Below are 68026 nucleotides of genomic sequence, written 5' to 3'. Positions count from 1 at the left end.
ACACATTCATTTCTTGGTCAGATGAATGTGTATTCCAGATGCCCATCATACTGGGGACATCTTAACTCCATGTGATTTAGTACTAAGTATTTTCTTTATATCATGACTCTTATTCAAGTCAGTTCCTTCATCTCAGCTACAGGCATGATCATTTCTTCCAGCACCGGAAGGGACTGTTAGACATGAAGAAAGACCAGGACTCTGGTGTCATCAGTGCAAGGCTTCAATGGGGTTTTAGAGCAGTTGTGATGTGTGCAAATGTTGATATTTTAAGTACATGTGGCTTGGAAACATTGAGTGGTTATCACAAGATAATCGGACTCTGCATTGCAGTAGTTTCTAAATTGGTCATTTTATTAAATGGCTGTTCTTGATTAAGCATTGTGACCCCTATATTCCAGCACAGTGGTGGTCAGGCTGTAATAAGTCCCATCCAAGACACACAGAAATAAAGCTGTGTATTCAAAATGGATTTCTTTGGACTTGCTGCTGACCTAATTTACATACCATACATAAACAAAGACCAAATTGATCAATATATAGAACAGGTTCCAGAAGAATCACGACCCTAAAGTAGGAAAAAAGGACAAAGACTGGGACTCTCAAACCAACCTTGTATGCCATTTTTCATAACATCTATTACTCACCTCTGAAAGCCCTCAGACCTGACTGGAGTCTACTTAGAAAAACTTTGTTATTTTCTGTAGAGAAAAAAGGAGAAAGTTACAGTTCAGGACTGAGAATGTCCCAGTGAACGTAGGGTTAGACTTTTCCTTCTGTGACAGATCTTAGGAAGTGGATCCTCTCCTACCTTCAAGTCATGATGAGGTGGAGGAATGAACATCATGAGGGACAGAGTGAGTGTCTGGTGTACAGCTGAGAGCTCAAGTTTAAATGCTTGGGCTTTGCTCCTCATTGGCTTTGTGGCCTTAAGCAGATCAATGTCTCTGTTTCCTCCACTGTAACACTGGGATAAGGTGTCATCACTGTGTGTGGTGACGATGGCCCCTGAACACCATAAGGACTAAACAAACACTATGTGTTATTAACTGATCTATTAATACATCCACCTCCAAGACAAATGAGAGCTGAAACCCCCACACTCAGTGTTCTTATCTGCTTTCCTTTCCATCTTTAAATGTTATTTTTAAAAAAGATTTATTTAATTTTACCTTTACTATATACAAGTGTTGGCCTGCATGTGTGTCTGTATACATGCTTGCTGGTATACCTGGGGTCAGAAAAGGGCATTGGATTCCCTGCAGTTAGAGTGACAGGTGGGTGCTGAGAGTCTGCCAGAGCAGCCAGTGTTCTTAACCACCAAGTCTTTTCTCCAGCTCCTTAAATTAGTTTTTAAATATTTTAATATCTTCTTTGAAAATGTAATATATGTCTATATTGCGTTTCAATCATATTCATCTCCTTGGTCTCCCCAATGCTTTCTACCCAACTTCATGTCCTCTTAAAAATATTTATTTTAATTTTTGTGTGTGCACCAATGCATGTACACTCACGTGCACATACACATGCTTTGTGGCTGTCCCTGAAGAAGATGGGGTAGGATCCTTTGGACCTGCAGTTACAGGAGCTGTGGGCTGTCTGATGTGGGTGCTGGGAACCAAATTCAAGTCTTCTGAAAGAACAGTGATTAGTCTTAACTACAGAGACATTTCCCAATCCCACCCCCCTTAAAAGTTGTCCACTGAATCCAATTAGTGCTGTCCATGTATGAACTGATAGGGTCCCCCTCTGGAGCAACCTACCAGGGATCACATTCCTAAAGAAAGCCATCAAGTGTCTATAGCTTCTCAGCCAGGTGTGGGGGCTGTTGTGTCCCTTCCTCATTCATGTTGGAGAATTGGCTTGCTCTCATGCAGGTAACCACAGCTGCTCTGGGCTCCTGAGTGTAATGGTCCTGGCATGTTCAGACATGTTTCACTTCACTCCTCTCCACTCTCTGGTTCATATGATCTCGCTATTCCTGCTTCCTTGATGTTCTCTTAGCCCCTTTTCCTTTTTTAGCTGGCGTCTTGATGTGTATCCCAGACTTTCGCCTCAAACTCTGGCTTCTCCTACTTCAGCCTCCCATGTGCTGGCATATTTCCCACTTTTGAAGTCTCCCATCTCTCTTTTCTATCACATATTCACATATTTGTTCTTTCGTTTTCACTTATTCCACTATTAAAGTGTGACATGTCTGCGACTTAAGAGGCAGCAGCAAGTATTTTTTTCTTAGTCCTTTATGGCAAGTCTCAAACTTGATGATTTTGGTAACTTCCAAAATGGTGTAAAAATATGGAAAAAAGTTAGTTTCTTAGTACCTGACACAAGAATTACTTACAGAAGTAGGTGTTTGTTGAGAAGGCACTTTGAAAAAATTTATTTTTAATTATATGTACATATATATATATATATGAGTATTTGTTTGCATATGCTATGTACCCAGTGTGTGCCTATGTGCCAAGTGTCTGTAGAGGGCAGAAGATGTCCCTGGATCCTCTGGAACTAGAGTTACAGATGGTTGTGAGCCACCATGTGGGTGCTGGGAATGGAACACAGGTCCTCTGCAAGAGCAGCCTGTGCTCCTAACCACTGAGCTACCTTTCCAGTCCAAGAAGAAGCTTAAATTTTTTTCCTTCTGTCCCACTCCTTTCTGACAGGGTTTTTTTTTCTATGCAGCCGAGACTGTCTTTAAATCCCTTCACCCACCCCTCACCTCTCCTCTCCCTTTGCCACCCTAGTATTGGAGTTACACACATGTGCTACTGTGTCTGGCTAAAAGTTCTAGTACTGGGATCACATACATATGTCCCATGTCTGCTAAAAAGGTGCTTTTTAAAGCTTACTTTGGGAGGCAGGTGGATTGCTGTGAGTTTGAGGCCAGCTTGGGCTACATATTGAGTTTCAGGTTAACCTTGGCTGGAGTGTGTGACTTACCTGATAAAACTAAACTAAAATAGGCTTACATTGGGAACACATGGAGCCTTTTTGTTTTAAGAAGCAGCAACATTGATGGAAAAGGGAGAGAAATTTGGCCTACTCCCAAATGCTGAGAACAAAAACAAGAACTTTGAGGGCTCAGTGTGGGGGAGGGGTGTGGGGGAGGGGTAAATGGTAAGGAAAAGGAGGACACAGAAAAGTGCCTCAGAGAGCTCAGGGTTTCTCAGGGGGGCCTCTGGCGGGTACCAGTGTCAAAGATGCACCCTCCCCTCCCTGCACTGGAAAATCATCAGGAATGGTTTTTTTCTTTCTTCTCAACAGTGATTTAGTGGATTTTTTTTGAGAATTGAGATCTACGCCTGCAGTATCACAGGAGTAGTAGGTAAGGAAGGCTGGAGGATGGGTACAGGGGACATTTCAACACACATCATTCAAAATACATACTTGAGAGGCTGTGGAGAGGGCTCAGTGGTTAAGTGCTCGCCTCATGCACTACGAATAGAAGTTAGGGTTCCCAGAACCCACGTATATGTCATTCTAGTCTAAGGAAGCAGAGATGGGGTCCCCCAGCAAGATGGCTATTGAGCCAGTTATGCCTGTGAGACCTGAATTTGGCTGAGAGACTCTGCCTCAATGTGTGAGACTGAGGATGACTCACAACACCAACCAGGGCCTCCACACACATGCCTACCCACACACTGTGCCTACACATACCGAGAACACTGCCCACCAGACACGCACACCACACACACATATGGAAGCGGAAAAAGAAGAAAATCTCTATATGTTTAGAAAAAACAACTAGACCTGGAAGACTGGTTTCTGGAGGTCACAGCAACATGCATGCAACTTACCATCAAATGGCAGGGTCTCCAGCAGGCCCACATATTCTCGGTCATTGAGCTCGACGCCTATCTCTCCAAGAGTGTTTTTCAGGCCACCTACAGCAATCTTTTCTCCTTTGAAAAGGCAGAATGTTTCCAGGTGAAAAAATTTTAAGAACTGGTAACTTATTTAAAAACATTTATTCCCCACCCCTTCTCTCTCTCTCTCTCTCTCTCTCTCTCTCTCTCTCTCTCTCTCTCTCTCTCTCTCTCTCTCTCTCTCTCTCTCTCTCTCTCTCTCTCTCTCTGTGATATGTGCATGAGAATACTCAGGCTATGGTATATGGAGGGCTGAGGACAGCTTTTGTATGTCAGTTCTTTCCTTCAACAGGAGGTCCCGGGGACTGAACTAAAGTCACCAGACTTGCTTGGCACATAGCTTTCTCCACTGGGCTGGCCTGATAATTTAATTTTAAAAAGGTATTTGTAAGAACATGTTATTAATCAATATGATCTATGATATATCTTTAAAAATAATAGTTACATTATTTGGAGTTAAGGAGAAAAGACAAAATGGGACAAGCAATACAAAGTGACCAAGTGTCAATAGAGGTCAAAACAAACCTATATTGGAACATTGACATAACAGATATGTTAGGGACTGGCATGCAGAATGGGATCTAGTATACAAATGGGATAATGAGTTGCCAGCAGAAATAATTCTGATAATAATTATACTGACTTATAAAACTGATCATACAGAAGTGCATCTTGAGCTTTCCAAAACTTTACCTATTAATTTGCTTACTTGATATTTATATATTTATATGTAGCAAAGAAAAATTTACAGTGAAAAAACTGTGTATCCCTAAGGAACACAGGACTTTTGCTCTGGCCTTGTGGCCTATGTCTTTACTCCCAGCATGCAGAAAGCAGAGACAGTAGGATCTCTGTAAGTTCCAGCCAGCCTGCTCCACACAGTGAATTCCAGGACAGCTAGGGCTACATAGAGAGACCCTTCCTCATAAAACCAACAAAACAAACAACAATAAAAAAGAAGTCTTGTGACATATTTTGAATTCATAAATTATTAAATAGATTTGATCTGACAAATAACTGAGTAAAATGGCTGTGTTGATATCAACAATATATTGGGGAAAACATTTAAGGTAATTATTTACAGCATTTGTATATCAGTATTAGAGAAACTCACCCTCAAAATCTTTCAATTTTGGTACAATGTTTTTCAGATCAACCTTCCCATTCTCTGTAAGAAAACCACAGAGCAACAGTTAGGATCTTTCCCCTTGTCCAAGCTACAATGCTAGCATCATCTAAAAGTTAGTTTTAGAGGCTTGCATTATATTTTTAGGTATTTAACACGAAGCAGAAGTAATACCTCCCACCTTTTATTCTATTTAGTTTAGTATATTATGGTGGTTTGAATGAGAATGGCTCATGTGTTTGAATACTTGGTGCCCAGTTGGTGGAACTGTTTGGGAAGGATTAGGATGTGTGGCTCTGTTGGAGAGGGTGTGTCACTGGAGGTAGGCCTTGGGGTTTCAAGAGACTGCTACCACTTCCAGTGCGTTTTCTGGATCCGTTTATTAAAATAATCTGGGCTGGCACTGGTGATACAACCCAGTGGTAAAGAAAACACAATCAGCATGTGCAAGGCCCTAGGTTCAATCTCTAGCACCACAAAGCAAGAAGACAAAGGAAAGAACTGTTTTCTCTTACTCTACCTTGTTGGAATAATGGTTAGTGGTAGAGAATTAACTATTTTTTTCAACTACCATTATCTAGCTATTTTTCACATCTTCAATTAATATTGGTAAATTATTTTCAATTGGGAAAAACTCTTATTCTTTATTGTATTTAAATCCAAAACTCATATTACACATTATATCTCATTATAGTGTTATAATTATTCTCATTATATATCCATAGTTGTATATCTTTAAAAATTCCTGTGTTTCTCTCTAGCCATTGCTTTTCTAACTCATGACAGGCAGGGCATTCATAGTAGACACAGTCATTACTCTTTTTTTTAACAAATGAAAAGCATGTTTTTTTCCCAGTCATAGCAAAATACATATATATGCATTTATAAAGAAGGCATAAGCTATTTCCAATATTACATGGTTCTGTTTGCTAAATGCCTTTAAATGAGATTCACCAGCCAAGAGAATAAAAAATCGGTTTCCCAAGAATAATGTTTCAAATAGAGTACATTTTATTTTTTATATTTTTGGTTGAAAGAGTCTTACTATGTAGCCTAGGCTGGGCTCAAACTTGGGAACTACAATCTTCCTGTCTCAGCTGCATGGCCCTTGGGTGTTCATTACCACACAAATGTATTTCTGGCAGTTTTTCAAGAGGTAACTGCTAGCTGACTAGAGGTATCTTAATACTCTTGGAACTAGTTGTCTTTGGGGTAAAGCGTGCTTAGGTTTGTAAGAACTTGGGCTGCACTCTGGCCACTTTCCGGAATTCTTTAGTTCGAGTCTTAGGGCACTGCATCTCACACCAGCTGACGGGAACCACCTGGACCCTGATTCACTGTGGGCCACCACTACCCCTAACTCATTTTCAGCAGTGGTCAGCAGATAATTGGACTGTGCAACACCCAGGGAGATAACTTTGGCCAAAACTGTGTAACCCAGGCAGAAACTCTTGTATATTCAACCACGTCTTTTTCAGTTGCTTGGATATCTTCCTTGTGGATAGTTCCTCGAAAAGCATTTTTCAGTGGTGTGGACCCCACATACAAGATGTGGACTTTGGCAAAACGTGAGTTGATGCTAGAGACCTTACAGGTGACAACAGCTCCTACATCTGGAAGTAACTAAGATTCTGTTTCTTTCATCACAGATACCACAGAAAGCGCGCCATTCTCACTGGTCTTCACCAGGCAGCCCGCCATTGATGAAAAGATGCAGCTGTGCAGGGTGTAGGTGCTGCTACCGTGGCTGCCTTCCTCCAAGTTACAGATGTTCACCGGGGATGCAGTATCTCACAGGTGATGCCATGCTTGCCCCTGTCCAAAACCTGGACCCATTACTCTGTTTTAAACATCCCTAGTAGTCAAGCTCCTTTGCAATCACCCAATATTCAGTGTGCCTACCAAATGTCTCTCATTTGATTTCCTTTCTTCTTCATTCTTGACCTGAGAATGGTCTTTTGGGACTCATCTAATTTTGTTATCCATGGTGGAGAACACTTGCAATATTTGAACTAATAAAGACAGCATGTATTTTAATCTGGATTCTGCTATAAACTTTTCAAAACACTATTTTGACATCAAGTTGATGCCATCTAGGGATTCTGTTAAACCTGAGGTGTCCCCAAAGGGACATGCTTTAGCCTAAGAGCTTACCATCAACTGGCAGGTTTTCTTCAAAGTCTTCAAATTCTTTCTGTGAGAGCTCGAGCTCCATGGTTTCCAGAAATTGGTTCAAGTTATTTGCATCAACTTTTCCTCCTTAGGAGAGGAAAAACATTGAAAAGATATCAAAATGTGGAAAACCCTTTATTAACTGAGGTGAGCTATGGCCATCATTATATGCATGAGGACCTAAGTCTCAGGAAACCCAGTCATAGGTGCAAGGAGAAACAACATTGAAACTAGCTGCAGTATCTCATTCTCTGATGGAGGCATCTTTTGTTCATATTGAATATTATGCAATTCTAAATGGGTCTAGGTAAGTTCCCAGGGAATTGTAGCATAATAACCCAACGTTATGTTGGGAAAGATAATCATCTAAAATATAATTATGAGAAAATACATTTATGATATTTCTGTTTAATAATGATGAATTTATGTACATGAACAGTATTGGAATCATGTGTATTTATCTGTTCTCATGATGCTTTTCACTCACCTTTAAGATGCTTTATACCATCCAATATCCTTTTCTTAAATACTTTTCCTGAAGCTGTAAGAAGAAAACACAGTCCAGGTCAGGAAATTTTAATAAGGAAGATTTGCTTAAGCAAACAAGCAATGAACTACAATTCCTAAAATCCCAGGATTTCACAAAGATCAGTTTACAATGGTTTCCTTCTAGATGTATTTGTATTCTCTTGTTGTAATAAGTTTGTTTAGAAACTTTAGTTTTTGTTTAATTTGGAACCCCCCTAAATTTTATGCATGTGGGTGTTTCAGGGGCACATATGTGCAGTATTTGTGTGCCTACGACTGGAGAGGCCAGAAGAGGGCATTGGATCTCCTGGGAGTTACAGGCAGTTGTGAGCTACCATGTAGATGTTGGGAAAGGAACTTGGGTCCTCTGCAAGAGAAGCAAGTTTTCTTAACCACTAAGCCATCTCTCCATGCCCTGGAGAAAGACTTTGATGAGACAAATCTATTCACTCATGCACAAAAACCAATGACCATTGGCTGTAAATTCCAAAACAAACTTCCCGCTTGATTTGTTTTTAGATTTCTGACTAAGTTCACTTATTTTTCCCCTTTTATATTTTTCTTTGTACTCTCTGGCATGATAATGCAAACAAGGCCAATACAGAGATCTTACTGGGAAGAATGAATGAAATGGCTTTTGTCTACTATATTGAGAAATAAATGATTCAGATATTTTTTGGGCAAAAATATTCTGGAAGTTCTAAGAAATGATTTTAAAGTTCTGGTCACATGAATTTGGGAGGGAAAAGTAGAGGGGTACTTAAGGGAGGGGTTGGAAAGAAGGGGATGGGGATGGAGTTGACAAAAACATTATGTGCATGTATGAATATAACAAAATATTAAGAAATAAAAAACCCTGATAACAATTTGCTACCATCTTAGAAAAGTCTCACAATCAAGTACTCAAAAACCTTTGAAGGATTTATATACATATCAGTCCTTAGCAAAACATATCAATATCAATACACTATATATATGCTTACCATCAAATGGAAGGTCTCTCATCAGATGCAAATAATCTTTGTCCGTCAACTCAACTTTCATGTCTTTCAGAGTATCTTCTAGGTCATTAACATCTATTGATTCTCCTAGAAAAGACACAGATGGTGACAAGAAAAGAATCTAAGAGCATAAAAGCAGTAATTCTTGACCCTGTAAAATTACAAAATTTGTGAACCTTAATTATCTATACAGATGAGCATAAAGCAAGAAATAATTGAGTGTTTTTTTCTGTATGAAGTAAAATTTAAATATTTACTTAAGGAGTTTGAAATGATTGTACTTGGAATTATAAATTATGATGCATACACATTGCATGTCGAAAGGCACATATATTACATGTATTATATTAATTACTTAATTATTAAGTAATAGAATGCACCAAAATGCATTTGGCAAATGCTTATATTCATGCACACCAGAAACAGGAATCTGATCCCACTACATTACAGGTGGTGTGAGCCACTATGCGGTTGCTGGGAATTGAACTCAGGACCTCTAGAGAAGCAATAAAGTGGTCTTAACCACTTAGTCACTTCTCCAGCTGGTAAATGCTTGTGAGAAAGTGTTTCAAAAATGGACTTGGGTTCTGTTATCTTAAGAGCAAAGCTAGAAAAACACAAGAAAGATAACTAAAAGCCACTACTTCTGACAAAGTCAGACACAAAGTTTAACAAACCAAATATTAACAAACCAAATTTAACGTGTCACCAGAATGATTTTTTTACCACAGTAAAGTGATAGTTCAACATGTGAAAATAATATATGTTATGTCATATCAGTAGAATGAAGGACAAAACCATATGATCATTGTAATAGGTACAGAATATTCATTCAGTTAAATGTATTTCCATTTTAAAACACATTAGTTATGCAAGCAATGTGCCTTACCAGGCCAGTAATGCTAATCCTACAGCTAACATATTATACCTCATAGTAAAAACTGGAAATTTTATAACAGGGGATTAAGAATGCCACTCCTGTCATTTCTATTAACATAGCAGTGGAAATCTTTAGCAAAAGGAATTGGGCAAGATAAAGGATGAAACAATGTATCTAGTGCAAGGAAGAAGTTAAGCTGTCTTACAAGTGACACAGTCTTACATAAATGTCACCCACCACAAACATGTTAAAATATTTAATAGACTCATTGAAGTTGTAAGATGCTAAACTAACATATGAAAATCAGTAGTGTTTTTGTGAAGTGCCAATGAACTATCAGGACAAGTAATGAAGAAAGAAATTGTATTTACAATAGCTGTCAAAAATACTTAGGAATAAGGGGCTGCAGAGATGGCCCAGAGGTTGAGTGCATAGTGCTCTTTCAGAAGACCTGAGTTCCATTCCCAGCAGCCATGTCAGGTGACTCACAACCACCAGTAACTCCAGCTCTAGAAGATTCATGCCTCTGGCCTCTTCATTCATGTATACGGACACACATCATTTAAAAATAATAATAAAATTTAAAAATATCTAGGAATAAATTGAACTAAGGAAATTTGCTGAAAAGAAAAACTGCCCTGAGTGAAATGACAAACTCTGGATATCACCTATGTGGAAGGAAGTAGAGATGGGGTGGGAGGCTGGGGGATATAGTGGGGGGGTGCAGGAGTGGGGGAGGGAGAGGGAGTTGGGATTGACATATGAAGCAAGCTATTTAAAATTAAAGTAATAAAAAAGGAAAACTGATGAAAGAAACAAGATAAGAATAATTAGAAGTCCTGCATTCATGGACTAGAAAAATTAATGTTATTGAAATGTGAACCAAACCAAGGTGGTCTGTAGACTCTTCAATACCTAACTGAATTCTTTTGTGTGTTTCATAGCTATTTGAATTCTGCTCTTGAGAGTCTTGAACTATTGTACACAGTCATTATACTACAAAACATACCCATCAGTTGATTTAAAGACACAACAGGATGAAATTATCCTGATTGACACCGAGGAATTAGCTCCTCTAGTGAGAATCGGCACTAGTGAAGGAGATATGAGCAGCCCTGATAGTGTCTTCTATGGCTTGAGTTGAAGAGGTACCAAAAGGTAGAATTAGGACTCAAGAATTCTCATCCTTGTAAGAAAAATGTGTTGTCATTGCTACAGAGCACCATCAAATGGATCTGAATTATGAAAAACAAAACATGTCCAGCATCTTTCATTGCTAGATAAACAATCACCATGTGAGGACACTTGGACTGTCATGCAGGATGAGCATCACCATGTGAGGACACTTGGACTGTCATGCAGGATAAGCATCAGGTTTAGAAACATAAAATGGTCTCTTCCTTTTAACAAAGTTTATGTCCTTATAGGGAATATACTTCAAATAACCCAAATGCTCATACATTTCCAAGAAAATTATGTTGCTGTTTATAACCCACTCAAATAATTACATCTGTAGATAACATCTTAGTCATTGTTCAACTTTTGAAATATCTGAGGTTTTGGCATGTGTTTGTTGCAAAAGCATAGGTGAGTCAAAGCAAGTAGAAGAAAATGTTTAATTAACAAAAGGTTAAAGTGGTAAAATTAACAAGAAGACGAAGACACAGTAGGAGATATTATGAAAGCAGTGTAAAATATAAGTAATTTCATACTCACCTAAAACAACATTCAGTTCTTCCATTAAGTCATTTAATTTCACCTTCCCATCAGCTATAAGACAGGAGAAATTCAGGATATTGATAAAACAAAACTCAGAAAAAGTCAAAACCATTAGTACTTAACTTATGAAGTACAGCGTTGATGGAGTTATTAACTAAATTGTCCCTTTATAATATATAATCTTGGGCTTCAATGGACAGTTCCATTAACAAAAAGAACTAAGATTGTTTGGACCATATTCTCTTGTACATAGGATCTCTCAAGTTTTTTGGATGTATCCTATTTCTAATTTTACATTTCTGTTGGAAATGTTGATCGTACATTCTGATACACACTGAAAAAAAACTGCTAGTCGCATTATGTCACTCTTTATAATTAGAGAGTGACAGTGAGTGAACTAGGAACTACCAAGTACACAGTGCATTATAAACTAAAGCATTCCAATCCAGCTTGAATGTAAACTGCTGCAGGAGGATCAGAAAGATGCGCCAAAGCAGATGATTGGGGCTTGCACGGTACTCTGCAATGGCTGGCACTTAGGACTCTTCATTGCTTGTGCCTGGGAACACAGCAACTGAAAAAAATCCTGAGTCCATGAAGTTGACATTAACATGTTTCCTTTGTGGCTTTACCACTACGACAGAAACTGGGATACATTACAAAGAACCTTGTGTCAATAAATATAAGCATTAATGGATAACATGAATAAATTAATTGAATAACTGATGAAAATATTCTGCACTGTCCTGAAATTTTGTTAAACTAAATGTCTATAAGCTATGGGGGGTATTTGAAAGTTTTAAGTTTTTAAATGGGCATATATTAACTTTACAAAACAACGGGATTCAATTTGACATTTTATATGTATATAATATACTTTGATCATATTCATTCCTCCATTACTCTCTTACTTAAAAGCGTCTTGATTTTTTAATTATGTGTATGTGTGTTTTGCCTACATGCATGCCTGTGCAGCACAATGTGTGACAGGAGCCTGCAAAGGCCAGAAGAGGGCACTGGGTTACCTAGAACTGGAGTTAGATAGTTGTCAATCAACATATTTATTCAGTTCTGTTAAGAATTGGTTTTTGGGAAGGAACAGCTGAGCCACAGGAAAGGCAGAAAGAGAAACAACTCTGGGAGTTCTCTCCCGAGAGTACAGAGTGGCAATAAAAGGAGGAAACATTAAGGGTTGCAGAGTTGCATGCTTTGGATTTGGCTATGGGAATACTGCAGTGCATGACGGAGGAACAGTAGCTTTCAGCAGAGCTGCAGGATGGGAACTGGACATGCTAGGAGAAGCAGACCATCCGAGAAACAGATGGGCTTGACGCTCCTCTTGCAAATCCTTCAGTCTGGTTTCTATGCCCTGATCATTCTCTGACTTAAAGTGCAGCACTTTGTATCCATAGGGGAAGAAACTGGATTTTAGATTACTGGCAATAAAGTTAAAGACTTTTTCTTCTGACCTTCAAATTCAGCATGTTTTCCTGAGCTTTTGAGAAATCTATGATGTTTTCAAAGTCTGGCTGGGGAAATTCTCATTTTCAAGATTAGAGAATGTGTACTCTCCCTTTCCCCCAAATGCCTACAGCACTCACCGGTTCCGGGCAGTCTTTTTGTTAGATCCATGAATTCTTTCTCTGTGATCTCAATCCCCATGTTTTCTAAAAACGTATCCAGGGTATTGATATCAACACTGCCTTCTAAGTAGGGAACAGGAAACAAATGCAATAAAACAGAACAATTTTAGCTGGACCGTGCAGCTGGGTATAATTTAAAAACCCCACTTGGTTCTTGGTATTATTGTTATGATTTCAAGATAAATACTAAACTTTCAGTGTTGCTCAATTAGCAGGAGAGAAAAATTGCCCTGATTTTTCTGCTGGGCACAAGTCTATGGAGCAAAATGTCTTAATCTATGGAAGTCAAAGGTAAAGTTGACCAGCATTTTTTAGAACAAGAACTATTTTTGTTGCATGAGCCTGCAAATGATTGGTCTCTACTTTTAACTTAAGTCTTTAGGTGAGAGGCCTCACCCTTCATTTCTGCTTGTTTTCTAGTTAAAACAACTCCCCCTTAGGGCCCGAAAATCCAATGAAGTCTAACAGTTTCAGCACGGGAAAGTACTTGGTAAGCAAGGACACAGTGGTAGAAGAATGGAGATACTTCTTCCCACAGTACAGGGAACAGCCTGAAAGGCCTTTTGATTTTGCTCCTTACCATTAAGAGACTTCATGCCCTTCGCCAACCTTTTCTGAAAAACTTTTCCATTATCTATAAAAAAGGGGGGGCATTTTGGAAATAAGAGTCAAAAGATAGTACACAACTCCTGTCTCAGAGAAAAGGCAAATGCTCTTTGCCTAAAGAGTATTTCAAATCTACACAGGTAATACATGAACCAAGCATTTCAAATCTACACAGATAATTTAGAAACCAAAATGTTCAGTGTCTCAGTGGTACACGAATAAAATTAAAACAATAATGAGATGTCTAAAATTCCCCCTTTCCTTGTATTAAAAATGTGAGGGGAATAATGACCTTAGCCATTGTTCATGGTGTTCAAATTATAAAAGCTTCTTTGAAAAGGAAATTTGATACATTAACAAATACCTTCCATTTCACAACAAAGTCTCAAGAGACCTAAGGCTGTTTGTGCAGATTTATCTGTAAGAGTATGAAGCTAAAAGAAGACATTTACAGACAGGGTGCTGGAGTACATGTATCACAATTTTGACAGCAGGCACAGTTTTAAGGAAGGACTAGATATAGTTTTACTTTTGCTTATTTATATCACCAAGGTTTTCTATGGTCAGCACACATATCAATGCCATGAAAAGTTATAAAAAGTTAATACAATACAAATAAAATAGTATGTGTATTTTAATCATTTCATGTCTTAAAAGCACCAAAGAGCAAATCCATGAAAATTCCGACAGTGGGTTTGTCTTTGAGTTACGGAATTGAATGCATTTTTTGTTTCCCTGACTTGTTTTTAGCTTTGTTTCATTTAATAATGAAGTGGAGAAATCCATCTTTTTTTGGTCTGGGGTGGGGTGGGTCAGTCAGTAATGTGCTGGCCTTGCAAACACTGGCATGAGTTGCATCTTCAGAATCTGTGTGATAGTGTGGCGAGCTTGTAATTCCATGTGGGGTGGAGATCAGGAGGAACAGCCCCACTAGGAATGCCAGTGAACCTCAGACCAGTGAGAGTCTGAGGATGAAGTCTGGGGGTGTCTTCTCTGTTTTCCACCTATACATGTACCCATATGTGTCTGACATACATGCACATATATAACTTTTAAAAATTCAGCCTTTTTCAATATATAAATATCACCTTTTTTGGTAAAGTATATATTGTACTCCTGAAAAACATGCAGCAAAATAATGCAGCTACGTCACTTAGCTGTTTTTGTCCCTCTGTTCTCATCCTTTCTAACCCACCTCTACTGTCTTGTCCTCCTTCCCTTCTTCCCTCCGTCCCTGCCCCCTCTCTCTAAAAACAAACCCAGTTAAGAACTTTGGTGGCAAACTTATTGCTAAGAGGTTTGATGATTTTTAAATTAAAATCTAAGTGATGAGATTTTATTTGCATCATCACTAGGTTTTAATAGTTTTCAAGCATTTTTAGTTTGTCTGGGAATTCCTTTACACAGAGACAAAACCCAACTACCCAACAAGCCCAGATAGTACCCATGCCACTTACCATTAACTGGCAACATATTCAGCAACCTTGAGTATTCATAAGGATTAAGTTCAATATCAAAGCGATCCAAAACATTTTGCCGTCTATTTGTATCAACTGTCTGGCCTTTGAAAGAAAAAGAAAAATTGTTGGTATATGATAATTTTTTTTTGGTTTTTACGAGTCAGAGTTTCTCTGTATTGTTTTGGAGGCTGTCGGTCCAGCCTGGCCTCGAACTCACAGAGATCCGCCTACCTCTGCCTCCTGAGTGCTAGTGTGCCACCACCACCCAGCTCTTCCCCTGATTTTAAAAACACCTTATAATTTTAATTGTCTAATTAACGAATAAGTTAGGAACTTAATTTTAAGTCTTGGAGATAAAGTCCAGGACCTCATGTACAGTGCTCTGCTAGGATGAGTCCCTGAACCATCTGAGAGGAACTGCCCAGCTCCTGTTCAGATCTGAAATATCGAAAATGCTGGCCCACACAATGTCTCCCTTACAATCACCTTCTTACACATTCCCTACCTAGAAAGGCAAACATATTCCTTGATTTTTGATAAAAAGGGAGTGTGGTCTTTTGACCATAAATCTAAAATGGGCCCCTGTGTCAGGCTTGCCTAGTCACCCCTAACGCTGCAAGATGTGATTATAACTAAAGCAGCTGGATTCACTTTAATTCTCTGATTTATTATTATTATTATTATTATTATTATTATTATTATTATTTTGGTATTTGCCTAGATTATAAACAAGAGTCAATCAACTTAAAAGCTCACAAAGCCTAAAAGGGTGGATGAAGCAATGAGTAGAGTTGGCTGTGAGGAGGTGGAGAGTACAAACTTTGTCAAAAGATGGTTAGGACAGGAGGGAAAAAGAATGGGTATGGATCTTCATGCTTGCAATTCCAGCATTGGGAGACTGAGGTACAAAGATCTCAAGCTCGAGATCACCCTACCACTATACAGTAACTTCAAGGTCATCCTGGGTTACATAGCAAGGTCCTGTCTCAAAACAACTAAAATGGAGAGAGGGAATGACCTTTCAACTCATGAGCAGCTGATCTGAGACACTCCCCATTATAACACTAGTGAAGATGAGCACCCTTTTGTCAGAAATCACCAAAAATGTAATTTATTTATTAAATAACACCATTCCTTGTATTGGTGAACTCTAATTCAAGGTCACAGGCAGAAGAAAAGTTGCATGTAAAAAGTGTCATTATAAATATTTAAAATATGAACATTAATAAACCTATGATGCTACATCGGGAAAATCCAAGCAAAACACAACAGCAACAACATTTTGGTAATGTCCTACCTGTAAAAGGTTTCGCTTCACTCATAACCCTTCTCAGTTCAGCTTTACCGTTTTCTGTCAGACACAAAACAAATTGGACAGAGCATGACAATGAGACTATGAAAGTGGTGTTGGAGCTAAGGAGTTGAATTTATTTGCTGAAGGAAGAAAACAAAGTCCAACTGGTGATAATGAGCCAACACTGAGATGAGACTGGCTTGTTGCATAGGAAATCTTAAGGCAGTTAAACAAGTTTAACCAGAAACCTTATTAAATAAGGGTTACACAGAGAATTTCGGACTTCAAATAAAGCTGTAACAATTACTGCTATTTACCAGTTAAATATACACACATATAAATGATCAAACCCTAAATGTAACCTGACGTAGTTTTCTGGTGTTTATGAATAGGACAGTTGAGAAAACCTCTTTATTTTTATTTACTTATTTTTAATAATTTTATCCTAATTCAATGGCTGCCATCAACACATGAGAGACGGAGCCTTCTGATGGTTCCAAAGCCAGCCTCAGATGTCACAGATCAGAAAGGAGCCAAACCCACCAAGTCACAGCTGAGTCCCACCTGTAGAATTTGTAATCACAAAATATGGCTTCTTTGTGCCACTAATTCTCGAGGTAATTATTGTGCAGTCGTAGAAGAAAGACAGACTTTATAAAGGAACACACACAGTGGTTTCACTACATAGCATCCTTTGTGGGCAGAACTAATTTGAGAAAAAACAGAGTATTGGTTGCTTTTGGGTTGGGATGGAGATGGTTTAAGATAGGGCATGAGGAAAGCTCATGGAGGAGTGGCAATGTTCTGTCTTGATAGGGGTTAGAAAGGTTACAGATGTGAGCACTCAGTCAAACTGTGCAACTGTGCTGGAGAGTTTGTATCAGTAATCATATTCAATGTAATAAAAGCTTCAGTAGAAAGGCAGAACCATCAGACTCATTAAAAAACATTCCAACTATATGCCATTCATAAAGTGTACCCTTTAAACATGTAGAAAAAGAAAGATAAAGATAGGCCGTGCAAGCGGGACAAAAGCACCTGGTAACGTAGGTAACACTGGACAAAGTAGTCTTTAAAGCAAAACATATTACTAGAAGTAAAAAAAACAACAACTTCATAATGACAAATGGATTGATGGAATGAAATGTGAAATTCTCAATTCACATGTATTAAAAGCTTTCACACACAGAATGGAAGCACACGCACAGTGTGAAGCTGGATGTCGCGGGTCTGAGATCCACTTAGGTTGAAAACGGGATGGACCGCACATACTGCAGCTTACCACATGGCACTTCAGGCAGCTTCCGCTGCTGCTGTGCGAGCACACAAGGTGCAGAGCGCCTCTGCGTGCTCACAACCAAGGCTGAATGAAGCTTCTCAACACACTGCGAATGAACACTATTACAATACCTCAGACTCATTATGGCTTGGATTGGGAACTGATTTTTGGCCACCTAGCTTTCAAAAACCTTTTTTTAGTTACCTTTTTTTTTCAACCCCTACACTCATTTACATCATTTCTAATAGGTCATGACCTACAGTTTAGGAAGCCGTAGTTCAAGACTTTTCTCCACCGGTCCCATGTAAAAGAGAGAGACAGGCAGATGGACACTGAGTTAGAAGGCTCCTGTGTGGAGTGGGCTCACTTTAGTTACACTAAAAGAACATAAAAATCAGTGTTTCTCCCTTTAAAAATAAATACTGAGGCCACCCACTCATGAAGATAGCCAAGGAGGTGGATTGAAATTTGAACAGCACCTATCATAATCTCTCTACGTGCTCTATATATGGAAAGATTGAAGATAGGTGTGCTGGCACACACCTTTAAATTCCAACACTGAGGAGGCAGAGACAGGTGGATCGCTGTGAGTTTGAGGCCAGCCTGATCTACAGAGTAAGACTCAGGCTCAAAAAAAAAAAAAAAAAAGGTAGCGTAGAAATGAGCCAGAATTGGGAGAAATGGCAGAGGGGGTGATGTTGCTTAAAATCTTTCTCTAAAATGCGCTTGAAGTTGGCCAGAGACAGGGTATGTTCTTCCTTTGGACCCAAGGTTTCAGGATGCTGTTTTGATGTCAAATAAGTGCTTACTAAAATAGTCTTTTATTAGACATACGGAGGAGAGCCTAGGCCCTGCTCCAAATGATATGACAGAGTTTGAAGATCCCCCATGGGAGGCCTCACCCTCCCTGGGGAACAGAAAGAGGATGGGATAAGGGGTCAGTGGGTGGCAGGGAAGGAGGGGAGGGAGAGGAAACTGGGATTGACATGTAAAACAAGTTTGTTTCTAATTTAAATAAAAAGGAAAGAATAGGCTTTTATGATTAATTTTTGTGAGAGCTCAATAATAGTCAAAATTCTTACCATCAATGTTCAGATTTTTTATTAGATCTTCAAGCTCGTTTTGAGAGAGAGTAATTCCCATATTTCCCAAAACCGTGTCCACTCTACTGGAATCAACCTTCCCTCCTATGGGTGGGGAGGGAGGAAGAGGGAGAGAGAGACAGACAGACAGACAGACAGACAGACAGACAGAGAGACAGAGACAGAGAGTCAGAGAGAGACAGAGAGAAAGACAGAGAGACACAGAGACAGAGAGACAAAGAGACAGAGAGACACAGAGAGACAAAAGTTAGTGTTCGTCAACTGTGGAGAAAACTTACAATTACTGAGGGTTATGTTTGCCATTTTCATTCAAAAGACCAGGGCCTAACGAGAGCTTTGCTCCTGGAAGAATCTAACATAGAACCAGTGCTTGCCATTGTAATCTTCAGAGAAAGATAGAGGTGACAAAGTGATACCTCACAAAGTTACAGCAAGGTGACAATATGCCCGATGTTTCTAATTAATTTTGTTTTGCTTTTGTTGTATTTATAATTAGCTTTTTAGTATATTAACGACTCAGTTTCAAGTCACTTAGGAAGCATTTTACTTAAAAGTAGGTCAACTCAAGTAAAACTGTTAGTGGCAGTTCAGATGGTGTGTGGCTCTGGTGGATATGCTTATGACCTGTGCTGGTAGGTCCCCTGCATAGCTTCCCAGCTGTCTCATTATCTATGTCCCCCAACTTTCACTGGGCTTCTATAATGTTTTCACTCTTGGCACAAATACCAGATTAAAAGTCTCTGCCACTGACTAAATTAACTCAAGATATGGTAATTCTCCCTATTTTTTAATCACTATGAAACCTGGGTTCTGATATTTTCTTCCTCCCATAGTCTGAAAAAACTGCATGAGGACACAGACTCTTTCCAAGTCACATTAAAGGAAACTTCTGGGTAAAATATGTGTGGATGTGTGAAACAGCCCAACTGTATCTGGTAATCTGAGTATCAGATGGCAGGATCCACACTTTAATCATAAGGAAATGACAAACACAGTAGTCTCAGATGCGCTCACTCAACTAAGTGTCCCTCTTACCTTTAAAAAACTGCATACTGTCCAGCATCCTTCTCAGATAGACTTTCCCATCTGTAAGAAAAAATAACTGTTTAGATCGCAGGGGAGCAATGTGGAGCTTCACAAACCAGTAATTTTAGAGAGCTTCCTTGTAAATTGTCGAGGGCTTTTCTGATTTACCACAGATACTGAGATTATACAGAATGTGTGGAATGCTCAAATTTACTAACATGTCACAACATATCCTTTCCCCTCTTTTGTGATATCTCCTTAGTTTCCTATTATATCACCTCTACCTTCTTCTTTCTCATGTACTCTTGGTTAAATGCTAGATGGTTCAATGGAATAAAATTAATAAAAGTACAACTGAATTTACATAATGATGATAAAATTATTGATTTTCAAACTAAGGATTAGAAGGCATTAGTACTCTTAAGACATATAGATTAGCATCCCTTATCCAACTGTTTAGGAGAAGTGCTTTGACCTTTTCTTGATTTGGGGTTGCTTGAATATACACAATAAGATGCCTTGAGGATGGGGTCCAAATTTAAAAATGAAATTCATGTTTCATAATTAGCTCATATGCCTAGGCTCCGAGTGGTTTTACATAACATTTCAGTTGTCTAGCGTTTGATCATGATCTATCATGTAAAGTCACAGTTTCATATATTGAGTGTTAGATATCTGAATGGGGCTGTGAGAGGATCATTTAAGATGATATAGCATAGGACACTTATTATTTGGCAAGCAAGCAGACAGAGACAGTTTAACAATAAGCCTCTCTTGGGGGTTATATTCTGATCAGAAGTGCTTACCGTCAACTGGAACGTTGTTCATTATTTTGGAGAGCTGGGCATCTGTAAGTTCTATTCCCATGTCTCCAAGAACTTTATCCACATCATGGACATCAACTTCCTTTCCTACAGATAAAAATGGCAACACATGCCATTTCACAGAACTGTTTAATTATTATAGATGATAATGACACCCTCCACTTGATACATAATAAAGTTAGGTAAGTCTTATCTGGGCATGTCTAGCTATGGCAGAAAATGGAAGTGTTAGCTTCAATTCTGCTACAACGACAAGAATAGCAAAGTATATTGTAACAGATCATCATAATTTCTGCTTCTGAGAGGTTGCTAGCAGGTCATATGACTTTATCTTTTTTATTATAGTAACAGGTATTCTTTACCTAATGACTTTGAATAATTTATAAAAACACCCCCACAAGATTATAACTTGCTATAAGCATAGAACTACATAGCATTGCCAAAATATTGGTAAACTAAGGTTAAGGTTTAGGAAATTGGGCCAAAGCTATGTAAGAACAGCATGATTTGAGTACACTTGGCACTCTCTTACAAATGAATGCACAGCATATCCAAATTTATGGGTTGCAACAAATGGAGTCCTGAGGGAAATTTGTAGCAACAAATGTCTATATTAAACAAAGAAAGATTTCAAATACCTCAAGGAACTAGAAAAAGAAGAAAACAAACCCCAAAATTATCACAAAGAAATAAATACCAAAGAAGAAACAAATATACCACAAAGGATAAACACAACATAAAATTCAATAAAATTAAAATTGGAGGGAATGAGTGAAGTTGATGTCTTAGAATACCCACTAATGGTATTGTTTTATGAGTCAAACAAAGTATCAGGTATGTGGCTGGAGGCAGGGTTAAATGGCATGGAAAGGTACAGTGTGCAAGAATAAACAGTGGAGAGTGACTAGGTGCAGTCCAGACTTGTAAAAGAAACAATAGTTATTTTGGAAGGGAAGACAGTAACAATCCTAAAATCTTGGCAAAAATACATTTAATGACAGAAGAGACGAACAAATGAGAATTAACAAAGAATCAGACATGTTCTGCTCTGGTAATCAGCAAATCTTTAAGAGAAAGGGAAGAATGAAGAGTAATACCAATCAACCATTCAACAGAGTCACAGGGTTAACAGAAGCCTCTCAACAATAACCCTAACCCTATGTGTAAGTGCTCAGAACTCTTCAATTAAAAGATGCAAACTGTCTGAATGGCCACAGAATAAAAGCTGTTATTGTCTGGAAGAAACATACTCTTCTAGTCAGAAAGATACAGGCTGAAAATTTATAAAACAAGGGAATCTAAAGGCAATGCTCAAATCTGACAAAGGCTTCAAGACAAAATTAGAAAAAAAAGAAGTTGACTATATTCTGATAATCCATTAGTAACATGTAACGATTGTAAATACATTATAAATTTTATAAAGGAAGTAATACTGGATATAAAGGAACTAAGAGGTCAATATACAATAATGCAATAATACCTCATTATCAACAATAAATAGGTCATCCAACTAACATCTGTTACCAAACTGATGGTCAGAACAAGTGAACAAATATCAGGGCAGAAACTAATGAAATAGAAACTTAAAAGACAATACATGAGCCAGTGAAACAAATAAACAATATTTAAAAACTCTTAGTCAAACTGAAAAAAGCATAGAGAGAAGGTCTAAATCAATGAAAACAGGAATGAAAATGGGTATATAACAAAACCACTACAGGAATCTTGGTGATCATTAGGGAATGTAGAGAAAAATTGCACTGCAGGAAGTAGGAAAACTTAGAAGAACAGGAGAAGTTTCTAGAGCATATGACCTACTAGAGTTGACCTAAGAATTTAAACAACTGAAGTAGATCAGTAAGGAGCAAGCAGCAAGACTGAAACAATAACTAAGAGTTCTCACAAGGAAACTCCATGGCCAAACGGGTCAGCTCATGAATTCTTTTTTTCTTCTTTTCTTTTCTTTCTTTCTTTCTTTCTATTTTTTTTTTTTGGTTTTTCAAGACAGGGTTTCTCTGTATTGCTTTGGAGGCTGTCCTGGAACTCGCTATGGAGACCAGTGTGGCCTTAAACTCACAGAGATCTGCCTGCCTCTGCCTCCTGAGTGCTGGGATTAAAGGTGTGTGCCACCAACGCCCCGGCCAACTCATGATTTATATCAGGTCTTTAAAGAAGGTTCTATACCAGGGGCCTTAAACTACCCTAGACAATAAAATAAAATAAAAACTGTCCCAGTGAGAAAGGGAGAAATGATGAGCAAAGGAATTAAGACTGGGTTGATTTAACCCACAGAAACAGTTGACCTGAACAAGGAGAGCTCTTGGTCCCCAGATTGATGGCTGTGTGGAAAGCATGGGACTGACTGAGACCCCTGAATGTTGGTGTCAGTTAGGAGGCCTAGGTAATCTAGGGGGCCTTGGGTAGTATTTATCCCTGGTGTACAAATAGATTTTGAGTACCCATCCCAAAGTGAGGGATGCTCTCTCAGCCTGGACTCTTGAGAGAGGGACTAGGCATTTGCCCTGAAAGAAATGACAGACTCTGGAGATCCACCATGGAGGGCCTCACCCTTCCCTGGGGATCAGAGTGGAGATTGGGTGGGGGGTTGGGGGGCCTGTTAGGGAGGGCGGTGGAGGAGGGAAGGGAGAGGGAGCTGGAATTGACATGTGAAACAAGCTTGTTTCTAACTTAAATAAAAAATGGGTTTATATTAAAAAAAGAAAGAAACTCAAGGCAGCAAGTCAAATAGTAATTTTAAAATCAAACATAGGGACACAATCACCTCAGAGGAACTAATCTATAGATGGTAAGGAATAGCCACAGGCTATATTGCTAAAAGTGATGTACACATGTTGCTTTTCACAAAACTAGAAAAAAGTAAAAATTCATATAGATAAGTCAAAGACTCCCAAACACCAGAGCAAAAAAAAAAAAAAAGCAACTACTGTAGAGCCATGTTAGAATAAGACACCCTGGCAGTGGCACAACAACAGATACATGACGAATGGGCTAGAACAAAAGACCCAGAGATGAGCGCACACAGACAGCCCTCATATTATTTACAGGGTGCCAATAAGAGGTACTGGTAAAGACAGCCTCTCAACAAGGAATGTGGGGGAAACTGGACATGCACCTGTAGAAGATGGAAACTAGATCCTCACTTCTCCCCTGTTTAAAAATCAACTCAGAAGGGATCAAGGACCTTAATGTAAGACCTGGAACTTTGAGACTTTCAAATGTAAATGGACAATATTTGCAGATCTAGGCCTAAGTAATGAGTGTCTGAGTTAGGCTCTACTTACTTTGAAAGTAAGAGCAAGAGATGATAAGTTGGATCTCACTAAGTTAACAAATTCTGTGCAAATTATAGTAAAATGATAAGATTACAGAAGGGGGGCAGGGATCTCTGCCAGGTATTCAACCCACAGGTTATTAGCATCTAGAATATAAGAGGAGCTTAAACATCAACAGAGCAAATCATTCAACTAATAAATGTGCAAATAAACTGGGCAGATGCCTTTTTCATAGTTGCATTATGAGTTAACTGCACAAAATTGAAATCACAAGCCCCCAGTTTCCCAGAGTAACAAACCCATCTGTTTACCTATTCACAACAATAAAATCATAGACTCGGGGGCCTCGACACATGAACAGAGAAACTATGCTTCATTCAGTCATAAAGAGGGAAACTTTGGCGTTACACAAACAGGAGTGAGCAGCCGGCCAGTATAGCTGCCTCTCTCACTGTAGCATACTTTTCAGCCTCAGATTTTAAAAGGCCCCAGTCCTCTCAACAATGTCTAATTCAAGAAAACGAAAATCAGTTTACTACAAAGGAAATTACAGCCACGTCGATTTGCTAGTTTCCTTCTTACCTGTAACAGATTGTATTGTATCCAACAGCTTTCCCAGGCCAACTTTCTTATGTCCTACTAAGTTAAGCAGAGGGGATAATAACATAGACTCAGAAAAAGCTTTGTATCTCAAGAGAACCTTTACATTCAAGATTAAGTATGTACTAAATAAACCAATAAAGTAAATCTAACTAAAATGAAGACCAACATTTAACATAGTGAAGATATTCTAAAAATGTCTGAACAAAAGGCAAATTGTGAAATAAGCTTATTTTCTTATATTTGAGAAAATTCAAGTTATAATTGTAGCTACTCCATAATCTTCAGTAAAAAAGTTAACCAATATTGGCTTTTGAAAGTGTTGGCTTGTAACTTTCTGGCAAAATTCTATTGCTTTGTACTACAGTATCCTTTGGAGCTTTGGAACTGAAAATATAGAAAGTAGCATTCTTCAATTATTAATAGAAGTATGTCATGAACATATTTTAAGTGGCTTTGCTTGGGATTGAGCAGTCCTCCAACTTTACTTCTCAAAGTCATGATTTTCTCAACATTTGCCAAGACTGTGATCTTGGATTGTCAGGTGCTGACAGCAATGGAGGGACTGATGCAAAGCCCTAAGCAATGTGTGTTTGATAGGTGGCAACAGAAATGACCCGAGCCGCCAGGTTAGTGACTCCTTGAACCAACTGGTTGGTATCAGGTTAGCTATCAACTCGCTATATCATTTTGTATCCACTTTAAGTTAAAATAGATCAAGTTAAAATTATAATAGCACTTTGTACAAAATTAAAAAGATGCTTCTCTTTCTTCCTCTTCTCATGTGAGTTACTATGGTCCACTAATAATGGGTTAGTACATAGCCTTTGAGAATGTGCTTGGGTCTAAGACAGCATGTTATGTATATTCTAACTTTTCAAATTTATTATTATTACATTAATAGTAGTAATAGCAATCAATGCCCCATGTCTTCCTCTGTCATCCTTCACTTACAGGCCACAGAAGCAAGCTGTTACTGCGGCTGGTTCTTACGGGGTGCTGTGGATCCAAGTTCAGGCTTTACTCACTGAGCCATCTCTGTAGCCCCTAGGTTTTTTTATTTTAAGATTTTCTTATTTATTTTCTATGTTATGAGTGCTTTGCTAGCATGTATGTATGCACAGCACATACGTGCTAGTACCTGCAGAGAATAGAAGAGGATGTTGGGTCCCCTGGGACTGGAGTGAGGTATGGTTTGAGGCAGCCATGTGGGTGTTTGGAATTGAACCTGGGACCCCCCTGAGAGCAAGTGCTCTAGACTACTGAGCCACCTATAACCCATCATTTTTGTGTTTCAAGAAAGGGTCTTGATTACGTAGCCAAGACTGACCTCAAACTCACAATTCTCCTCCCTCAGGTTCCCAGGTTCTGTGATTACAGATGTGCACTATCATTCCCAATTAGTGTGCATCTCAAAAATCAGTAGTATAATATTTTCTTGCAACTTAAAAGTTAATAGCAACAAAATTTCCAAAAACAGGAATAGAAAGGAAGAAATGATAGATGGAAGGATGGAAAGTTTCAAAATCCATAAATAGAAGAATGAAGAATTGTTGAGCAATTTGAACACATTGGGTTAATGTCAATGAGATATGTCACTGAGAAAATCAGGCTGCAGATCCTATTTTTGTAAAATTAAACAATAACTCTTAACTTCATCACTAGTATAATACCCCTACTCTGGGATGTATAGAGAAAAAATTATAGGATTTTCAACTTTAAAAAATTATATTTTTTATTTATTTTGTGTGTGTGGCTGGATGTGCTGTGGTCAAAGGACAACTTGTAGGATTTATTCCCTCTTTCTACTACGTGGGCCCCAGAGGCTGCTCACATCATCAGACTTAATGACAAGTGCCCTTATCTGCTAAGCCTTCATGCCTACTCAGACTACATAGCTTTTAAAGGGACAAAAAAAATGAAGTGTCTCATTTGTTTCATTAAAAGTTCTGAAAGCTGCCGGGCATTGGTGGTGCACGTCTTTAATTCCAGCATTCAGGAGGCAGAGGCAAGTAGATCTCTTTGAGTACGAGGTCAGCCTGGTCTACAGAGTGAGTGCCAGGACAGGCCCCAAAGCAATACAGAGAAACCCTGCCTTGGAAGAAAAAAAGTTCTGAAAGCTATTAAAATCTTTCTTGGGCAGGCTGGGGAGCCTGCATGGGACCTAACTAGGCCCTCTGCATGTGGGTGACAGTTTTGTAGCTTAGTCTGTTTGAGGGTCCCTAGCAGTGGGACCAGGATCTGCTCCTGGCTCATGAGCAGGCTTTTTGGAGCTCATTCCCTATGGCAGGACGCCTTGCTCAACCTTGATGTAGCAGGGAGGAGCTCAGTACTTTTTCAACTTGATGTGCCAGGTCATGGGAGGCCTCACCTTTCTGAGGAGTAGATGAGGGGTGGGTTGGGGAGGAGATATTGGGGAGAGTGGGAGGAGGGGGAACTGTGGTTGGCATGTAAAATGAATAAAAAATATTAAGATTAAAAAGATAAAATCTCTCTTGGGCTGAAAGTAAACTAAACCTTAAATCACTTGTAACTAATCCTGCAAACTCAACTTCTATTTAAACCACTCACCGCTCAGGATTTCCTTTGTCTGCTCAAGTTCCTTTTCTGTGAGCTTGATGTTGAGGGCTCCTAAAGCAGCATCCAGGTTATTTACATCAACCTTGCCTCCTAGGGAACATGAAAGGAAATGGAGAAAAGTAGGACGCTCTAAAGCATTGAGAGTAGAACGTATTCTAAGTGCACATGTGTTACTGTGCTTAACTGATTTAACCACTTACTATGTACTGGAAAGAGACGCTTCCGTAGTCTGGCTTAACTGCCAATGTTTAAGAACCAAAGAACAAAGCAGTAATAGATTTTCATCTAGTCCACTAAAACATTAGGAGTAGGGTTAACGTATTAATCTATTTCCTCAAAATTTAAATGTATCTACACATGAGAATGTATGGAATATTTATGTGTACCATGGCGTGCATGTAGAAATCAGAGGACAATTTGTGAGAATCAGATGCCTCTTTCCATCTTTCCATCATGTGTTTCTGAGGCATTGAACTCAAGTTGTTAGGTTTGGCAGCAGGTACCTTTGCCTACCACTCAGCCATCTTGCTGGCCTCCTTTCTGTCTGAAATTTCCTTTCTATCCATTTGCCTCCCTCTTTTCCCCTCTTCTCCCATCCTCCCAGCTTGTTTTGTTCTGAAACAGAATATCCCCGTGTAATCTGGACAGCTCTACTTCAATATGTAATTCAGACTGACCTGAAATGCACAGTGATTCTCCTGCTTCAGCCTCATGAGTGCTAGGATTATAGGCATAAATTACCACAGCTGCTTTCTAAATGCATTTCTAGTCATACAATTTTTTTCAGGAAAGTTTGTAAAATACAAGACAGCAGAAAGCTTCCTTATATAAAATAGATTATTACCAGGAAAAATAAATATTCTTCAAGAAGCAACTTAAATCTTTTTTTTTTATAAACAGGGGTTTTCTGTATTGTTTTGGAGGCTGTTGGACCAGCCCGGCCTCCAACTCACAGAGATTCGCTGGCCTCTGTCTCCCGAGTGCTGGGATTAAAGGCGTGTGCCACCACTGCCCCACTGCAACTTAAATCTTTGTATTGCATTCATGCAAATTCAACAGCAGAGGGTAGTTCAAATGCCTTCTCATTGTTGCTACTCACGTTTATTACTCTTGACATCTTTCAGCAGTCTGCTCTGAAACACCTTTCCATGATCTGTAAAAAGAGGCAGAATTCAGATCTCTGGAACACTGACATAGAGACTCATCAAAACTTGACAAATGGTATGACTGTAGCAGGATGCATTTCAGTGAATTGTCATCAAAACATTGACATTGAAATGCAAGTAATTTTAATTGTCATAAAACTTATCCATGCTTTGGCTTTATAGTCAGTTATGAGCTTAATTCTTCCATGATGCAACACAGGAAGATATATAAAACATATTTTCTTGTTAGTCTGTAGCTGTTCTAGTCCTCAGATGACAATGTGCTGATGACTCTTCAATGGTGTCTGAGGAGGTAATGACAATTTGCTTTCAAGTCAGAAGTGCCTTTGCACTGGAAAGACTGAGAACTCTAAAACACACTAAGCCAAATTCCCTGGAAGGAGTCTGCCACGTGGCATGACACATGTGGCGTGACTTACCATCAATGGGCAGTGTTTTCAGGAGTTGCTTCAAGTCCTTATCAGAAAGCTCAATCCCCATAGTCTTAAGTGTATTTTGGAGGTTACTAGAGTCAATTTTTTCACCTTAAAAAAGATGGATATTCATAAGACATTAGGGAATAACTGAACTATTTTGAATCACCTACAAATATGCTTCTGCTACAAGAGCAAAGAGGAAGGAGATGTAAAACTTCCCAATAGAAAGAGTTTGTTGTAACTTTAAAACAAAATATAGCACTTTATATTTGTAGGTACTAGTGCATATAAATAGCACCAGGTAGTACAGAATGGCTATATAACTATTTGGATATTTAGAATAATAATAGTTATCATAATAAAATACATAATTAAAATGTGATATAGTTCCTCTATTTTGTCAAAACCTTATGCTGTTTACAAGACATTATCTATATCTTTTTAAATGCTTTATTCTCTTATTGTAACTAGTTCAGATGTTGGTAAATAAGGATGCCTTTTACTGGAAAACAGTAGCAAAGAAAGTAAGACATTATCAAAATACAGACATTGTTGTTTTACTTATAAGATAACAAGTAAATAAATAAAGTAAATAAATCTGTGAGCCAGTGATGTAAACATTTTATCAAGAGGAATACTGGAAATATGTGAATCTACAAGCTATTACTATATTTCAGAAAATATTATTAAAAGATTAAGTATAAACTGGGCGGTGGTGACGCACACCTTTAATCCCAGCACTCGGGAGGCAGAGGCAGGCAGATCTCTGTAAGTTCAAGGCCAGGCTGGACCGACAGCCTCCAAAACAATACAGAGAAACCCTGTCTTGTAAAAACCAAAACAAAATTAAGTATAAATCATAATTTGCTTAAAAATCATGACAAATTCTTACCAGTAAAAGCTTTTGCTTCATCTTGCAAAGTTCTCAGAGATACTTTATTATCAACTATAAATAAAAAAACACAACTTAATCTCAAAATAGGATACAAAATAGCTAACTAATGAATAATTTCCATTCTCTTAATAGAATACCCTAAAGTCATGGCCTTGTAAATTACAGTGGGGCTCTTATTAAGCACTTTAAGTAGTCACCCAAATATTTACTCATAATATATAAAAAGCATGAAATACAGAAAAATTTAAATAGAAAATAATCTTGTTTCAAAAATGTGTGTTTAATATTTACATTTTGAGAGAAAATATCTAAGTTTTCCTACATAGTTAGATACACAGTATAGGTATAAATATAAAGCAGAAATACAAATCCTTGCTCTTGGTGAAAAAAAGATTGTTTTGTGGTCATCTACCCTTGTTCATTGAAACTAAGTAAACGAATAAGTTGTGAATTGATTTTAAAAAATACAATTGATAACAATAATAAATAATGTCTTCAAAGGACTGACATTAATAAGAATTTTCAAAACATGTTCTATTGATGGGTATGCTAGTTTAATGCTTTGGAAGAGAAGGCAAGAGATGAACAGACTAAAAAAGCAGAATCATATAAATCCAACTACAGAATGGTTCATATCAACTTTACTGTACAGAAATAGAGGAACAGTAGTTTGATATTAAGCATATTCTCATTCATATACAGAATAGTGATTGACTCAAAGAACACAGTTTTGGTTAGGTTCAGTGATTTCAGCTTCCTACCCTCAAGTAGAATTCACATAAGTAATATAAGAATTTTAGATTATTGGAAGCTCTGTGTGTGTTCAGATTTATTAATATTGCTAGGTATCCGTCCCAATATTTATAGCACTTTTTCTTCTTTTTGTGACAAAGTATATTAGTTGTACTTTGAACTTTGTTTTGGTATGTACAATTCTATTACTAAGGAACAGTAGCTCTTTACTTGAGGCAAGAATTTTAGTTTTCTCTTATTTGTTAATATTGTCTGTGCATAATATGAAACTTGTTTCTTTTTATATGCAGAATTATTTTATTTTATAGTTTCTCATTTTTATTTTGTATTCTAAATTTAGAGATGATTAGATTAGTAATTATTTGAAAATAAAATATTATATAATTTCATGATTCTACCTTCTAAAGAATACTGCATATAACTTAACATTAATTTTGTCATATTATCAACTATTAGTAAAAATTAAAATTTTCCTCAAAAAAATGTGTGTTTGTCATTTACCACATGAAAGAGCAATCCTCAGATTTGATAATGAAAAGGTAGGACTGAAAAGTGATTATTTCCTAGAGGCCAGCTTTCCTGTCCCCAAATTTAGAAGACTCTCCTTGACCATGCCACTAATACCCATGACACACCTTCTCAAGAGCTTTGTTACTGGCACTGTGTTATTTTTCCCCAGGAAAAGTTCATTTATTTGTTCTGAAGCTAAATGTCTATGGAACCAAAAGCTCAGAAGTCAGTGGATCCGTACACCGTGGCACACGGCTGTATTCCCTACACTCAGGAGGTGGGGGCAGGAAGAGTTCTTAGGAAGTCTGGATTGCATAGTGTCCTGGTTAGCTTTTTGTCTACTTGAAACAAGCTAGAGTTTCTGGGAAGAGGAAGCTCAATTGAAAAAAATGTCTCTATTAGATTGCTTGTAGGCGAGTCTGTAGGGTATTTTCTTTCTTAATGATTGATGTGGGAGGGCCCAGCCTACTGGGAATGGTGACACCCCTGGCCAAGTCATCCTGGGTGACAGGAAGAGCCGGCCATGAGGAGTAAGCGAGTGGGCAGTGTTCCTCCATGGCCTTTGCTTCCATGGTTTCTGTCTTGAGTTTCTACCTTCACTTCCCTTTGTAATGGACTGTAGGCTACAAGAGGAAGTAAATCCTTTCCTTCCCAAATTGCTTTTGGTCATAGTGTTTTATCACAGTAATAGAAACCTGAGTTATATAGCAAGATCATATCTCTAAAACCAGAAATCATAATAAAGTCAATGGCATCTAACACACTCACCACTGATGGGCAGGCTTTTTGTCAGATCTTCAAGTTCTTTGTCAGTTAGCGTGATGCTCATGTTGCCTAGAACACTTTCCAGATCTTTTATGTTGACATTTTCTACTCAGAAAAGACAGAGCCATGAGAAGAAAATCATTAACTCAGAAATTATGAGTTTCAAAGGTATTTGTTTTTTGTGATGCACTCTCTTTGAAAACCTGAGGGAGGGAAGCTATGGATCTGATCTCACACCTCCACAGACTTCTGTTTATAGATTGCATTAAGATCTTAGAGGACTGGGTGAAGCCCAACAATTGGTCTCACAAAATTCATTTTGAAAACATCTGCTTCACATTGAAAGAAATGTTCTGAATCATGATTTTGCTTTGCACATTCACAATTCACTGAATAAAATAAATAGAGTATAGTTATTATATAGGGTACAAAATAAGTTGGGATCTAAGATAATTCTACTTTATGCCATTTATCAAGTATTTCAAATTTATTTTATTCTGCTATTTTATGACTTGTATCAATCTACAATGATTATTCCACACTTTGCTTTTTATAAAGTAACAATATACCATGGAACTCACATATAATTACATAAATAACCATTAACAAACTCCTTATTGGACTGTCTGGGAATGTAGAGTTGGATGACTGATGCTTAGCGACTTGGTATAGTAAAGCTCAAAAGCCTCAATGGCAGCCTTGAAAGGTGTCCACATTTCCTGTTTGATAAGGAAACCTCACTGAACCCAGGATCAAGAAAAGACTACAGAAGAACAAGAGATTGTCAGAGACAGTTGAATTTGCAGTTTCCAAGTCCCCTCACCAAAGTCCCCTCACTGAAAAAAAGTGGGATCCTGAGACTGGAAGCAGGAATGGTCCCTTCTTGTTGTATTGGTCAGTGCATTATAGTGACCCCATCATGTCTCTTTCCCTTATGTAACAGACTCCACACTCAATTTCTTTAACATTTTTGTTCGGTCTCAATATACCTCTAAAGTATTTGTGGAATTTCCAAGTACTTTAACATGGAACATGGTTTTCCAAGTTTCTAGGAGCCATCCTAGCAATACATTTGACCACACACTACACGTTGAAATCTGAGCTACAAGAGCATGTACTTGTATCAGTAAACTCCCTTACATGCCACACGCCACTTTGCTATAGCTCTGTCAAGATCCTGTCCTACCATGTTCCAGTTCAGGCCAGTACACACTGACCACATCTTGAAGTTCTTCAGGGAATAATAGCTTCCCTCCTTAGCAGGGCTAGCACTTTCCTAGTTGGTTGAAGTTGACATTGGACTGTGTGTCTGGAAGCTAGACAGGAAAGAGTCTTTCAAGGCAGTCGGCCCCAACTGAGGCTTCTGTATGGTCTATGGGAAAGGAACTAAGTATCTATCCTCTAATAGTTAGTATCTATCTATCCTCCTGAGAAACCATCCACTTTCACAAACCAGAAATTCTGGGGGAAATGGAGTCTTAATTTCTTTTTGAGACAGGGTCTTGCTGTGTAGTCCAGGTTGGTATCAAACTTACAATCCTTCTGCTTCTGCTTCCCCGAGTGCTGAGATTACAAGAAAGTGCCACTATATTCAGCTTCAATTATGTGGATTTCAAATAATATTTCTGTTTACCTTTATTGTGTTAGCCAAGAAAAAACATCTGCCAAAATTATTTCAGAAAATAAGTGTATTGCTACTAAGATATAACACTAAAAATTTACTACCAAGAGTCTAATTTTAAAGTCTAATTTAGGCGGATGTTTATAAAGCAGTAAAGTAACAGAATTACCACAGCAATCACGGCCAACGGTGAAGCACAAGAACAGACCCAGTAAAAAGCCTTAGGTGGAGGACTTTGCACTCACCTGTGATGGCTTTCACTCTTTCCATCACTTTCTGCAGATCAACATTTCCCTTCGCTGTAAATGTCCAACAGAAACACATAATCAACGGTGTGAGCTCAGAAAACAAATATGGCTTGTGCATCCATAATGAAATCCAGCTAAGTTCAGCTCTTACTGTTATTCTGACACTTCTTAAGCTTTTTTTTGACTTTTGGGAATTCATTGCATATTAAGAATCTCTGTTGGAAACTTGTTCATTCTCTTTAAAACACTGTAATCAGGGGCCAGTGAGGCGACTCAGCAGGTAAAGGCACTCGCCAAAGTTCTACCTCCAGTCCCCACTGATAGAGACAGACCTCATATGTGTGCTCAATCCTTCCCCTGATTTTTTTTTTTTTTGGTTTTTACAAGACAGGGTTTCTCTGTATTGTTTTGGAGGCTGTCGGTCCAGCCTGGCCTCGAACTCACAGAGATCCGCCTGCCTCTGCCTCCCGAGTGCTGAGATTAAAGGCGTGTGCCACCACCGCCCGGCTCTTCCCCTGATTTTAAAAACACCTTATAATTTTAATTGTCTAATTAACGAATAAGTTAGGAACTTAATTTTAAGTCTTGGAGATAAAGTCCAGGACCTCATGTACAGTGCTCTGCTAGGATGAGTCCCTGAACCATCTGAGAGGAACTGCCCAGCTCCTGTTCGGACCCAGTCCTACTTGAGCCCTGGGTGGTATTTGCACTTAAATAGTAGGGAGGATATAAGCACCAATTTTCAACCTGCCCCAGGCAGGGACAGCAATAAGGCTATAGAAAGACATGAAGAGAATATGAAAAGACAAGGGAAAAGGCTCCATTATTGGTCTGGCAGATGCTAAGAACGTGTCCTTAAGTTAGATGCTAAAGTGCCACCAGAAGACTCTTAGATCTGAGAAAAAAAGTACAGGGTACAAAAGCATCACGCAAAACCAAGCACTTTTCCATAAGTCAATAATGAATGTTTCTGAGAAAAAAATCAGGGAACAATCCTATCCAGCATCCCTATCTACTGTATCCCCAAAATGCAGAAGAATGAGATGAAAGATCTTTACACTAAAAACCACATAACAATAAAGAAAAAACTGAAGAGACTTGAAGATGGAAAGTCTTCTCATATTTACATAGGAGCAGAACTAAGACTGAAAAATACTACACTACTGAAAGCGACCTTTTAGTTCAATGTAATCACTAACAAAATTCCAATGACATCATTAACAGAAATAGAGTTATAATCCTAGAATCCATATGGACACACAAAAGACCCACAAATAGCCACAGTAATACTGAACAAAAAAGTAGTTGCCACAGTATCTGATTTTAATTTATACTACAGTGCCATAGCAACAAAACAGCTAGTTACTGGTAGAAAAATAGATGTATAAATCAATGGAACAAACAAACTTGCACAGCCACAGCCACCTGATTTTGACAAACGTTTAAAAAAAAACCATACTCTGGAAAAATGACAGCCTCTTTGACAAATGTTCTGGGCACTGGATAGTCACACAGAGATGAAAATGTAGAACCCCTTTTCTCTCCCTATGAAATAACCAACTCAAGCTAACTTAACATCTGAATGTTTGAAACTACTGGGGGAAACATTTCAAGATATTGTCATAGGGCATAGCTTTCTCAGTTGGACTCTAGTAGCCACGTGAACAATAGCAAGACCCAGCAAGTGGGATTTTATTGCATTAAAAAGCTTTTGTGGAGTGGAGGAAACAACTAACAGAATCAAGATAGAGTCTCCAGTATGAAGATGATCACTGTCAGCTATTCATTTGCATCCTGGGTGCATAAAGAATTAAAAAAGAAAAAACACACAACTGATAGTTGGGCAAATGAGTGAGGAGACAGTTCTCCAAAGAAGCACAATCTGTAAGTTGACACATGCAAGAGAGTTCAGCATCCTCAGCCATCAGGGCAACGCAAATAAAAACATCATGGAAATTTTATGTCGTTCAATCCGACTGGCTGTCATCAAGAAAACAAAAACAAGTGCTGGTGAGGATGTGGGGGAAAGATGTACAAGGACCACTTGTAAACTGCTGGTGGCATGGAAATTAGTATGGATATTTCTCAAGACACCAAAACTAGCACTACTCCTGGATATACTCCAGAAGGAATCCATGCCACAGAACTATCTGCACAGTGTTTACTGCAGAATTATTCATAACAGATAAGTTAGGGAATCAGCCTGGGTGACCAGGCTGAATGAATGAAGTTGGTTTTAATGCACAATGAAGTTTTAATTCAGACAAAAGAGTAAAAGTACATCATTTGCAGGACAGTGAATGGGACTAGGATAATCATGATAATTGAAATACACTAGACTAAGACAAATGTGTCGTTTTAGGCAGAAATTAAAACACCACAGAGAACGAGAGGGGGGCAATGGAGGGATGAATATAATCAGATACATTATACACATACATGAAAATAGGCGGGCAATGGTGGCCCACGCCTTTAATCCCAGCACTTGGGAGGCAGAGGCAGGCGGATCTCTGTGAGTTTGAGGTCAGCCTGGTCTACAGAGAGTTCCAAGACAGCCTCCAAAACAATACAGAGAAACCCTGTCTCGAAAAACAAAACAAAAAAAACCCAACCAAACAAAAGATACATATATGAAAATATTTCTGTAATAAACATATTGTTTTAAAAAGCAAAAAGCAGCTGGGCGGTGGTGGCCCATGCCTTTAATCCCAGCACTTGGGGAGGCAGAGGGAGGCAGATGTCTGTGAGTTCAAGGCCAGCCTGGTCTACAGAGGGAGTTCCAGGACCCCAAGCCAGGGCTACACAGAGAAACCCTGTCCCCCCCAAAAACAAAATAAATACATAAACAAACAAAATAAATAAATACAAAAAGGCAATCAATGTTGACCTAACCATGAGAATCTAAGCTTTCAAGTTGTTGTTGAAAGACAGAAATTGTTCAAGCAGAAAGAAATCAAGACGGGAATGGAGAAGGTCAGAGTAGACCATCTGGAAGCAGAAGAGTCAGACAACAGAGGGGATACTTTCAATAATAAAGAATCCCTCAGGAGTGAGCAGGACAACAGTTAAAAAGACAGGACTGTGCACAGGGCTTTACAACTCTATCACTGTCTTGTTTATGTGGTGCACTGAACAAAAGGAGTAATAACAGCAGGTTGAAATGGGCAGTGGGACAAATAAGATGAGGTTACCTGGTTCTCGAGTGTCTACTGCACACTTCATCCCTGTTTGCTTCGTTACTAGTCTAGTGCTACACTTCTCCATCTCCTCTTTATTTTATTTTTCCTCCCTTCTTTTCTCCTTACCTGTCTTCCTTTCTTCCTTCCCTCCTCTTCCTTCCTTCCTCTCTCTCTCTCTCTCTCTCTCTCTCTCTCTCTCTCTCTCTCTCTCTCTCTCTCTCTCTCTCTCTCTCTCCCGCCCTCTCTCTCCCTCTCTCTCCTTCCTCTCTCTTTTTCTCCTTTCTTCCCTCCTCCACTCCCCTTCTTTCTTGTACTGAGGACTGAATGTAGGGCTTCATGCATGCCAGACAAGTGCTGAACCACCGCACTGTATGCTCAGCCCTCACTGATGTCTTACTAATTCTGCTAGCTCCAAGCAATTTTTATAATCCATGTAGAAATTTACTAATTTTTTAAATTTTAAATTGATTTCTTACCTTAACATTGGGATCTCCTTTAAGTTTTTGAATATCTGTTCAATATTGATTACAATTTAAAATATTTCATCATATAGGGAGAAAATATCAACAGATAATTATTGCTCACCATCAGTGTCAAGGTTTTCTATCACTTCAGCAAATTCATCCATTGAGAGTTTGATCCCCATATTTTCCAAAGAATTGTAGAGGTTATCCTTTTTGATCTTCCCCCCTTAGAAAAGAGGCAGTAAAACAACATTTGAAAAGAAGTCACATGATAGCAAAAGAAGAAAGACATCTTTCTTCAGCATTAAACTTAAAAATTTTTAAACAAAATAGATTTTAAAAATCTAAAATTTTATGGTTTTTATAATATTAAATTTCAATAAGGCTGAAGTCTCAAATAAATCTGTCCATTCAAATGCCTCAACAGAACAGGAAAGCCAGATGTAGTGTGTTTTTAATTATTATTGATAAACTGACATGTTTAGACAGGGTTAAAGGGTGGAGCTAAGCAAACTTTCAATACCAACTTCATTGCATAGTGCAGAAAGCAGGATTGTTTTGGTACACTTAAAAATGGATAGCTCTTTGTTTCACTCTTCATTTAGAGAAAAAGTGGAACAAATGTAAAAACATAATAGACTTCATGTCACAAAAAGTTCATTGCAATAGCAGATAAAATGTATACTCAATGAACCATAACTGCATATATAGGCCCCGGTCCATAACTGGGTGGCATGAACCACTCACCTTTGAAATCCTTTATACCCTTCAGCAGCCTGTTACTATGTAACTTCCCAGTATCTGTAAGAAAAGCCATAAATGATGTAATGATAAATTTGATATTAGCAAAATAATATGAATTTAACAATAACACTCCAAATGTTTAAAAGTGATAACTTGCTTAAAAACATCAATCCCATTTTGTATATAATTAATAAACATAAATAGAAGTGGTTCCAATTATAACAACATCTAGAAGAATAAAATGCTTTAGAATAAATTTAACAAAACAGGAAAAACTTATACTCTGAAAATGACAAACATGATAGAAGGAAAGTTTCAAAGACTCAATAAACTGTATCCAAAGTTCATTACTAAACTTAATATTGTGAACATAATGTTCTCCCTCAAACTGATCGACAGATTCAAAGCAATCTATCAAAACCCATACTAATTTGTGCAAACTAGGAGCTAAAACTAGGATTCATTTGGCAAAGGGACCCCAAATAATCCTGAAAGTGAAGGACAAAGGAGGAAGACTCACAATTTAAAACTTTAAGACTTACTACAAAGCAACAATAATCAATGCAGTGGGTTCTGGGATAACATGAATCATGGAAACCATAGAAGAAAATTCACAGAAGTATCATGTTCACTTTTAATAAGGGTGCCAACATCATTCCAAGGGAGAAAGACAACATTTTTAACAAATGGTGCTAGGAGAACTGGCTATTCACATGTAAGAGAAGATCATTAGTTAGGATTCTAATTTTATCCCCTGACACAAAATATTTCCCACATGGACCAAACACTTAAACATTAGAGCTGAAATTCACAGAGAAAACTTAGGTATAAGCATCAGTATCTTTAGATTAGGTAACAATATTTTTAGATTCGACACCGAAAACAACAGAAGAATTAATTAACTGGGTATAGCCAAAATAAAACCCTTTTCTGTATCAGAGGACACCATCAATAAAACCAGTCCACAAAATTAGAGCAAACTTTCTGCATGGGACTTATGGTAGGAGCTTTTTCTACAACTATAAAGAACTTCCTACGCTGAGAAGGAAAACACATCTTAAAACTGGACAAAGGGCTTGTGTGGTGGCACACACCTTTAATCCCAGCACTCAGGAAGCAGAGGCAGGCAGATCTCTATGAGTTCAAGGCCAGCCTGGTCTACAGAGAGAGTTCAGAACAGTCAGGGCAGAGAAACCTTGTCTTGACAAATAAAACAAAAACAAAAACAACATAAAAACTGGACACAGGTAAGGGATAGACATTTCTCCAAAGACGATACACAAATGGCCCATGTATACATGAAAAGATGCTTAGCATTAGTATTACGAGAAAACAAAGGAACAGCCTGAGATACCACCTCAACTCGCTACAGGACAGGTAGGAACAAGAGCTGTGGAAAGAGTAGAACCCTCATAGTCTGCTAGTGGGAGTGTAAAGTAGCGCAGCCACTTTGGAAGACAGTCTGGCTTTCTTTTTATAAAAAGATTCATTTTATTATTTATTTGTTTATTTAGTGTGTGCGCATGTGTGTGTGTGTACATGTGCATGCAAGTAAGAAGGAATCAGATGCTCTGGAGAAGGAGTTACATGTAGTTTTGAACCACAGGATATGGGTGCTGGGAACTGAACTCTGATCTTCTTGAAGAGAAGTCTTAACTACTGAGTCATTTCTTCAGCGCCTATCCTGGCTTTTTTAAACCATTAGATATAAAGTTACTACATGACCCAGCAATTTTGCTTCTAGATACACCCTGGAAAAGTTAAAACATACATCCACACAAATACATGTATGTGAACGGTTACAAGAACATTCATACTAGCCCAAATGTGGAAATACTAAAAGCTCATTTATGCATGAACATATAATTAATAAGTAAAATGCGATATTTCTAATACATAAGATTATTCTGTAACAAAAGAAGTGAAGTAATGGTACATAATAGGACATGGGTGAACTTTCGCAGATGACCATATATCACACAATCCCATTTCTATGGACTGCTTGGAAGAGGCAAATTGATGAAGATGGATGAGAGGCTGTCCAAGCAGTGTAGAGGAATTGGGGATGAGGAATGATTGGCAATGGGCGTGGTGTTTGTTTGTGACAACAAAAATACTCTAAATTGACAGTGGTGAAGAGTACACAGTCTGTGGCTATATGAGACACCGTTAAACGCTATAATTTATTTTTAATGTATGTGTGTGGGTGTTTCATCTACCTGTGTGTCTGTTCACCATATGCATGCCTGATGTCCAAAGAGGTCAGAGGAGGGTGTTAGAGCCTTCAAAACTGAAGTTACAGACTTTGTGAGCCACCATGTAGGTGCTGGGAACTAAGCCCAGGTCCTCTGGAAGAGCAGTCAGTGTTTTTAAGCACTGAGCCATCTCTCCAGCTCCATCATACACTTTCATTGGATTAGTTATATAACTTTTCATCTCTAACCATTGTGTTGAGCGTGATAAATGTGGTTCTCTAATGAGTATATTATGCCAACACATAAACATACCTTTCTTTTCGTTTAAATTCTGCTGTTTTTATTTTCTTAAATTTCCCCCTTAGTCTCTCTCTCTCTCTTTATGATGTGAGCTCAGTAGTGGTGTGGGGGCAGGAGCAGCAAACATTTACCAAGAACTTCTTCATTTCTAAAACAAACCCTGACACTGAGAACTTTCTTATGTATCTTCAATTTTAGTTTTGAAAATTACTCTTTTTAGCCGGGCATTGGTGGCACATACCTTTAATCCCAGCACTCAGGAGGCAGAGGCAGGCAGATTTCTGAGTTTGAAGCCAGCCTAGTCTACAGAGCGAGTTTCAGGACAGGCTCCAAAGCAATATGGAGAGATCATGTCTCGAAAAACAAAAACCAACAACAACAACAAATCTTTTTCTGAACGATTGAAAATGCCATGCTGATAAATGAACCCCAGCCTCACCAGAAGCTCCCACTGGATCACTGCTGAGGGGCAGTGTTTTCATCAGGTCCTCCAGTTCCTTGTCTGTGAGTTCAATGTCAAGGTTTGCCAGGACACTTTGTACATCATGAGGCCCAATCTGCTCACCTGTCAAAGAGAGTCGATATAGGATGATGCTCTTGTTCACTGTAAAGATTGATCACACATATTAGTTTTAAAAAAATGATTGGCCAGTAGCCAGGCAGGAAGTATAAGCGAGGCTACCAGATTAGGATAATTATGGGAAGAGGAAAGGCAGAGACAGTCGCGAGCCAGACACAGAGGAAGCAAGATGAGAATGCCCTACTGAGAAAAAGGACCAAGCAATGTGGCTGAACACAGATAAGAATTATGGGTTAAGTTAAAAGAGTTTGTTAGTAATAAACCCAAGCAATAGGCTAAACAGTTTATAATTAATATAAGAGTCTGTGTGTTTATTTGGGACTGAATGGCAGCAGGACTGGGAGGGACAGAAACTCCGGTCAACAGGGATTGGCTAAACATCACAGTTGTTCAGACCTTGCTTGATGTCTAACAAGAAGAGTTTCTTTATAATTAAAAGTACCCTAGTTTTCAGGTCAAAGATTAAAGTAAAAAGGAAGAAATTAAAACTATACCATCAATAACCTTGTTAGGCCAAATTTATCTCCGACATAAATATGCTTTTACAGTGAGTGAACAATACCTCCCAGGATGAAATTAGATGAATTTATTACATTTATTGTTTTAGTGTATGTGCACACACATTTGCACACGCAAATGTGGTATACACATAGCATGGTACAGGTGTGGAGGCCAGAGGAGAACTTTCAGGAGTCAGTTCTCTCTTTTCTACCATGTAGGTAGGTCCTAGGACTTGAACTCAGATCATTAGGCTCGGTGGCACGTGCCTTTACCTATGGTGCCATCTCATCAGGCCTAATTTAATTTATAAAAATAGACTTATGTAAAGTTTTCCTCAAAAATAGTTATTATGTTAATTTATTTTCTTCTTTAGTTTTGAGACAGGGTCTCTCTATGTGTCCCATATTGGCTTCAAAGTTATTACATAGCTGAGACTGGCTTTGAATCCAGGATCCTCCTGCCTCAGTCTCCAGAATTTGGGGTTTACAGGTATGAGATGCTATGCTTAAAATCATTTAGCCAAAAAATCATTTAGATTCTTAAAAGAAGAATTACAATGAATACAACAAGGACATTGGCTTGATCAGTGGGAAACATCATTCAGGTTTGCAGTGCCTTTCTCTACTGTGTTTACAAAGTACCACTGAAGTAAACTATAGCATCATAAACAACAGATTATAGACTCTCATCCCAGAACTACAGAGCATTTTAAAAGATGGAGTTCCAGAGTCAAATATCATTAACAAGTATATAAAAACCCCATAATTTATAAGTCAAGCATCAAGTATTGAGAAATATTACTGAATATAAAACATTAATGTGGATAACTCAAACTGCAATTTTATAATTTTTCTACTCACCTTTAAAGTCATTCAGTTTTTTCAGCAGTGTTTGTAGAGGAATTTTCTCATCCACTATAGGAGAGGATTAAAACCACATTACGATGTAACAGAGACTATGGGACTCTGTACATGCAAGGGGATGACATGTATCACTATTCTTTGGGCACCATCTTCATTGTTCACATACTTCAGAAAGAGCTACAGAACAGACTTTCTAGGTTACCCCTTGGTCTTTTCTCCTTTGACAAGCATCATCAAAAAGGAAGATTCTGGGGTGGCATCAGCAAGATGGTCAGCTTGAAAGGACTACTACTGTTTCTTGTTGTTTCCTCAAAAAGGACCCAAACTGTATTTTGACTGGTTTCTAAAGGGGAGCCCTGGTGTCCAGCAAGGGGGTGGTGGAAATCTCAGGCTGCATGTATTGGGAAAGGAAGAAAGCATACTGAATGTCATTCTATCTCCCTGGTTGCAATTAGTGTGGAGCTCAAAGGTGAAATGACAATCAGGCCTCCTGCAGTCCCGTTACTACCACAGATTCCAGAGTCTCTTGAGACATGACCTCAGAAGGTTCCTATGGAGTAATTGGTAGTGCTCATTAGCAGATTTCCATTAGAAAGCCTGAGTTTGGCCGGGCGGTGGTGGCGCATGCCTTTAATCCCAGCACTCGGGAGGCAGAGGCAGGTGGATCTCTGTGAGTTCGAGGCCGGGCTGGACCGATAGCCTCCAAAACAATACAGAGAAACCCTGTCTCGTAAAAACCAAAAAAAAAAAAAAAAAAAAAAAAAGCCTGAGTTTGGCACCATCCTTTCTTTCTGCTCCTAGTTTAAGAAGAAATCAGTTGCTTGTTTCCACACACACAGCCACCTTTATCAAATTATTCATATGTGTCTATGCCAATATTATACTCTGATTCCCCAAAACTCTTAAGTCATACAGACATCTGTTTAATTAAAAAATAACTTGTACTAGGTATTTTGTTACTGTGGTAGAATTATAATGGCCACATTTTTCAATCAACATGCATAGAATAACTAAATGGATAAGAAAACCCAACAACCCATGATTCTCAATATATTCAAGGGCATTCATGAAAATCCCACAATCTAATGTTGCAACTAATGGGGAAATGAAAGCTTTTCCATCAAGATTTATCCCAACATATCTGTATTCACTCTCATCATTTCTACTCAACACAGTACTGAAATGCTAGTAAGAGCAGACAAGAAAATAAATGAGAGGCATCTACATTGGGAGGGAGAGTTTACAAATACACTTGGAGGGTCAAACAGTTGAACTTGGGAAATAAGCAGAATGCTGGCTAACAGGGGCTGGAACAGGAGTGATATTGGGAAGCTGTTGGTCAAAGGATGAAAAGTTCAGCTAGACAGGAGGAATGGTTTAAAAGATTTTCCATACAATGGTTAATGTAGGTGTATAATATATTTGAGGGCCGGGCGTTGGTGGCGCACGCCTTTAATCCCAGCACTCGGGAGGCAGAGGCAGGCGGATCTCTGTGAGTTCGAGACCAGCCTGGACTACCAAGCGAGTTCCAGGACAACCTCCAAAGCCACAGAGAAACCCTGTCTCGAAAAAAAAAACTTAATCGAAATATATTTGAATGTTTAGTAAGAGCAGATTTTATATGTACTTATCACAAAATGAAGTAATAAATATGTTAATCAGCTGGATGTTAGCCATTCCACAATGTACATGCACATTCAAAAGAACACACTGTAAACTATTTACTCAATTTCTTGTCACTTAAAATACTAAAGGTCTTAAAAAATTAAAAATTTTAGCGATGCAATTTCTGACTTGTAGTGGATTGGATTTGTCTCTGTTGAGAGGAAAGTTGCCTGAGGTGTAGGACTATTATTGGAGTTTGAGCTCATAGTCACAGTGTGGAAGACTTTTATATTATATCGTACTTGTGATAGAAAACTGGCTGCTCGTGCTAAAATATAGTCAGTTGTTTTGCATGGTGCCCCCACCCCCACACCTGGGGGTGGTTCTCTTTTTGGTTCTCCCTTCTCCTTTGAAAAGAATATATAAAACAAACAAAACTATATAAACATTCAAAGGTTCTTTGAACTAAACTATGGTACCATTATTTGAGTGTATGTCCTCTTTAAAACTCATAAGGAATTTCTTTGCCATTTTAATACTGTTAAAGGTGGGATTAAAAAATCTTATGTGTGTGTGTGTATGTGTGTGTATGCACACACATGTGCATGTGCCTGGACATGCTATGGTGCACATGGGGTGGTCAGTGGACAGCCCTGGGTATTGGTCCTCACCTACCTGGTTTGAGACAGGATCTCTGTTTTAGTTACTGCTCATACCTGGCCCTGGGGCTTCTGGGGATTCTTGTCTGTGCTTCCCATGTCACTTTCGAAGTGCTGGGATTACAGACATGCTGCTGTGCCCCTTTTAAACAGAATCTGGGAATTTGAACCAAGGGCCTCATGCCTGCATGGCAAGCGCTTTACCCACAGAGGTAGGTAGGAGGATTGAAAGTAGGATTTTTAATAGATTTTAATAGATCAGCCCATGAGGATTCTACTGTGGAGTGTTAAAGTAAGAAGTACTCAGTGGATGCAGGCACCTTAATCTAGGACTCCACACCCTCCCCAACTGAGAAAATAAGACTTGCTTCTTTATAAACTATAAGTCTATGCAAGTATAGTACAGTGACACGAAGGGACTGTGACATGTGACATCTGATCAGATGCTCACCACCAACATGTATGCTTTGACTCAGATCTCTAAGCTCCATATTTGAAAGTTCGACTCCCATGTTGCTCAGAACTGTATCCAGGTTGTTGACATCGACTTTACCACCTAAGGAATGCAGCATAGAGAAGATTCAATGACACTCAAAGAGGACTTTTTAGATTTTCTTGATTCAGATACCACCTTGTGAATGTTTTGAGCAGCATGTCATTACTAACAGCTTGGATACTATTTTGGGGTCACTATCTACCCAGTGAGAACTATTCATTATCTATCCAGTGAGACCTATCCAAAGTCTATCATTCAGTTAGAACACATGCTGCTTCCTTTGAGTCTTGGCTTGAGGAACCTACACAGAACAAAGTTTAAAATGCAAATATTCAGGGAATTTTGGTATGTGAGCAGGAAATGTTCTTTACTCTGAATAATACATAGGGCTGACTGCTAATGACTGAAATTCCAGTTTTACTTATATTTGCTGCTAATCAAATCTTCTTAGTCACTGGTAATCATTTCTATAATTTTTGCTATGCAAAATTGAAATGTGTGTGATATTTCCTTTCCCATGTGGAACATTTGCCAACTGGTAGTCAAAGATGTCAGCATCCAGAGCTCATTGTCATGCTGACTCATAAATGTGAGGATCACAATCTGACTTGCATTCTCATCAGGTTTCTCACTCACCTTTGAGAGACTTCACGACTTCTAGTAACCTGTTCTTAAAGACCTTGTTATCATCTACAAGAAAGGGCAAATTTCAGGTAGTAGAGAAAAATAATATGGCAATTCACTAAAATTACCTCAGTACAACTAAAATCTTATTATTTGCCTTAGAAAGAACTCCATTAAAATATAACTTGAGACACTATTAGGGAAACTTTAGAACATGGTGGAGTTACTGGAAAATTTAGTATACATACAGCTTGTATGAGTGTGTGTGTTCCATCTCTCCTTTTAAAAAATCCCCCTCAAGGTTAACATAACCCTTTCACCAGTAGGTCTGTCTCTATGTAGTAAGGCTATCATCAGAGACTCCTTCCTTTGGACATCATAGTTCAACATGGTGGGGATACTTATTCCCAAATTAAAAGCTGAGAATTTCATAGGTGAGAATTTCCCTCAAGAATAAGTTAACATTTTAATTTTTATGAGATAGGTTTACATTTCTTTAATCTTAGGAAATGGGGATAATTTTAAGTATTAAAAAGCCAAAAATGTTTTAAAGTCATATTAGTATTTGAAATACTTACCATCAAAAGGCAGATTTTCCATCAGTTTTGAGAATTCATTGTTTGAAAGATCTATTCCCATTTTTGATAGAACAGTTTTCACATTTTTGCTATCCACTTCTCCTCCTACAAATAAATATGCATCACTACATACATGAATTTAAAGTTTCACCTAATAATTCTAAATGGGGAAATAATCAATGACTAGATTGTATGAGATAAAAGAAATTTGATCCCTAAGTGCTAATAAAAGAAGGCACACGGGGCTGGAAAGATGACTCAGCAGTTTCTGTTTTTGTAGAGGCCCAGAGTTCTATTCTCAACCTAAAACCACCTGTAACTCAGCTCTAGGGGTATCTGATGCCTCTTAACTTCCTTGGGTACCTAAACTCTGGAACACACACCCACATTGAGGTGTGCAGACATACACATTTTTTTTTATGTGTCAAGGCAACTCTGAATGTAGAGATATCTGTTGTGGAATATTATTTTAAGATGTGTTACATTTGTTTATGTTGTGGAACATTTGTTTAATGATGCAAATATGTGTTGCATTCTTTTATGTTGCATTTGTTTAACTCTGTGAAGCCATGTTACTTTGCCTGTCCAAAATACCTGATTGGTTTAATGAAGAGCTGTTAGGAAAGGATGGGCGGGGCTGGCAGCCAGAGAGAATAAATGGGAGGAGAAATCTGGGAGGATAAAGAAGGAGCAAGAACAAGGAGAGGAGGATGCTAGGTGCCAACCACCCAGCCACCCAGCCACCTATCCACCCAGCCAGCCATGGATTAAAAGTGAAATTAAGATATTTAGAAGTAAGAAAAGGAAAAAATCCCAGAGACAAAAGGGAAATAGACTATAAACAAGCCAAACTATGGTTGAACATTCATAAGTAATAATAAGACTTTATGTGGGGGTTGGGTGGTGGGCCACACAAAGAGCCAAAGAGTAAAAAACAACTAACAAAAGATATCCACACCATGCATCCCTTTCTCCAGCTATAATACATGCATATAGTTGCACACACTAAAGTGACATCTGCCAGTCCCATTGTTAGAAGTTATGTTATCTGAGCTATTTACCAAACGCTTGTGGCAGCTATTATCGTACTAACTTAGAAATTGGCTACTCTAAAATAAAAAGGGAAAATATGTTGAAATGAAAAACTACACCATAAAACAAGCAAAATGCCACTGATTTGATTTTAAAGATTTAACAAATTAGGCCAATGCCATAATTCACATGAGAATGGGCTGATAAAATATAGTTACTATAAACACTGTGTATTTGGATTCACAATTGCCCACTCACCTGTAATAGCTTTAACTTTATTCATCACTTTTTTCAGATCAGCCTTCCCATTAGCTATGAAAAAAGGTACAATGGTATGAACAACATAAACATAGAAAAAGAAACAAGATACATTTGTGGTAAAAATATCCAATAAATATCTCCACCATCTGAATTTTCCATTTATTTATTAAATTCCTGGACCTCAAAGAATTAATGTGGTCTCCACTAAATGGGAAGGTCACTTATACCTAAGAAACTGAGTCAGGACAAGTGTATTCTCCATGGTGTCTTGGAAGCCATTATAAATGATTTTTGATGATACTACTGGATTTGACCTAGGTTTCCAGTAATTTAACTCCATGTATTAATAAGCAACTGAGGTAGGGGCTATTAACCTAGCCCCATATGTTCTAGGATTCCTTCCTGTAGGAACAAATGCCTGAACTATTTGATGTATTGTTACAGGTGGGGAGAGATTCAGAAAGACAGAAGAGATTTCATATTGAGGAGAAGTTAAATAAAGAGAAAAACCAAGGAATATAAAGATGTGAAACCATACAGCTTAAGGAGAAGAAAACAGAACAAGCTATGCTGTCAGGGGAGCAGAAGGAGCTGGAAAGTACCCTGCACCATCATCAGAACCCTAGATTCAGATTCACTGACTGAGCAATGGGTGGAAGAATGGACCTGATGACTTCTCTACAGTTTTTCATATCGCTATAATGTGTGTGTGCGCCTGTATGACAGGGTCTTACTATGTAGCTCTGGCTGGCCTGAAACTCACTATGTAGATGAGGCTGGTCTTGAACTCACAGAAATTTGCCTGTCTCAGCTTCCTGAGTGCTGGGATTAGAGGCATATTAGCAATTCTTTCAGAAACAGATAGATAATGCCGATTTGTTTAATTGTAATAAAGATCCATTTTACTGTTACTTTAATATTGGCTTCTCCCATTTTTCTAACATGTATCTGCCACCAATTACACCTATTTTAAAATATATTAGATATAACACAGATACAAGAAGATGCCTGGGGGATCTGTAGCACTTACCATCCACTGGTAGATCTTCTAACAGTTTTGCAAATTCATCTTCATTGAGTTTGATTCCCAGTCTTTTTAGGAGACTGTCCAGGTTATTTACATAAACCTTTCCCTCTTGGGAAAAAGATAATATGGTAATAAAAAGGTAAACTTTACCAACACCTTCCATATGCAAACTCATTATTAGTACCTTTAATGATTTTAACTGCACCAAGTTACTAAATTGAAACCATGTTTCCAAGAATTCCATTTTCTGTACAGGTTTTTACTCTTTCTTCTGTGTTTTGACTTGAACTCACACATGCTAAGGAAGCAGTTCCATTGAGTCACACCCACAGCCTTTCTGTATAGTTTTGAGACAGTATTTGTATAATAGTTGCAAAGCAGAAATGAGGTTGTAGTCACTATACTGTGTGAGGTAGTACATGGGGCCAGGTCAAGCTTCCTGTTTACATTTAGGGGTAAAGAGTGTTCGCATGAGGCTATCTGGTTGCTTCCCATGCAGTGGGACGGCTGGCTTAGAAGCATAATATTCTTACTGCTCTATTTCTGCAGATTCCTTTCCTTTGTAATTCCATGATAACTTCTGCATGATATTTGGAAGTCACAAGTGAAGTGATTCCAGGCCCATTACCAGGAGCAAAGGCAGCAGCCCCCAGAGTCCATCATATCTCACAATCCCACTCTTGTAACAAAGCTGTTGGCCTATGTTGCTCCTAGTAACTATGCTTCCTCAATCAAATTCTGAGTGATACAATGGCCACAAATTCTGTTAAAGTCAAATAATACAAATGGGTGTATCTTAGGCCTTGAAATTTTTTCAACAAAGTTGAAACCCCAAATAGTCTTGTCCAAGTACACACATAATGTCAACAAAGTAGTTAAAAATAAGTTTCATCTCAGTTGCAACATAAGGGGGACTGTACAAAGGTAAAAAAATATGCAAGATGCTATAGAACTCCCTCTAAGACAGTGGTTCTCATGGGTTATAACCCCCTTGGGGGGAGTGTCAAGCAGCCCTTTCACAGGGGTAACATACCAGATATCCTGCATGTCAGATATTTACTTTATGATCCATAACAGTAGCAAAATTAGAGTTATGAAGTAGCAACGAAATAATTTTGTGGTTGGGGTCACCACAGCATGAGGAACTGTATTAAAGGGTTACAGCATTATGAAAGTTGAGAAACACTGTTCTAAGATAAAATATATGCTGTTGACTATAGTGTAGATAGATATAAAGAATCAGAAATAAGGAGTTATGTTGAAGCAAGAATTCACAATTGATGATTTAATGAACAGCGACTGCCAACATATGTCTTTTAATTGAGTTACTTACCATTGAAGGATTTCACAGCTTTAATCAGCCTATTGTAATATACCTTCCCAGCATCTAAGGCAAAACCATAGTTCACTTAATGGGAAACTGATTTGATATCATAAAATAGCATAATACAAATCATTTAAAAATCAACATTTTAAAAAGAGCTGTCTTGGGCTGGCAAGATGGCTGAGAGGATAAAGGCATTTGCTCTAGAGTCTGATGGCAAGTTCCAACTCAGCACCTATGTCCAGATGACAGGAGAGAATTGACTTCACAAGAGCACGTTTGGCTTCCACATGCATCCATGACACATGCACTAGCACACCTATATCATATACACAATAATCATAAAATTAAAACAAAATTAAAAGAACCATCTCTACTTTTGATGCTGTTTAATTTGAGACAGTGAAGCTGTGGCAAAGACACCTTCACTGTGACAAACCTCTCTACTCTAGTGCCTGAGGGACTTCACATGCTAAATGTTGCTTCTGATCTTTACTTTTTGCTATAGATAGGACATTTCCCTCTCCTTTTTCCCCCTCATTTTGTGATGTAACCAAATTAGTGGCCTAAAGATGACATGCTTTATGGTTGATGTCAACTTTTGTCTTCAGGTTTCTGGCACTTTCAATATAAAGCATCAAAGACAACGGGGCAAAATTATTCTCTTAACAATTCACTGTCCTTCCTTCCTTCTTTCCTTCCTTCCTTCCTTCCTTCCTTCCTTCCTTCCTTCCTTCCTTCCTTCCTTCCTTCTTCCCTCCCTCCCCCTCTCTCCCTCCCTCTCTTCCTCCCTCATTTTCTTTCTTCTTTTTTGTACTTTTAGAGGAAAATAAGCAGCAGTAGAGTTAGAAAGTTTTACGTAGATCTACACACAAAACAACCACAAAAACAAAACAAAATAAAACTCTACAAAAATGCAAAGGCCCCTGGGCATCCCATGGATCTTCCCCTGGCTCACCATCAGCTGGCAGTGTCTTCAGCAACCTTTCTTGTTCCTTCTCTGTGAGTTCAACACCCAGGTTCTTTAAGACGTTTCTCAGGTCACTGGAGTCAACCTTGTCTCCTTTCAAAAGAGGGAGTCACAGACACATGGATTTTGAATACAGTGTCATAGCACATGGACCTTGAATACAGTTTCATAGCACATAGACTTTGTATACAGTGTCACAGCTCATGGACTTTGAATACAGTGTCACAGCACATGGACTTTGAATACAGTGTCACAGCTCATGGACTTTGAATACAGTGTCACAGCTCATGGACTTTGAATACAGTGTCACAGGCACATGGACTTTGAATACAGTGTCACAGGCACATGGACTTTGAATACAGTGTCACAGCACATGGACTTTGAATACAGTGTCACAGCACATGGACCTTGAATACAGTGTCACAGCACATGGATTTTGAATACAGTGAGATTTTATTTTAAGTTATAAAACTTGCTTTGTGTGGAGTCAGCTGTTAAGTTGAAGAATCAGTTGCAGAGTTGGTTATGTTTCATGGTATTTATTGGCTTTACATATATTAAGGAGTGATTTTTTTCTTACTAAAAGGAGGAGAAAGAACTTCCAGAATAAAATTTGATCAGTAAATTACTACAACACTGATTCTTATATGAGTTACTCTTCAGAAATATTTGTGTGGCAAGGATCACTAGATGCTTTCAGTAAAAATGGTGTTTTCATTATTCCTAAGCTTTACTGTACCATTTTCTATAAGGTTTTAGATTGTTTTAAGAATTTGTGAAGTAAGGTATATTATTGTAATCTGACAGTTCAAAATGTCTCATCTTCTTAAGTTAGTCTGAGGGGCATCAGATGTGCATATCTCATTTTGAAACATTTTAATTTTATAGGATTCTAGAAATGCCACAGAAATGAGCTGCTACTGATTAGAATCCCTAAATAATGCCCATATTTTCAGTTACCTTTAATTTAGTTAAATTTAATGTAAACATTTACACTATGAGTATTACAGCACTCACCTGTAAAAGCTTTCAACTTTTTCATCAGTGTATCTAAAGAAACCTTCCTAAGAACTGGAATAAAGCAAGAGAATGGAGATGAGAGATCATTATTTATTGTTGCAAATACCTTAACCTAAATGCTTTATATATCTATTTAAATATGCTGGTGGGGGTTGGAGAAATGATTCAGTGGTTAGGAGTCCTTGCCATTCTCCAAGACTACCCAGGTTCAAGTGTTATTCCTAGTCCAGGAAATTTAGTGCCCACTTCTGGTCTCTATAAGCACTGCATGCATGTGGTGTACAGAAACACATGCAGGTAAAACATTCATACACATAAAATAATAAATACTTATTTTTAAAGAAAAGGAATATTCTGGTAACACTTTCTGTTATTATTTTATCCAGTCTCACCACTTTCATGATTATCATGAAGAAAATCTTAAAAGTACAAAGGTCCCATTTCAACAATATAAGTTGCATTCACAGTTCTAATATCCCAAACTCAAGTGTGTTAGTGATGGGAAGAAATTCGGAAGTACCCTTATCTCAAGAGCCTGTAACATAGGTAGGATATACAAAAGATATGCTTTCAAATTCAAGGCTTCAATATTGATTTTGGTAACTGGTTGCTTATATGCTTTGCCCATATGTGTAATTTTCTGGTTATATTATATTAGACTGCAGTTCCTAAAGTCCCTTATCCTAGGACTTTTATTTTTAAAGGCGTTTCTCCTGTATAAGTTGGATCCCCGGAAATCTCACTCACCACCGGCAGGGAGACTTTTTACCAGATCCTTAAATTCGTTTTCCTTGAGCCTGATCCCCAAGTTGTCCATCAGAGTTTTCAGATTGCTGATGCTGACCTTCCCACCTGAGGAGAGCAAGAGACCCATGAAGAAAAGCACAAAGCTCCCAAGACACTTTCTTAGAGCTTTTGGAGCTACACACTCTGCTGCAAAATCACACATTGTCAGTTCTCAGAAATGCAATTATCAATTCTTTTAGGAAGGGGTCCTTCATTCTCCAATGCCTAATCACAGGCTCTCTTCAGTTATCTACTAGTAATGTCTAAAATGTGAAAAAAACCGATTTTATTTATATTAACAGTATTTTAAACTGTCAGATTCTACTTATAAACATTCTTAAGGTTTCCATAGTGAAAGTGTAAAACTCAACAATGAGTAAACTCTCAGTAAACAATCAGTAAACTCTCCTCCCCAAAGTTGCTTTCAGTTAGGGCATTTTATCACAGCAACAGAAATGAAATCAGGACCGTGGCTGTTAACATCACAACACTATTCCATATGAGATAACATATTATGACACTTAGCCAAATAGCTAGGCAGGAGAAGGATAGGCAGGGCTTCCAGGCAGACAGAATAAATAAAAGGAGAACTCTAGCTCAGGAGGAGTGAGGAATGAGAAATGGAGAAGAAAAGAACACCACAGGTCAGCCACCCAGACACAGCCAGCCATGGAATGAGAAAGAAAGAAAGTGAAAAAGAAAGTAAGAAATACAGAATAAAGAAAGGTAAAAAGCCCAGAGGCAAAACATAATTAAAGAGAAATTGAACCATTTAAGTTAGAAAAGCTGACTAGAAACAAGCCAAGCTAAGGCTAACATCAAACTAAATGGAGAGAAACTCAACGCAATCAGGACCAAGACAAGGCTGTCCACTCTCTCCATATCTCTTCAATATTGTACTTGAAGTTCTAACTACAGCAATAAGACAACAAAAGGAGATCAAGGGGATACAAATAGGAAAAGAAGAAGTCAAGCTTTCACTATTTGCAGATAATATGATAGTTTATATAAGTGACCCAAGAAACTCCGCAAGGGAACTCCTAGAGCTGATAAACACCTTCAGCAAAGTGGCAGGATACAAGGTAAACTCAAAAAAAACCAGTGGCCCTATTATATACAGACGATGAAGTGACTGAGAAAGAAATCAGAGAAACCTCACCCTTTACAATAGCCATAAACAGCATGAAATATCTGGGGATAATGTTAACCAAGGAAGTGAAAGACCTGCATATCAAGAACTTTGAGTCTTTAAAAAAAGAAATCAAAGAGGATACCAGAAAATGGAAAGATCTCCCATGCTCTTGGATTGGTAGGATCAACATAATAAAAGTGTCAATCTTGCCAAAAGCAGTCTACAGATTCAATGCAATCCCTATCAAAATTCTGGCACAATTCTTCACAGACCTGGAAAGAACATTAATCAACTTTATATGGAAAAACAAAAGGCCCAGGACAGTCAAAACAACCCTATACAATAAAGGAACTTCAGGAGGCATCACCATACCTGACTTCAAGATCTATTATATAGCTATAGTCCTGAAAACAGCTTGGTATTGGCACAAAAATAGGCAGGTTGACCAATGGAACTGAATTGAAAACCCTGATTTTAACCCACACACCTATGAACACTTGATTTTTGACAAAGAAGCTAAAACTATATAATGGAAAAAAGAAAGCATATTCAACAAATGGTGCTGGCATAACTGGGTACTGGTATGTAGAAGACTGCAGATAGATCCATGTTTATCACCTTGTACAAAACTTAAGTCCAAATGGATCAAAGATCTCAATATAAATCCGGCCACACTGAAACTTTTAGAAGAGAAAGTGGGAGATACTCTTCAACGAGTTGGTACAGGAGACCAGTTCCTGAACATAACACCAGTGGCACAGACACTGAGATCGACAATTAACAAATGGGACCTCATGAAACTAAAAAGCTTCTGTAAGGCAAAGGACACGGTCAACAAGACAAAAAGGCAGTCCACAGAATGGGAAAAGATATTCACTGACCCCACATCTGACAGAGGGCTAATCTCCAAAATATACAAAGAACTCAAGAAGTAAGTTTCCAAACACCAAAGGATCCAATTAAAAGGTGGGGTACAGAACTAAACAGAGAATTCTCAATAGAGGAGGCTAAAATGGCCAAGAGATACTTAAGAAAGTGTTCAACATCCTTAGCCATCAGGGAAATGCAAATCAAAACAATTTTGAGATACCATCTTACTCCTGTCAGAATGGCTAAAATCAAAAACACCGAAGACAATTTATGCTGGAGAGGATGTGGAGAGAGGGGAACACCCCTCCACTGCTGGTGGGAGTGCCAACTCGTACAGCCACTTTGGAAATCAGTATGGAGATTCCTCAGGAAAATGGGAATCAATCTACCATAAGACCCAGCAATTCCACTATTAGGCATATATGTAAAAGAGGCAAATTCATACAACAAGGGCATCTGCTCCACTATGTTCATAGCAGCATTATTTGTAATAGCCAGAACCTGGAAGCAACCTAGATGCCCCTCAACTGAACAGTGGATAGACAAAATGGGGTACATTTTCACAATGGAGTTTTACTCAGCAGAAATTTGCAGGTAAATGGATAGCACTGGAAGAAACCATCCTGAGTGAGGTAACCCAGTCGCAAAAAGACAAACATGGTATGTACTCACTCATGTATGGATTTTAGACATGGATCAGGATAGTGTCAGTCTGCACTTCCAATGACAGAGAGTCTGAGAAACAGGAAAGAACATAAAAGATATGCATGGTACCCAAGAGAAGAGAAATGAGGCAAGATCCTCTGAACAGATGGGGAACATGGCGAGGGGTGGAGGGGAGGGGGAGCTGGGAAATAGAGATGGGGAGAAGAGGAAGAGAGAGTAGGTCATGGGGGAACAGGAAGGTTGACTGGGGGGTAGGATAGGGGAAAGAGGGAATCACAGGTTAGAAGACAGATCAGGCACCATTGTGACCTCTAGTGATCTAAAGGGATGACACCAATTGGCAAGCTAAGCAATAGTGTAGAGACCACCCCGAATGCCCATTCCTGATAATGAACTTGATATCTATAACCATCCTGGAGCCTTCATCCAGTGACTGATGGAAGCAGAGGCAAACACCCACAGTTAAACACTGAACTGAACCCAAGGAACCCAGCAACAGAGAGAGAGGAGCAATGAGCAAATTGGCAAAGAATGGGCTGGCAAAACCAGCAGAGACAGCTGATCCGAACAGGAGAGAGCTCTTGGACCCCAGACCGACAGCTGGGAGGCCAGCATGGGACTGATCCAGACCCCTTGAATGTGAGTGTCAGTGAGGAGGCCTGGGCAACCAATGGGGTCCTGAGCAGTGGATCAGTGTCTATCCCTGGAATACTAACAGACAGGTCGTGTGTCCATAACACAAAGAGGGATGCTCTCTCAGCCTGGACTCTTAGAGGAGTGCCTGGACCCTACCTTGAGTGAAATGACAGACTCTAGATATCCCCTATGTGGAAGGAACTGGCAATAGGGTGGGAGAATGGGGGGATGGTGGGGTGTGTGGGAGGAGGGGAGGGAGAGGGAACTGGGATTGACATGTAAAACAAGCTATTTAAAGTTAAAACAAAAAATTAAAAAAAGAATGTAATACATCTTTCCATCATTTAACAAGTATCCCAGAGCATAAATGAAATGTAACACATCTTAAACTAATATTCCACATCATATATAGAGTTTCATTTTAAACTAAAACAAATATGGAAGAACTCTAGTTCTGGAGGTAATTATTTCTTGCTTCTGAACAATATCTGGGGTTGATTTAAGATGGCTGAACTCCAAGTCTAGTTTTTATTTCCTCCTGATTAAACCCCTTGAGTGACTAATACTGTTTCCAATGTACCTTTTTTTCTCTATAAATGTGAAATCCTACTCTATTTATTTTGTTTAAAGTGGAGGAGCTTTCCCTTAGGTCTAAGATAGAGGCTCCATAGCTGCAGCGAAGGCTGCCACATAAATGGAGCACAGATTCCACACAGGCATAAGTGAGTTTTGGTGGCATGCATGGATGTTTTCAGAACTGTAGATGTGAGGGTCATGTCACTTACTTTTCAGGGACTTCACTTTGTCCAGTAGCCTGTTTTGAAAGATCTTTCCGTCATCTGTAAGAAACACATGATTCAGGTTACAGAAATGTGGGTGATCATTAGCATTTGCTCAGGAAAACTAACTCTTAGGACCTTCACTATATATATTTTTTCTTATAAAAAATGTGAGAGCCAATGGGATAGCTCAGTGGGTAAAGGTGCTTGCTTTCAAGCTTTAGAACTCAAGTTAAATCTCCTGGACTCATATGGTGGAAAGGGAGAACCTATTCCTACAAGTTGTCCCCTGACCTCCACACATGTACTGTGGCATGGGCATACCTACACACATACATGTACATATTATACGCAGGTATGCACATACACATAGACACACACACAATTAATAAATGAACAAAAATGTGAGACAAAGTGGGGGAATTTAGTACATCAGACTCTATATAACACACACACCTCTTTTATTCTTCCCCAATCCTGTATTTGCTCACTCCTAAGCTATTCCTTTCTCTTTATACAAATCCTGCATTACTCTTTGGTATATACATATATTCTTTGGTGTAGGCAGCATAATGGAGAGGGACATCTGATCTAAAATAGGAGCCTGTGGAGAGAGGACTCATGTCAGCGGTCAGGGAAAACCTAACTTTTTAATTTCTACTTAATAGAGTGTTATGAAATGAGGATAGCTTCATCACAGAGAAATTTTAAACCCTCTTTATTACATGAATAGTTGAGACGCTTACCATCAAATTGCAGAGTTTCCATCAGTTTAGAAAATTCTTGATCTTTGTACTCTATCCCCATGTTTTCCAGAACAGTTTTTACATCATCAATACCAATTTTTTCTCCTTAATAACAAAAATTAAAATAGTGACATATATGGAATTTAGCACAATTGTAAATAATTAAACCACACAATTTAAGTACAGGTTGGGGAAAACCATGGCCACTGAGTATCTCAAAACAAGATTATTCAAAGGAACATGATTTGTAGAGACCATCAAGGGATGAGAGGTTACTGTCAATCTTGGTAGTGAGAACATGGCAGTAGGAAATACTGAGAACATAAATTGCCAAAGCTACTGCTTTGAAATTCCCCCGTATCTGTTTCATCTCTCTTACAATTCTTGAGATCAATTACTGAGTGGAAAAAAATGCAAAGGAAAACCCGTTTCTACAAAGCTGACTTTGCTGGAAGATGCCTAGACATCCCTGCTGGCCCTTGTAAGGACTGGATCAGTGGCTATCAGGTAAGAATTCTCCCATCCAAGTGTAACCAGGGCTGACCCTGCTTAGTTTATGACATCAAATAACATAAGTTGAGTAAGTTCAAAGCAGTATGGCCAAAGAGCAGTCTAAGAATTCTGATATGTGCTTCTACCCAACCTTTTATCTCTCTCTGTTTCACTTGGAATCAGACTTGAAGCTTCTAGTCTTGACCAGATGCCTTATATTTTCCTTACATAAATATTCTCTTTATAATGCCTCTTTCACATTTAATCCCATTTTGGTGTATGGTTCTTGAAGAACATGGAACTCACAATGGCAACGATGAGCAGGTATTGTGTATCTCTCAAGTCAACTATAAGGCTGCAAATGGCTTATCCTAGGCCTATCAATGTGTCCTACAGTCTTTAAAAAAAGATTAATTTCATTTTATTGTTGAATGTCACTGTATTATAATAAGGAAAATAAAATGTATTATAGGAAAACATACTAAAGCTAGGCGTGGTGGTGCATGCCTTTAATCTCTGCACTCAGGAGGTAGAGGCAGGTGGATCTCTATGAGTTCAAGGTCTACAAAGTAGTTCCAGGACAGGCAGGGCTGGTACACAGCAAAGCCCTGTCTAGAAAAAATAAACAAAACAGAAACAGACAAAAACAACCAAACAAATAAAAAAACCACACTAGAAGACATTGTAATTTCTAGTCATTGGATAGAAAAAAAGTTAAACAAATAGGTGTCACAAATCATAGAATTAACATAGCAATAAAGGCATAAAAACATATTGGGGCTGGAGAGATATTTCAGTGGTTAAAAGCACTTCTGCTTTTCTAAAAGATCTGAATCTGGCTAATAACAGCCTGTAACTTCAGCTCTAGAGATCCAGAATCATCTTCTTGCCTTTGTGGGCCCGTGTACACATTTGGCATATACTCACACACACATAAACAAAAATACTTCAAAAAATTAAAAATAATTACTGTAAAAATCCAATATTTACATTAACCCTCACTTACCTGTAAAGGTTTTTGCTCCATCCATCACCTTAATTAGGTCAACTTTTCCATTAGCTATGAATGAGTCAAAGGAGACAAGCAATTAATGTGCTAAGTTCAGAAGTCATATGCAAAGTATACACAGTGGAGAAACTAGCCCATTTCTAGTGCACCTTGAAGTGGGTAGTGGGATGTCTTACTAAAGATGGCCTTGGGTTTCCAAGGTCTTTGTTGTTCCATATGAATTACAGAACTGCTTTTATATCTCTGTGAAAAACTGAAATTTATTACATTGAATGAAGATTGATTTATATAATATGGATACTATAGTAGTATTAGTTTTCCCTACCTGTATACTGAAATTACTTTGTTCTATGTTGGCTTCCTATCTGGGATGGTCTTTAATGTCTCACATGCAACACGAGAGCTAAATAAATCTCCTTCATTATACATTAACCAGCCTTAAGTATTTTGATGTAGTAGTGGCAAGTGGACTAATATATTTGATCTCCTTATTCTTTTTTGGCCTGCTCAAATTTTCTATTTCTTAGTGATTCAGAGTTGGTAGGTTGTCTAGAAGTCTGTGATCTCAGTTGTAATGTCTTCTCTTTAATTTCTGGTTTCCTGCGAGTAGTCTCAATTATTTTTCTTAGTCTAGCAAAAGGTTTGTTGATTTCATTTACACTTAAAGAAAATCCAAGTTTGGTTGACTTTTTCTATTGTTTTCCTAGTCTTTGTTTATTCCTACTTCAACTTTTACTATTTTTACCTTCTGCTATATTTGATTTTAGTATGTTTTTCTTTTTCTAATTCCTTGAAGTATACCATTAGGTTATTTTAGATGTCTGTTGATGTTGGTCCTTCATTCTAAGTTTTCCCTTTAGAACTGTTTTTGATGCATCTTACAAATCTTGGGTTTTATTTTATTTATTATTCCTAATGTCTGTGTTCTGATATGGTTACCCTTCTCTCTTTTGGCTTTTCTTTGCATGAAATCCTGCTTACCTCCTGTTTTTTCACTTTGGGTCTCTCTATGACCTTAAAACTGAATTGAGTCAAATGGTTGGATTTTATTTCTTTATCTATTCATATATCTTGTCTTTTGATTGCATAATCTATTAACATTCGATGTAGTTGTCAATAGGTAAGGAATTTTCTTATATTTTGCTAATTGGTTTCTGTTTGTTTCAATATTTTAAAAGCTTTTGCTGTTGGGAGGTAAGCCTGTGGCCTTAATAGAACCAGATATGGGAAGACAGGACCTAAAAAGCTGTCCTGTAATTCTTAGATTTCTATTTGACTTTTGGAACTGGAAAAAAAAAACCCAAATACCTTGATGGTGGGTAAAATCTCTAGGTGACATAGGAAGGGTTTAAAATGTAAAATCTATTTCTAGATTATTTTATGTATGTGTTTTGTTGCTTTAATTTGAATATTTCCTACTTCTATTTCCATTGGATAATTTCTAGCTAGGGAAATCACCTGAACTTTTGATTTCTAATCTTGCACAAAAGCCCATGAACAAAGTGGCATGTCAAAATTCAATGATTTCAAAAGACTTCTGGTTTGTTTCCTAGATTTCAAAAACACACAAAAATAAAATCAGAAACTATGGATAATGATGTCTCTTTCCCAAAATTATCTCACTTAATTTTCTCACTGAAGTAGTTACAAGTTTTATAGTTGGTACTTAAAGTGTTATTTGTAATGTTAGGGTTCCCTAATCTTTTGAATATTTATCTTAATACCAGCTAAATCTAGTATTTAAATTCTTTTTTTTTTTTTTTTTTTTTTTTTTGGTTTTTCGAGACAGGGTTTCTCTGTGGCTTTGGAGGCTGTCCTGGAACTCGCTTGGTAGTCCAGGCTGGTCTCGAACTCACAGAGATCCGCCTGCCTCTGCCTCCCGAGTGCTGGGATTAAAGGCGTGTGCCACCAACGCCCGGCTAGTATTTAAATTCTTAGCTATTACAAAAAAAATTTCCTTTAGGGACACATAGTGCTGTCTAGCAGGCATACCATCAATGGGCAGGGTTTCCCTTAGCTGTTTCAAAGTGCTGTCTAGCAGGCTTACCATCAACGGGAAGGGTTTCCCTTAGCTGTTTCAAAGTGCTGTCTAGCAGGCTTACCATCAACAGGCAGGGTTTCCCTTAGCTGTTTCACTTCCTTTTTATCAAGTGCAATACCCATGCTTTCCAGGAAAGAGTTCAGGCTTTTGACATCAACTTTTCCTCCTTAAGAAAAAGCAAACACACACACACACACACACACACACACACACACACACACACACACACACACACAGGAACAAGAGAGTAAATGAAAGATGTAAAATATGATAATAATATTTGTGTTTTTAATGACTATGTGCAACTACTTTAAGAAAAAATATAAAAAACTATATTTTGCATTTTTGTATTGTCATTAGTATTAATTACAAAACCCCTATACTTTCCACTTGACTTTTTCAATAAGACAGAGAAGGTCAAGAGTGACAAGGTAAATGCAACCTGTTTTTGTTGTTGTTGTTTGTCTGTTTTTTTTTAAACTCTATCCTGGTGACAGACCAATTAGAACATAGTTCTTTAGAAAACCATTTGGCTTAATGACCTTGGACCTGGAGTCAACTCACTGCTACATCACTTCCAACACTTCTAAAAAAGAGTAAAAAGTACTCATTTTCATTCCATTGCCAGAGCTCCAGATTGGTGTCGTCTATTAATGAACGACATTCCTAAAACTGGCAGAACGACTGTATCCTTTCACTCCAATTTTACTGTGCATATTTAGATGACAAAGCCTTTTTATTTTTGGTAATAAAAGTAGGAAGACTCCAACTGTGATGTTTCCTCCAAAGAGGAGAGAAACAACAGCAACGAAAATACTTTGCAAAGCCCGAACGATTTCAGATGGGCACATTAGGATGAGTTTGAACTCACCTTTGAGGGACTTCACACCCTTCAGTACTCTAGCCCAATGCACCATCCCATTATCTGTGTGGGGGAGAAAAAAGGGATGAAGAGGGCTTTTTACATCACACAAGGAAACCGGTGAGAGGAGAACAGAATGCTAAAACAACAAAGGATGAAAATAGACCCAACCATTCATGCTCAAGAACAGGGCATTGAGAGAGTCCTCAAAATGAAAAGAAAGGTGTCAACAGAAATCGAGATAGGAAAGAAAAGCACTAAACAAAAGACAAAAAACAGTAAGTTTAAAAGTCTTTTCTTTTTGGAGGAAAGCAAAATGTAAACAACACCACCAATAAGCTATAAGGAATAAGAAGAAGACAAAGGCAACAGCAAATAAAAATGGCTAAGGATAGACTGTATATTTTTCCAATTATGTGAAAATATTTTCCAGGTTCTATGCATGGATTGGCTGAAGTTCCAGGAAAAAAGTGTTATTTTTTTCCCCCCGGCAGTGCTGGGAATTGAACCTATGGCCTCATACAAGCAAGGCAAGCACTCTACCAGAGAGCTACTTAGCCCTTAGAAAATGTAAAATATAAAACTGGTGGGAGAAACTAATAGAGAACTCAGACAGTTCACTTAATGTGTTATGTGTTCACACACAATGGTTCAGGAGACTGACGGGTGCTGTGGATTGTGCTGTGATTAGGGTAAAACCATTATCTCAGCATGGCAGGTGTCCACAGAAGAGTTCAGTTGACCCCAAACCAAGTGTCTGTGTGGTGCCAGGATTTTCTATTTTAGCCTTTTATTTTGATGCATTGTCAGAATTACAGAAACTGGGAAATGGAGTGTGAAGAATTCTCCTAATTCTTTCATCTTACTGCATTTGCTTTGTTATCCACCCGAACCTGTATCGGTCTTAGTGCGCACACAAACCTACACAAACTCATTGAAATACCATCATCACTCCCTTGCTGTCACTGACAGCAGTAAAGGACTCATTTTTTTGTCATAAGCTGTCACCTCAGTCTCTATCTCATCATTTTTACAAGTCATTTACTTCAGTTTGGGGTGAGAGGCGTTAAACTTCCCAAGCCTTTCGAACACCAAATTCTAAAGTTTTCTACATCCCTCTCTGGCTTATTAAATCACAGTCCGGAAACTTTCGCAGTTTTTTAAGGCTTACCATCCACTGGAAGTGTTTTCACTAGCTTCATGTACTCTGGATCATTAAGCTCAATTCCCACGTTTCTCAGCAGATTTTCCAGATTATTGACATCAACCTTTTCACCTAAAAAGTTAGGAATAGTGAGGGGTGAATATATTAACTACCTTAAATTTTAGATTGAATAACAGAAGAACACCATCCTTCCATAATGCCTTGGCTTGAAGGAAATTGGAATGCCAAATGCCCCTTTAGTGGTCATATACACAGGGTGATTAATGTAAATAATCCTTAAGGAAGAATTTCTTGCTTTCATTAATGCTGTAATTGTCAGCAGCGGTAACGATATCATAAATATTCAGAGTGCTGTGTACAGAGCCTGTGCATTTCAGAGAGATTAGGAGGGCAGCGTGTATAGAATGCAGGGTTTCTTACTAAGATACAACCCTATAGGCATTTTTGTGCTTTTTTTGTCATATTTTGCCAAATTTATGTTCTCAAAGAAGATTTCTCTTATTGGAAAACTTTTATTAGAAGTTTTTTTTCTAATTTCATGGCAGTGTGGAAAAAAACAGAAAAACACTATTATAACAGTATGAAGGCTTTAGTTTGGCAGGAATTCATCACTAACCTGTGAAAACTTTTGCTTCATTCATCAAAGTTTTTATATCAACTTTCCCATCAGCTGCAAGATGACAATCAGGATAAAGATCAGAAACGAGCAAGGTTTTGGAAAAATTATTATTGCATTTTTCTTTATTAGTGTGAAACAAAAAAGGTTTCGATTTCACAATGAAGTTATATTAACAACATAGCTTTAAGTTACTAAAACTTCTAGCCACAAAAGAATGAGACAGAGAGGAAGTGCTTTCTGTTCTTAGTGGCTTTTCAGAACTTTAATCACAGGTGAATTCCTATTACTTAGCTAGACTACAAGAGCAAACTTTAAAAGGAGTTTATGCCACCTTTCAACACTTTTAAGTCTGGAAGATTTCCATTCATAGGGAGTTTGCTCATATCCACAATCTATGCAATGTTATAATTAAATTGAACAGGTTTTGAACTACACATAGTTATTAATGTCACAGATTAGTGACATAACCTTCTATACCAATTATTTAGAAGTTTGTTTTTAATGACTATTTACCTACCATCTACCTGGTAGTAAAAGACAAAATTTAAAAATACATACATATGCTGGGCGGTGGTGGCACACACCTTTAATCCCAGCAATGGGGAGACAGAGGCAGAGGCAGACGGATCTCTGTGAGTTCGAGACCAGCTTGGTCTACAAGAGCTAGTTCCAGGACAGGCTTCAAAGCAATACAGAGAAACCCTATCTCAAAACAAAACAAAATAAAACAGAAAAAACCAACGCAACTCTTCGTGCTTGTGTGGCAGGTACTTTACCTACTGAGCTATCATCCTAACCCAAGGCTTGAATTTTTTTCAAAGTTTTTTGCAAATGGCTCAATGTCAAGATTCTGAGTTTTGTATGTTTAATCCCACAAGGTCATAATACGATAATACTAATAACAACAACAAAACTGGTACGATTTGGTCCTCACAAAACTTTATAATTGGGCTTCATATGCCCTTTCATAGATGAAGAAAGTGAGGTACAGAGAGAACATTAACATTATATGAGCATTAAACAGAAGAGCCAGGACTCAGATCAGGGAGCCTGGCTCCAGAGTCTGTGCTTTCACAGCCTTGTCATTCTGATGCTGAATGGTAGATGCTTACCAGTCATGGGCAGGCTTTGTGTTAGGTCTTTAAGCTCTTTTTCTGAGATGTTTATCCCCTTGTTCTTCAGAAACGTGTCCACTTTTCCAGCCTTGATTTTCCCTTCTTAAAAAGAGATACAGGTATGCGTAAAATATACTAGCTTTAAAATGTGACAAAAACAGATAATCCTATTCTTTGTTATTTGGATAATTAGTTGATTGCTGTTGATAGAACTTTCAAATCAATCAACTTCGTTGTCTATTAGATTTTCTGAATAAAGGCAAGTCTTTTTAAAATTGTAAATATTTAAAGTTCACTTGGGAGTCTGATAAACTTTCGGGAATTTCCCAAGGAATGGGGGAAAAATCTCACTACGATTCAAAATATAAAATGAAATGCAGTCCATTTATTGGCACGTCTAGGTTTCCAGAAGAGGTAAATTCATAGAGAGCAGAGCAGAGGCTACCGGGAGCTGGAGAAAGGAGGAAATAGTAGTGATTGCCTAACAGATACAGAGTTTCTGCTCCTAATGACAGAAAGACTTTGGAGGGAGTGAAGGTCATGGCTGCACAACACTGCAAACATTTCCAGTCTTACTGGGTTGTACATTTAAAATGGTAGACTGTGCTATGGGTATCTTTCTGCAGTAAAAGTGGTAGATTACAGGGGGTTCTACAGAAATCTATTTATTTATTTATTTATTTATTTAATGTGTATTGGTGTTTGCCTGCATGTATGTCTGGGTGAGGGTGTTGAGTCCTCTAGAACCGGAGTTACAGACAGTTGTGAGTTGTTGTGTGGGTGCTGAGAATTGAACCCAGGGCCTCTGGGAGAGCTGTCATTGCTCTTAACCACTGAGCCATCTCTCCAGGCCCTCTATAGAAAATTTTAGTGACAGAGACAAAGCACTGTGCCTGCCAGAAGGGGGTTCATGTCTGAATGAGTTTAATTTCCAGGAGAGAAATTAATGCCAACTATAAGCCTTCCTTGTACAACTGCTTTTCTATAACAACACTTTTACCTCTAAGTGTCTTCATATCCTCCAGAAACCTCTTCTGATAGGGTTTTCTAGTAGCTGTAAGAACAGACAATCAGGCTAAGTAGAAATAAATTATTATGACTGCATAAAATCATTTCAGAAGTATGTCTCTAGGCTCGGGTTCCATTATCTTCCAATGTTAAAAAGTGTATAGCAACATTTTATGGCAGAGAACTTCTAAAAAGGTGAGCATTTTTTTTGTGTTTGGCAGACTTTTTGCTGCTGTTAGATTAACCTGAAAAAGCAATTTAAGGAAGCAAATATTTATTCCAGTTCATGTTTCAGGGGTTGTAGATCATAGCCCCATGTTTCTGTAACACATGAGAGAGAGCACGACAGAAGAGCTGCCTGACACAGCTACGTTGCTCTCCTAGCTGGGATGCTCTCAGGGATGCTGAAAGAGAGAGAGAGAGAGAGAGAGAGAGAGAGAGAGAGAGAGAGAGAGAGAGAGAGAGAGAGAGAGAGACAGAGACAGAGACAGAGACAGAGAGACAGAGAGACAGAGAAAGACAGAGAGAGAGACAGAGAGAGAGACAGAGAGAGACAGAGAGAGAGAGACAGAGAGAGAGAGAGACAGAGAGAGAGAGACAGAGAGAGAGAGCGTATGCCTGTTCAAGAGCTTGCACCCCCACCACCACACTTTGCTCCATCTGTGACCTCAGATGACCGGGTGGCTCAGATGACTGGGTGGGTGCCACACTCAGGGTTGGTTTCCTCCTTGGCTCCTTGGTTAATCATTTCTGGAAATACTCACAGGCACACCACCCCCATGTCTGCTCTAGTAATCTCTCAGGCACTTCTCCAAACAACAAGGATGATTAGCCACTACACTCTGTAAAGCCACCGTGATGCTGAAGCATGTAGTCCATCATCTCTTTATTTGTTTTTTATATTTTGATGCCAAGTACACCAACCCAGTTCATTTCCTCGTCTCTTTGCTTAATGTTAAGCATTCCCGTAAAATTAAGATTAGCAGTAGGCATTTCATGGCATCAAATCATAGTGACGACACGTTTATTTCCAAATGAAGAACTGCACAATTAAGTATGTCGTCTACAGGTAGGACTAAGCGCTATTGTTTTTGGCAGGCTTTTTCACTGAGAATAAAACAGGGCAGTATTTGTATAGAAGCTCACAAATCTAAGCTTCCCAAAAGGTTACACAGAGGGCACTTTTAATAGCAGAATTACATGTTTTAGGCTGGATGATTCTCGTGTGTGGGGCTGTCTCATTCTCTGAAACTTGTATATCACTCTCTCCGTGTTAGTAATCCATGGCTTCATCCACTATTTATTAGTGTTACCACCAACCTGCCCCTGCCAGCTGCAACACCAAAAAAACTGTCTCTAGATGTTGCCGGTGTCTACAAGGAAAAACAAAACGTTCCTGCTGAAGCAGTTGTGTCCATTTTAAACACTTACCATCAGGTTGCAACTTTTCCACCAGCTTCCACTGCTTATCTGTAAGTTCTAGGTCAGTGTTTTCCAAAACATCTTCTAAATCACCCATATCAATAAACTCTTCTATAAGTAAGAATTTTAAAGATTACTTAAATATTCTCAGCATTGCTCTCAACAATTGTATCAAGAGCAAAACTTATAAACACAGGCAAAAAGTTATCTTCTCATAATTATGGGGAAAGTATAGCATGGTATATGCTTGTGTAGGGAGTAAGACATTCTATAAATCAGAGTATTTTAGGTGGTCTATATTCATATGTTAACCAGTAAAATTTATGTTAGTCTTTTTGTGATGCTCTATATCCCTAGTTAAAGCTTTACTTTATTTATTAATCATGAGTCATTTAAACTCAGTAATAAAATATCTGAATAATGACAGTAACTATGACAAAAGTATCATAATGTGATCTAGTAGAATATTTATGTTCTTAGGTTTATTCTCAGCAGTTAATACTTACCCTTTATTGCTTTTACTGCATCTAGAAGCTTATGGAGATCAATCTTCCCCCCATCTATGATAAAAGACACAAATGACTAGATGATGCATATTTTAAATACAGGACATGCTTATTTTTAACTTTAGTAAAATCTAATCTTTTTTGTTATATTTTTCAAATTTTATATTTAATTTATAGTTAATAGAATTGAACAAATTTTCCAACAAAATAAGATCATCTATGCCCTGGGTCATATGGCCTCTCGTGTCCTAAGATACTATTTTGCCTTAGAAAGAGTGTAAAATTTGGCTTACACTAGTCATAAAGTTCCATCAGTGGTTATCACAAATGGAAAATTTTCATCTTTTGCTTAAAATATTTCTCTGTTATATTTTCTTTC

General features: G+C 38.2%; 2 protein-coding genes and 1 pseudogene across 2 annotated transcripts; all 3 read right to left on the bottom strand.

Moving 5' to 3' along the window:
- Window positions 1-560: 560 nt before the first annotated feature.
- On the bottom strand, window positions 561-36635 carry LOC110340833. Its single transcript, XM_040748072.1, has 23 exons — window positions 36563-36635; window positions 33369-33422; window positions 31506-31607; window positions 29472-29525; window positions 28583-28687; window positions 28097-28150; window positions 26989-27087; window positions 24400-24456; window positions 20507-20611; window positions 19710-19760; window positions 18654-18758; window positions 16296-16349; window positions 14996-15100; window positions 13513-13566; window positions 12891-12995; window positions 11287-11340; window positions 8673-8777; window positions 7649-7702; window positions 7144-7248; window positions 4978-5031; window positions 3795-3899; window positions 648-701; window positions 561-568 (listed from the first exon to the last, which is right to left on the bottom strand). Exons 1-23 carry the CDS (start codon window positions 36633-36635, stop codon window positions 561-563), a joined length of 1716 nt encoding a protein of 571 aa, XP_040604006.1.
- LOC101827486 lies at window positions 6213-6796 on the bottom strand (annotated as a pseudogene).
- A 3025-nt stretch (window positions 36636-39660) lies between the features above and the next one.
- On the bottom strand, window positions 39661-67707 carry LOC110340852 (EF-hand calcium-binding domain-containing protein 13-like). The gene is made up of 23 exons (XM_040748071.1): window positions 67648-67707; window positions 67151-67252; window positions 65712-65765; window positions 64709-64813; window positions 63594-63647; window positions 62984-63088; window positions 61822-61875; window positions 61012-61116; window positions 58907-58960; window positions 57409-57513; window positions 56669-56722; window positions 52541-52645; window positions 51791-51844; window positions 50762-50866; window positions 49813-49866; window positions 48483-48587; window positions 47450-47503; window positions 46160-46264; window positions 45594-45647; window positions 44913-45017; window positions 42195-42248; window positions 40693-40818; window positions 39661-39665 (listed from the first exon to the last, which is right to left on the bottom strand). Exons 2-23 carry the CDS (start codon window positions 67236-67238, stop codon window positions 39661-39663), a joined length of 1704 nt encoding a protein of 567 aa, XP_040604005.1. The 5' UTR covers window positions 67239-67252; window positions 67648-67707.
- Between the last annotated feature and the right edge of the window lie 319 nt (window positions 67708-68026).

The sequence above is a fragment of the Mesocricetus auratus genome, unplaced genomic scaffold, assembly GCF_017639785.1.
Source record: "Mesocricetus auratus isolate SY011 unplaced genomic scaffold, BCM_Maur_2.0 Super-Scaffold_100007, whole genome shotgun sequence".
NCBI lineage: Eukaryota > Metazoa > Chordata > Mammalia > Rodentia > Cricetidae > Mesocricetus > Mesocricetus auratus.
This window is presented reverse-complemented; position numbering and strand designations above follow the sequence as displayed.

Bases quoted from the DNA above. Each gene is read 5' to 3' on its own strand.
- LOC110340833 (XM_040748072.1), bottom strand. From the start codon at position 36,635: ATGGAGAAGTGTAGCACTAGACTAGTAACGAAGCAAACAGGGATGAAG. The intron at 33,423-36,562 runs GTAACCTCATCT...GGACATTTACAG, and splicing joins AGTAGACACTCGAGAACCAG to CGAAGGGAAATGTTGATCTG. The intron at 15,101-16,295 runs GTAGGACATTAC...TTTCTTTCAAAG, and splicing joins TGAAGCGAAACCTTTTACAG to GCCAGACAGTTGATACAAAT.
- LOC110340852 (XM_040748071.1), bottom strand. From the start codon at position 67,238: ATGGGTGATTTAGAAGATGTTTTGGAAAACACTGACCTAGAACTTACA. The intron at 63,648-64,708 runs GTAAGCATCTAC...GTCATCTTGCAG, and splicing joins ACAAAGCCTGCCCATGACTG to CTGATGGGAAAGTTGATATA. The intron at 42,249-44,912 runs GTGAGCATCTGA...CCTCTCCTATAG, and splicing joins TCAAAGCATACATGTTGGTG to TGGATGAGAAAATTCCTCTA.